The sequence below is a fragment of the Chelonia mydas genome, chromosome 21 (assembly GCF_015237465.2).
Source record: "Chelonia mydas isolate rCheMyd1 chromosome 21, rCheMyd1.pri.v2, whole genome shotgun sequence".
NCBI lineage: Eukaryota > Metazoa > Chordata > Testudines > Cheloniidae > Chelonia > Chelonia mydas.
This window is the reverse complement of record NC_051261.2, coordinates 12,332,433-12,384,925: the sequence shown is the minus strand read 5'-3', so window position 1 is coordinate 12,384,925 and position 52,493 is coordinate 12,332,433. Positions and strand designations below refer to the sequence as shown.

Here is a 52,493-nt window from a genome sequence, read left to right as displayed (position 1 = left end):
ATAGTTGGTTTTTCTTGGAAAAGTGAACCTCAAAGGCTCAGAAACCTGAAAACAACCCCCCCCCCCCACTGTTTGTCTACTTTTAAGATCATGATTTAAAAGGCAATCTGATGGTTTTTGCGGGGAGAAGAAGGGGATAGTTCCATTTTTGAATGCTTGGCAATACTGAAGATAAAGTGTTTTTTGTTTGTTTCTTTAATTCCAAATTTATCTGGAATTCTAGGTGAGACTTTGAAGATGGCCACTTGGCAAAGGTGATGCACCAGCCTTTAACAGGTTAATAAGTAAGATCATTGCACGGGGAGCAGGCTGCGACTCCATGAGGCTCTTAGGTCACCGACCATCCCAAACACTGGCTTGCAGAGATTAATTTCTAGGGGATGAAGAAGGGGCTAGACTAGGTTGAGGTGCTCAGAATGACAAGTGATTATTCAGGGTGGCCAGATAGTTACAGGGATGCACATTACTGGGAGGTCAGATCCCAGGTCATTTCCCAGGGGACCAAACTGAGAGCAAGGCAGAAAGCAGCGAGGCTGTAAAGCCCCTGTTAATTCCATGGGGTAGTGTGTGTGCATCGGGGGAGTATGTGTGTGGTTTAAAGGCCCCAGGTCAGGCCCAAAGGTAGTGGGATAGTATGAGGGACAGGTTTGCAGGTCACAACTCCCAGGGGAGGGAGGTTAGGGGAGGGTGATGAAGGACACTGCAGGGAAAGCTCACATCTCCATCCCTGAGGCAGGGAAATGGCATGGGGGTGCAGAGGGAGGATGCTGAAGAATACCGCACTCAGGCCCCAGCCTGCTGAGATGGGGTGAGGCAGAGCTAGTCAGTCATCAGCGGGGTCCCACACCAGGCTGGGAGACGCCAACGTACCGACCGTCCGAGCCAGACGCCCCAGGACAGCCAGGCCTTGTGGGCAGCGGGGACACGCTGCCTCAGGCTCCCCTGATCCTGGAGACTAACCGCTTCTCGTTGTCTGCCTTCGGCTCCCCAAGTTGCGCTGCAGGCTGCAGAATGGGGCAGCTCGGCCTCTTTCTCCTCAGCCATGTTGCTATGGCAGCTGGAGCCTTCGAACACAACCCCTTTTGTTAACGGCCAGCAGCTCCACTCTCCCTCCCGCTCCTCCTCCCCGCGCTCTGGGGCTCGGCGAGTCCCTGCCTAACGTTCCAGGCTCTTCACTCCTCTTCCAGGGGAGACAGCGCTTGCTATGGTGACCGCCAGTAGGAGCGGGGCTGCCTGGAGCAAGGCACCGGTGAAGTGGCCTCCGGGACATTCATCAGGCAGGACCCCTGTGCCCCAGAGAGGCCGAGGCGGCAGCGCCCTGCCACTGTGAGCTGGCCCAAAGGACTAGCAGGTGGCACCCGCAGGGAGCCTGAGGCAGGAGATGGGTACGTCCTCACGCACCCACAGCATGGAGAGCAGGGTGAGCTCCAGCAGCCACGTACAACTCACTTAGGAGCCCAGGAAACGTTGGACTCATGGAGGCCCATTTTTGGCTCCCCTTAAGGCTCATGCTTTTTTCATCCCTTCCTAGAGACACATGACTCCAGTCGGCCCCGCCTGCAGCCATCCGAGGCTAGTCACTCAGGCAAACCCCTTGAGTAAACAGGTTAAACCGCTGTAAGCTGTGATGTCTTCTGGTGCAGTGTAGCACAGGTGAATGCTATCAGTGCAAACAGCCTGTAGCCTAGGGCTTTGCCCGGCAGCCCTTTTTTGCACTCAGAGCAAATCCCCCCGTGGGGATAAGGCCTAGCTGCTGCTTCACCGACTTTGTGCTTCACTTTCCCCAGCCATTCGCCTCCTGGTAGAGCTGAGCAATTGCAAATAAACACAGTGACCACTTGTGTCCTGTTCCTGTTTTCCACCAATGAGCTTTATTCATAAGGATTTGGTGGATAGATTGAAACAAACCCAACCCAGCCTATGGGTCCGTTCAGGGGATTATTCGCAGTGAGTGATTGGTCACCGCAGTCACCCGGTATTGTTTCTGCTCTGATTGGAGGACTGATTTTTAAACAGACAAATAATAAAGACCAAATTACTAGAGCAAGTTGAAAAACACAGAAGGGGGGGAAAAGAGTGGAGGTAAAAATCTGCATCCCTACTTTTCATATTTTATTAGAATTCAAAATTTCAGTGAAATTCTCCAACTAATTCAAAACCAAATGTTGAACATCACTACAAATAACGAACAGCAAGTGTTCTTGTGGGCTAGCGAATAACCTTGTGGCTTTGAACAGCATCTGTTCCCCAACCAAGAACCTAGGTGTGTGGAGGAAGGATTCAAACCAAACAGCTGGAGCTTCCTTCATAGCTCTTAGCCTGGGTTTTATCTGACGGTTGCTTCTATTTACATTCTGATTCCCTCATTGTAACCTTTGTTTCCGAGTCAGCTTTTATGACACCACCTGAAAAAACAGCGGGTGCCCAGCTTATTATCTGTGTTGTCATTTATCTCCCAAACTACTGTCAGCCAGCTATCCAGCTGAGCTACAGCTGGGTGAAATGTTTCAGTCAAACAGTTCATTCACTGAAAAATTCAGATTTGGGGCATCCAAGGCTATCAATGAATTCGGGTTGACTTCAGCAAACAGGTTTAGCTGATTAAAAAACGACACCAAACATTTTTCTGAAAAGTCAAAGTGCTCCATTCTGACTGGGTTTTAACAGAAATGTTTTGACTTTTCATTTGGAAAGGTTAATGTAGCTAGCTTGGTTTAAAAAAAATTAAAGGGTAAAAAACACTGGAAAATGTAACAACCTCAGAAATCGGGGGGGAATAGTTCTGTGTTGAATGTAACATTTCATACGACCCAGAACAACTTTTTTTGTTTCGGCCAACAAACCAAAAAATCAGTTATTTGCTCAACTCTACTCCATGTCATTAGAGTCCATTTAGCTCTGAACACCAGCCTACTGGCACTGAAGCCAAGAACTTACCAAGATTCAAAATGGGATGGGTCAATTATGTGGATAGCGAGAATCATCATAATTAATTACAGTGGTTTTTTTGGAAGGAATACTAAACCTTGTGCTTCAGAGCTTAATTCAGTCTCTAACTATTAGAGACCAGGATGAGACTTTCGTTGGGAGCGGATTATTCCACATTTACTACTCTGTGTTCTTACACCTTTGTCTCAAGCATCTGGTGTTGGCCAGTGTTGGAGATGGGATACTGGACTGGACTGGATGGCTCTTGGGTCTGATCCAGTCTGGCAATTCCTATGCTGCTAAGATGATGAATAGGTTGAAACATGTTGCTTTATGTGTGAAGGTCCTACTTCGCCTACCACCTCTGTTTCAAGGCAATAAAAAGAAACTACAAAAAACAAATACCAGACAAGGGGCAGTTCCCTTCACAGCATTATATTCATGGCACAAAATAATACAGTCTCACCGTATAGGATTCCCTTGCATTAATAGTGCTGAAATACAGGACAAAACGCATCCTATATTCACTTGAGATGGGACACAGCAAATTAAACCCCAGTCAAGGCACACCCTTGGATCCAAATCCAGCTCTGAACTCTGCGAGTTGGGGCCTGCAGGCCAAACCAGAACAGTCCCCAGTGCTCTCAAACCACTAGCTAAGTTTGGAACTGGATCCAGATCCAGACCCAACATTCACAGCTGGGCCCAGTTGTATAAAAGGCTTAAATTAGATGCCCAGATCCAAACCCTAACTTTGGGTCCAGTCATAAACTTTCTATAACAAGCCCAGAGCAGAACAGTGTATCCAAACACCCCAGAATTCTGGGGAACAGTGGGTTGGAGTCAGGAGTCCAACTCCTTCTGAGCTTGGTCCCATCTCCTGGAAAAGAGTGAGCTCTAAATACATGCACCTGATGACTCCATCGAATAGTAATGCACCACCTAACCTATGCTTTCGCTGCCCCGGCACCTTACGCTTTTAAAATGGATGAATGGGCATTAATTTTGAAGCAGATGGCTTTCTGTTCCCGTGCCTGAGATCAGTGATAGGCCCAGAATGACAAGACCCTGGATACCGCATCAGAAGAACATTGATGAGTTGTTCACATCCTGGTTTGAAGCCCTTGTTGGAAAGAGGTATTGTCCCTGGAGCTCTGTGGCTGAGCCACTCCTCAAGCCGTTTTGCTGCTCTTTAAGGAAGGCAATAGACTGTATAGTTATCACCTGAAATGGGATGAAATCCCTCCCACCAAACTATACAACCTACTACCTCACCTCCACAGAGCAGGACAGAGGCTTGCTGTGCTCCACAGCCCCGACCTGGCGCAGGGGTGCGCCCACGCTCGGCTGCGACTCCACCTGCAGCACTGGGGTGGTTGTGTGATGACCTGACTGTCTCCTTAGGAAAGACAGTAGATTGTATAGTTAGCTCAAAGGGAGGGTAGGACTCCACAACTATTCAATCTACTACCTCAGCCTCAAGGACAGCATTGGGCCACGATGGCCCATCCTGGCAACGACAGCTCCGGGAGGAGGGCCATGTGGGTTCTGCAAAGAGAAAAGAACAAGCAGGGTCAGCCTTCATGATGACTAATGCTTTACACTTGCTGTTGCCTCAGTCTTACTCACTCGGGCTCCCTCTCCTTCTTTAAATGTCCTTTGATTTGCACAGGCCAAGTGAACCCCCGTCAGCAATTAAGTTGCCAGCAAACTTTAGCACTTGAGTGCTTCCGAATGTACCATCTGCACCAGGGACCCGCTGTAAACTGTATCAGCAGGACTGCTGAATATAGGGAGCTCCACGCAGGTAGAATGTCCCTGCTGCAGTACCAAGTCTACCAGGTACCATCTATCCAGTTAGAATGCAACTTCTGAATGTACCAGGTGAGTTTATAACATTATATTATAAGAATTATAACATTCAAAAACCAGTCGGAGAACACTTCAACCTCCCTGGTCACTCAATTACAGACCTAAAAGTCGCAATTATTCAACAAAAAACTTCAAAAACAGACTCCAACGAGAAACAGCAGAGCTGGAATTAATCTGCAAACTGGACACCACTAAATTAGGCTTGAATAAAGACTGGGAATGGATGAGTCTTTACACTAACTAAAAACTATTTCCCCATGCTAATTTTCCCCCTACTGTTACTCACACCTTCTTGTCAACTGTTTGAAATGGGCCATCCTGATTATCACTACAAAAGTTTTTTTTCTCCTGCTGATAATAGCCCACCTTAATCAATTGGTCTCATTAAGAGTTGGTATGGCAACCCCTGTTTTTTCATGTTCTCTGTATATACATATAATCTTCCTACTAAAAAGAAAAGGAGTACTTGTGGCACCTTAGAGACTAACCAGTTTATTTGAGCATGAGCTTTCGTGAACTACAGCTCACTTCATCCGATGAAGCTCACGAAAGCTCATGCTCAAATAAACTGGTTAGTCTCTAAGGTGCCACAAGTACTCCTTTTCTTTTTACGAATACAGACTAACACGGCTGTTACTCTGAAATCTTCCTACTGTATTTTCCACTGCATGCATCTGATGAAGTGGGCTTTAGCCCAAGAAAGCTTATGCCCAAATAAATTTGTTAGTCTCTGAGGTGCCACAAGTCCTCCTCATTCTTTCTGCTGATACAGACTGACACGGCTACCACTCTGAAACCAGGTGGGCCACAGAAATGGAGCAGGTCAGACAAGGCAGAACACATCCGCTGAGGCACTGAGCGTACCAGTTAGATGAACAGACTAGATATAAACAGGTACAATACAGCTTCCCAATGTACCTGGTGCCAGGTACATCTAGGTAGAGCTCATTTGCAGAGCTAGTGAATGCACCAATGCGAGAGACAACATTCCTTCAGTGTTATAACAGAGGGCAGCAGCACAAGAGGGCAAAGTTTAACAAGGGATGAAAACATGCTGGCTTTCATCCAACCGCAAGTGCTTGATGTATTTCTCCTCCACTTAGCACACAATCAGCACCACTGTTTTTATTCCCTAGCCGCCGAAATACTGATGCAAACCGGCTGGGGGGTGCAGGTGATTTAAAGAAAATTAATGAGTCTGGTTGTAGTAACAATAGCCAGCTGCAAACAAACTAAAATTCTCTGGAAGGGTAAAGAACATCTGGGGCATAAGCAAAAGACTATTCACTGTAGCACAACAGATGAGGTGAGCGTGTAACACAGTACTGTCTGTAGGCCATTTTTTCTAAAGAGCTCATGTTCAGATCCCCAAAGGTCTTTCAGCCCCCAATTCCCATTGATTTCAATAGGAATTAGGTGCCTAAATATTTCTGAGGATTTGGGCCTCACCTCTTATTTAGGCACCTAAAAAAGATTTTCAGAATTGCTCAGTATGTTGGGTGAACATTGGGTGCTGAGCTCTTCTGAAAATATGCCCGTATGTGGTCCAATGAGAGATGAGCCCTTGGAAATCTGGCCCTCTGTGCAGGTTCTAGTGCTGGTTAAAAAATGCCAATTATTTTGGTGGAAAACTTGCAAAATAACGTGGACGGTTGTGGGTATTTTTAATTTCCTGTGAACGTTTCATTCCTGTGAACGTTTCATTAGTTTCCTGTGAACGTTTCAATGAAAAAATAAAACCTGAAAAAATTCACTTTTTGAAAACTGTTTCCAGTATAAAATTTCCTGTTTTTTTTAAAAAGCCAAACATTTTTACCAAAGCCCTCTCCCCCAAAATTTCAGTGTTTTATTTCCAAAAAAAAAAAAAAAAAAAAGGAGAAAATTTCAACCATAACAGAGAAAAAAACTGCTTTGGTCAAAAAGATATTTTTCACCCTCTGCCCCAAAAGGTTTGATGAAAAATTTTAAACCAACTCTAGTAAGTTACTGTAGTAGTTAAGTTAATTCAAAGCAATAGTGGGGAAGGTGCAGAGGAAGAGAGAAAGTATGCTGTGGAAAAGTGGGCAAGCACAGAGATGCCCATATACCTTCAGCATCTTCTGCCCAACTCATGCAATGGTATGGAGGTATTTGTTTTTAAATGATGGGGAAAGCTTTCTAGCAAAATTTCACCTACATCTATTCCAGCAGCCGCTAGTTCTGGGGAAATCTGGTTGAAATTTCCCAGTTTCCTCACATCTCCCAGCTAACAGTTTGACGGATCAGAGCTCTGATAAACATTTTCCGTCTCTGCATCCTCAATGCAAGCACCTCCGTAGCTTAGACCCATTCATCGCTATCAGATGGGCCTGAACATTTTAGGAAATACCAAGTCTAGATTCCGAATGCTGAATGGCTGCAAACTGGATGACCCCAGGGCATCTCAGGACAGTAAGGTCCAGATCCTCAAAGGAATTTCAGCACCTACCTCCCATTGATTTCAGTGGGAGTTAGGCACCTAAATACCTTTAAAAATCTGGCCCCACTGACTTTTGAAAACATTATCCTCTGAACAGAGATTTCAGAGGAAGTGACACCAGCTTCTTCCCTTCCAGATGCACATATAAATGCACCAGAATCAGCCCAAACTCAAAACCAACATGAATTTTTAAAAGTTTGGTTCTCCCTCTTCGTGTCTAACAGTTTCTGAGAGGAACTACCCCAAGACTCCAATACTCGCACTATAACCTAGCAAGGAAACTGTAGCACTATAAGTGGAAATCTAAATTAATTTGGGGATGCGGGCTTGAACAGATGAAATACTAATAGGTTCCCCCAAAGCCCATAGTAACAGAAAGTTCCTCAGGGTAGCAAAAAATTTGGTGCACACTCATTTCTGAGGGAAGAGATGCCCCATGGCTGCTCTTCCTTTGTTTGGGATCCATACATCACTGACCATGACTTGCACTTCAGATTCCCTAAGAGAAGCCCCATAATGGTATCCTCAGAGATTATAAGCATCTGTCTATGAGGCAAGTTTGAGCACGAGTCAACGCTCTGATTTGAAAACATTGGAGGCACGGCGAGATACTGAGGTCACTTCAAAGGCTCTGAAAATATCAGGAAAGGCTCTGAAGGTTTGAGATGCTGATCTGGTTTATTAAAAAGTCCAGAGTGAAGGAGGGAGGGCAGGAGGGAGAGCCACAAAACAACAAATTAGCTGCTTTAAAAGCAGACACTGCTTCCAGCTTTTGTATAGTCACAGTCCTTGTGAGACGGTGCCAAAATGATCTGGGGACAGGTGGAGTTTCCCAGCAAGAAATCAGGGCCTTGCTTCTCTTAAAAACTTTTCAATCTCCCCAAGCAACAGCTGAACTGGGACAGAACCAGCTCTAGCTTAAAAAAATAAAAAACAAAAAAAAACTGCATTAAGTCAGCTGTCTGCATTGACACAAAATGGCTGCCCGTCAGCCATTTTGTTTCCTCACACTTACCGATATGGAAGCATGCAGCCACTTAACATTTCATTCGCCTCACTGTTTTGCTAAGGTGGAAAAAAAATGACAGTCCCAAACTTTTCAATGGCCCCAGATGTTCTTGTTGTTGCAGTAACATCATTTGTCTGTATGAGCCCCTTCTGCTGTCTGTATTCCCTATTAGAGTTCATTCCCTTGACTCACGGCAGCTGCTTACATGTTTTAATTTGCCGTGCCTCCTGTGAAAATACGGTACTGGTTTTGTGTATCTGGGCATGGCACCATTTAGATCTGGCTCAATTGTATACACCAGCAGAGTGAGAAACACTGACTACAGAAAGGCAACTAGTGGTCTAGCGTTCACCTGTAGCTGTCCCCACTTTAAGACAAAAATATCTTTTCCAAACTAGCTAAAGAGAGCAACAGGTCACCCTTAAGTATTTTTAGTTTAACTTCATGTAGAAAAGCAACGGAACCTAACTTCATTTCACACTCCACACTTAAGAGTAAAAAGAAAAGGAGTACTTGTGGCTCAAATAAATTTGTTAGTCTCTAAGGTGCCACAAGTACTCCTTTTCTTTTTGCCGATACAGACTAACATGGCAGCTACTCTGAAACCTGACACTTAAGAGTGTGACTTAAAATAATACACTTACACGAGTTAATCAGACGTGCTGTATACAGGCAAAGAGAGAAGAAAAATGCAAGCAGAGATTTTAAAATTCACTCTTATAACTGTCTTGGTGCAGCTGTGTTAATTTTTCTTCTCCGTGTTTTATTAATGAAACAGGTCACACTTTATAATAAGGTTAAATTTATAAAGGGCTAGTACATGATTAACAGATGTTGCTATAAACGGCTAATCAATTGTTAGAGATTGCTCTTGACTCCAATTGGTCGTTAATAAGAATCTATACCCTCTTCTATGGATGTACTATTCATATCTGTAACATGCTTATTACATCTACTCATCCTTTATTAACCTTTTAGAAACCCTTTACAAATGTGCCCTAAATATAAAGAGTGACCACAAAGATAACATACTGGCTAGACTTCCAATCAGTACCTTTACCATATATTCTGCCCTCCCTTGCAAAAAAGTTCTATAGAATTTATTAGAATGAAACCAGCAAGGTTCTGTTGACATTTAATAGAAAACTAGAGAAATTTATTCTAAAATGGAGCAATTTTAATAGCGAGCGGGACCCTATGGATTGTTCTATTTTAACAATTCTGTAGATTTTGATAGGAGGGATAGAATTCTCTATTAAAGTCCATAGGCTGGTTTGAAAATCCTACAGAAAGAAGATTGCTTTCTATTAAATTCTATAGAACTTTCCCGTAGGGGTTTCATTCGGGTATTGTTAGAATTCAGACATTACTCACACATGGTATCAAATAATGCACAGCGCCAATTGTATACTGTCCAAAGTATTTTCATTTAAAATCCGAACCAAACATCCCAAGCCTGAGGATACAGTACCAGCTGCGTGATCGCCATTTCCGTTGCAACCGTCCACCTCGTCCTTTTATGACAAAGCTATTTACATATGGAGGCAAATCTCTTTTCAAGAAATAAGTCTCTTCATGCTGCCCTCGATCCGGGCTGCTTTTTCAAAGTATCTGGTGCTGTAACGTACTCCCCCAAAGAAAGGTGATACTATCACCAAAAACCGATGAACCACCTGTCTAATCGAAATCTGATTGCTGCTGGACTGAGATATATTGTTCTGAACATCCACGGACCAATTGAGCAATGTGATTGTTAGCTGATAAACACAATTATGCTACTGGGGGTGAAAATGCAGACATACTTAAAATAAACCTGCTCTTTTTTTTGGTGCAGAACCAAGTACCTTTGCCATGATACTGCACAGAACCATATGGGAACAGCACCAAGTTCCCCTCAACTTTCACAGCATACCACTTTTCATGGAGCCTCCACCGTATATCACACCTTAAAGCTCACATCTTGGTACAGGAAATATCTTGTTATTATAATAGCATGATAAATAACTAAACTGTTAGCACTCAAAAAGCAAGAAAGACATATTTTTAAAATAAATTCACCCATTATAATGCTGAGCTGAAAATTTTTAAGGGGAGGCATTTAAACCAAACCAAACCAAACCAGAGAGATCACTTTAGCTAAAACCATGTGTTGCTGGACCCGAGGAAAGGTCAAATCCTATTTTCATCTATAGCAAGAGGACACACAACAGGTTAAAGGCATTGATCGGTTCTAATCATACCGAGCCCATGTGTAATACTGCCTGCCCGTCCAAAAACAAATTAGACAATAGCACTCTCTGGTATTTTATAAACACACAAGAAAAGAGGGTTGCTTTATTGAATATACGGAACAAACCTTTCCATCCGGCTATACTGTGCAGCCCCATATTTCTGCATGCACCAAGTAGCGCTATATTGATAACACAATAGCTCAGTTTGGCAAACCTAGGCATTTTCAATGCTCAGCATATGCCAAAACTACCCACTCTCTGTCTCCGACTTTGGTCTCCTTCCAAACAGGTCCCTTTTTTTTTTCGTTACAGCCGGTGCCACGTAGAGAGAGAAGCGTTAGGCTCGAACATGGCCGCAGTCTCCGGCAAGAGCCAAGTCCCAGCATCCTCGCTTCCCCCTTCCAGACAGCAAACAAAATGGCCCGGCAGCGGCCATTTTGTTTGCTCTGGAATGGGAGGGAGAAGGGAAGGGAGGGGAGGCGCACACCAGGAGGGCGGTGTGTGGGGGGGGGGGCGGCGGGGGGGGGTGAGTATAAATTAGACAGGAATCAAAGCTCCGCAGAGATGTACTGCTGCATGCTTGCTTCCTGACGCTGGGGAAGGAACGGCCCATCCAGCCCAGCAGCAGCAGAAGAGAAAAGGATCAGGTCCTGAGCTTTCTAACTTGTTATAGACGACTGAGCTAGAATCTGCTGAACTTAAAGAGGTAACACTGCATTCCCAAGGCCAGCTGGGTGCCCCCGCCCCGGCTGTCAACACAGGCAGGGGTTCTACTCAGTCCATCCACCTGGACGGAGGGGACGCCCGGCTTGCTCTGTGTAAAAGCTCCTGATGAGAACACAGCAGGAGAACGGAAACCAACCCGGGAATGTCAAACTCCTGAACTTCCCTGGACAGGAAACTGTGCAAATAACACCCACGTAAGGGCATGGGGCAGGGAGCCCAGAGCAAGCAAAGGGGCCCTCGGGAGAGAGATTCATTGGCAATAGGGACAGTACAACCTATAGACTGGCTCCTTATGCGAGCTGCATGGCAGTTGCAGGGGAAAAGGTTTTTCTGGCATTTATTAGCTAAGCTAAGCTTTCCCCCATAAACCTCTTTGTTTCAGATACAGCAGCAATGCACAATGGTTTGGCATAGTACCTGCCACTGTTCTGTGCTCCCAGAGCCATGTATTTAGTAACACCCCAGCTACTGGAAGCTTCTTGAACTAGGGCCGGATCCTAAGCCCAGTGAAAGCAATGGGATCAGGCCCTCGATGCTTGGTATTAAAGTACCTAACAGTGCTAGTGAACACGTCCACTCGGTAGTGCCCTACACCCCCCGAAATAGAGGCCCCACATTCCCACTCAGGCACAGGCAAAGGGCCCAGACCTGGGACAGATTCTTTTGGGGCTGGTGGTCTGTTCTGGTGGAATCTGGAAAAGAATCTTTCCCAGGACCTTGCAAGTAATCCAGTGCTTTTGGCGTTCGTTAACTGCCCTGCACTCTCCGGGGCTAGAGGGAGCCCGGTCTGAGTTAACGGTAGGACTGTGAGGAAGGAAAGGCACTTGTTCCATGCATCAGCCACGCCTCCTTTAATATTCCAGCCTGGCGAGGAGGCAGTAAAAGTGAACTCCCGGTGAGATAGCTACCAGGGCGTCAGCCCAGGCATGTGAAATGCTGCTGCCAAGCTAACCCCATGGCAAGGACTGAAGCCGAGGGAGCAGGGGTGGCCCTTGCCCACTATCCCTCTCACTAGAAGGGAAGTTGGATGTATTCTGAGCACCTGTCCAATGTTACGCTACATACAGGCCCATGGGGAGAGAGCTGGAGCGTCACCCCTTTGAATGCATCAAGAAGAAAGAAAAACCAGAAGTGGAGGGTTAAATCATGACTGGGGACGGAGCAGGCTGAGCTGGATACCCATCTGAAGGGAGGTGGCTGACTCATCTGTCAGCCGTTACTATAACCTTTGGGTTTGTCCCCTCCTGTTGCCAGCCCTGTGTCTCATTTAATCCTCCCTGGCAACACCGTCAGCCCCATGCAGAACACCCTAGGGATCAGCCTGCTTTACCAGGCTCCCTGGTCTACTGCCTGGGGACACCACTCACAAACCAGGCTCAGTTAAAGTCTCCCTCCCTTTGGCAGCAGTGGCCTGTAGGGTGGCAGGGGAGAGACTGCTTGTCTATGGGAGACAGGACGAGAGAGGTGCAGAGAGAAGCCCAAACTGGGGTGGGGCACCTCTCCAACATGCCACTAATCTCCGCCCCTGGTCAACAGTCTTAGCAGAGAGCCCAGGACTGACCTCACCCTAGGTGTGGATCCTTCCAGGTTGCAAGCCGAGGGTGATTCTGGGACCGACTGGATGAAGAGGACTGTGAGTGGTAGCAAGTGTTGAACCTCCATAGCTTAGAGGTCTTCCATCAACACAAGAAACACAGTGCTTGCCTGACACACCGTGACAAAGACAATGGCCGTGGCCAGCTTCATCTTTCGGGCCCTGCTAGCAAGTGGCAAATGGTTTCTGGCAAAACCCTCTCTGCTTCTATCCATGGCATCGGTGCCCTTACCTCCTGCTCTTGCATTGAAAGGGCCTAAGGACACAATGAGATCTGGTGGCATCTCGTGCATAGCCCAGTATAAATTCACTCTCAGTCGTTTGGTTTGAAAGATGCAGGACAAATCTATGGGAATCAGGACTGTCCCTCAGGATTTGGGATGGGTGAGAGCCCTGCTCCAACTATCAGCCCCAGCACCCGGGTTGAAGCAACTGTAAATGCCAAAACCTAGTGGAGAGACTGAAAACCTTAAAGATGCCATAGCAAAATCCCCAAAGGAAGGGTGTTAATTGGGCATGTCACTTAGTTGCCCAGTGCCTCAGTCTCCCCATCTTTACAATGGGGGTAAAGACACTGATCCACCTTCGCAATGTGCCCCAAGATCTTCAGATGAAAAGTGCGATGCAGGATGTGGGCTAAGTTCTATTATCTTTTTTAAAAAGCCTCCCTCTTTCTACCCTGCTGGTGTTGCAGCATGGCTGTTAAACACCCCTCCCCGCGCCCATTTATATGCTCCTTGCTCGTGCAAACACACCTTCAAGCCCCATCACTGGCTCAGGCACACACTCACACTCCTTCCCTTGTGCAGACATGCACACACTAAGGTGGCCAGACGTCCTGATTTTATAGGGACAGTCCTGATATTTGGGGCTTTGACTTAGATAGGTGCCTATTACCCCCCACCCCGTCTCAATTTTACACACTTGCTGTCTGATCACCCGTGCATTCAATGTCCCTCACGCATGCATGGACCCTCCTTCTTGCTTGCATCCTTGCTTGTACAATCGCCCCTTTCCTTGTGTATACATGCACATGCCTATAATGTACATGCACACGGTACCTGGACTAAATTGCACTGACTATACAACAAGCACTCTGGGGCGAAGTGTGACTCGAGCACTGTTAATTGTCTCTGCCTTTCATGCACCATCTCCCTCACGACCCTCATCCCCATCCTCACTGTAATGCTGCCTGGGAGGCTGCCTCGGTGGCCCCCAGCCCATGTTCTCAGAGAAGGTTGCCTTGCAGACAACGTGTCCTCAGTGTGAACTCTTCCGGGCCCATGCTGCAGCTGTTAAGCTTTTATTTAAAATGAGGCTAAAAATAAAACCTGGTGCAAGTTCCTCATTCATCAGAGATCCGCTGGGTTTGTTTCCCTCTCACGGAGAGCGTGGCAGCACGGCCAGATGGGAGTGGCTCCGAGCCGCTCCTGTTTGCTAGCTGAGCTCTGTGCACCAGGCATGGTAGAGCACCAGGATCGCTTGGCTCAAGTGCCCAGAGCCTTCTCTCTAGGCTCAATGCTCTTTGTCCTGCAGGCTGTCTTGGCACTTACCAAGGGGGGCTTTTGCACAGTACATTAAATATACTTTGCCCACAATGGCTGGGATGTCAAATGAGCTTCAGTTAGGCATCCAAATCCCACTGAAAGTGTATAGGAGCTGCCTCCTGTTCGTTCCAGTAGGAGCCAGGCCATGGCAATTCACATCAATCCTCTGTGCAGCTAATAGAAGCCCCAGAATATTCTACACGGAGGTAGGCGGTGACTATGTCAGACGTCCACCTACCCACCCACGTTTTGAGAGACAAATCAGAGAAACTGAATGGGAAAGGGCTGGGTATGCAAAGCTGCCTGGGGGAAATGGATGTGCAGTTCCAATTAGTTACTGTGGGAGCTGGGATCCAAATCCCTGATTTTCAGCCTTGGTCTTTCCTACTGCAACTGACTGAGGCTAGTGAGATCAGCTGCTCACCATCTCGTGGTCCAGCCTTCGGGCCTCCCCAGCATCAAGATCTCATCCAGAGAACTCTCACAGTGAGGATGTTTGCTGGAGTCCCTCCCAGGCTTATCCAGAGCCCCATGGGCCTTCTGGGACACATCCATAGTCTCTCTTTGCATAGACTTCTTCTTCGATGATCTCTCCCCACAAACACCGTCCACATTGCTTCTGGTTTATGTAATATACAACTTCTGCCCATGTGGACAAGTAACAAAGGGCTTTATTGGTTTCATCAGTGGAAGATGCCTCATGCATCCCCTATGGAAGGGGAGGAACCAGGCTGTTTTCACCTCACATGGTATGAGTGGGTGGATGCAGAAATAAGTCTTGTTAAACGGATGGAATTTTCTCTGTCCAGGTTCTTATGGCAGCACCTTTCATTGTAATATTTGAGCAAGCCCCCCCCCTCCCCCCCCAAAAAAAGGGTGTTTAGGAAATCGTAGAATGGCAGCAAGTCGTTTGTGAAGAGAAGGCAGAGAAGCAACGTGGTCTATCAGTCTGAGCATGGGACTGGATTGTATTCACCCCATGTCCTATCTGCCACCGACTCACTGGGTGAGTCACCTTGCCTATCGGTGCCTCAGGTTCTTCATCTGGGAGATTAACACCCGCTCCCTGTGGTGCTGGGAATATTAATTAGCTAATGCCCTACAGTGCTTTGAACAAGTAAAGCACTTAAGGTGCTAAATAGCATGAAGTTCTAAACCCAAGACTGGCTTCAAACAAGGGTGGGCTTCCAACTAGTATAAATCTGCAGAGTCCACCCACTCCTGAAAAAAAAAAAATCAATCTTGTTTTCATTTTTCAAGATCTATTTCCACAACTCTTGAAGCTACTAAGAGCTGCGCCCAGAGCCCATTCTAATTTACTGAGCCACTGAGCTAGTTCAGAGCCCTCTCCTCTCAGGATCCATCACACGGGATCCTAGAAATGCAGTTGAGGTTCTTCTTCTCATGGTGGTGGCATTGAAGGTCCATCCCAGCTGGGCACCGAAATCCAGTTCAGGGTCTTCTCCTATGGCCTACAGCGAGAGCCCATTCAACTTGTACATGTGACTTCGCCTCTGAACTATGCCCAGAGCCCATTCTGGATGACTTCCCACTCCCAACTCCTCCTCTTCCTTCCAGAAAGCTCACAGACTGAGACAGAGCTCCACCAGCTAGAAAGAGTGATGCTTTCATCTGGATCAAGTAACCGGGACACATTCCAAATTGGATTTGGATGCATAGTAGATGTGGATGCTGTAGGTCCAACTTCTTTAGACGTAGGCCTGTGTTGGACACATCAAAAGAGCAATCAGGCATTTTATGCAGCCTCAGACCTGTCTAGACATCTACCCACAATTTCTAATGGGTTCCATGAGATTTACAAATGACAGCTAAAGCCCAGAGTCAAATCTCAGGGGCGGGCTGGGGTCATAACCTAGCTCTGAAGTGACTAAATCAAACACCCGACCACCGTGACTGGGTGTCTTAGCAAGGGCAGGTGGTAGTTGTGAGACTCTTGCGTTGATCCTTTCCCAATCATTCCATCTGAATCCGGCACTTCAACATTGCAGAGAAATTCGCTTCCCTGGAGCAGCTGCATATGTGCATCTTAGAAGAGTTTTTGTACACAGGTGGGCGTGGGGTGGAGGGGGGGGGGAAGCTAGTTTTCTATCACAAAGAACTTTTTGCCTGGAGACGCAAGAAAAGGTATTTGTGCCTCGAAGGGAAATCTGCCTTCAAGTGCCTGGCTTGTAGAGCTAGTTTAAGGGGTCTAACAGATGCCTCTAATATGTTAATGAAGAAAACAGATACAGCAGCCTCGATCCTTCCACTGCGAGAAATGGCCATCCACTGATTGAAACGGGCTTAACCTTAAGCCATCAAACTGCATTTCCAGTTAAAGAGCTTTCAGGCATTTGCTACACAGGTGTTCAACTCATTAGTTTTCAGCACACGTAGGTGGCCCTTGTGAATTTAGCAGTCTCTTTGGGCCGATCCTGGAGCTGGGCCTACGATCATGCAAAGAAATGTCCTAAATGGAACCTCTGAAAGTCAAGATCTCCAGTGGGTTCTGTGTGGCTTTTCCTACACAAGAAGAGACAGATCCTGGCCCAAGGGTCTCCCCATCTAGGCTGGACAAATGTACTGGCCATACTGGGAGGGATGGATGGAACATGAAGTCGTGACCATTTGCCTTGTTGGGGAATTGAGATCAGGCACAAGTCTGTGGCCCTATAAAAAAAGCCTGATTCTCCTCTCACAGCAGTTATGTAATTCCATGGATTTCAACTGAGTTACTCCTGATTTGAAAGAAATGTACAGGGACAACAATTAAGTCATTTCTATAGATCAAATTTTCAAACTTCCTAGATTTAAACACCTAACTCCACAGTTGGACAACTAGGCACCCACTGCCTGATCCAAAACCCTTTGAACTCAGTGGAAATCTGTCATTGGATCAGCCCTTATGGTTGAATTTTTAAAAGAGCTCAGATGCCTAAATGGGAACTAACTAGGAGCCAGATTTTCAAACATACTTAGCTCTTCCCAGCGTGACACTATGGCCAGGTTTTCAAAAGAGCCCTACACCTGAAGTGCTGAGCTCTTCAAAAATCTGGGTCCATGATTGTGCATGCAAAGTTCTTAAAAATTTAGCCAGTAGTGCCCAAAATAAGTACATAGGGGGACTACCTTTAGCTCCCACTTTGCAACACACATACATACAACATAGCCCCAAAACAGCTGCATTTCTCTTTCCTCTCCATCGTGTCTAACAATCTCATAGATAGAGGCTTGTCATTCATATTTCTTTGCCATCTCACGGAATCCTGTTCAGTTTTGTCCCATCAGCTCTTTGGACTGCTTTTAACCCGGTGCTTCTTATGTTGTTGATCTTCCATGCCCTTCTGTGTGTCCTGCCATCCTCCAGGATGTCAGCACTGCCCGGAGAATAGGGTGGATCACTTGGGGCTCAGCAGTGGCAGAGCACAGAACAGGGCAGGCCCGATGTAAAGCAACGACTGTAGCTTTTGTTTGCTTTTATTCATCCCTTGATGACAAATGAGTGCATATCAGAATACACAGAATGATAACATTTAGAATCCAGAGGACACTCCCGTCCAATTTTGAGAGGATTTAAAACAGGTTAAATTTTGGGCCTAGGCTACTAGCATCCCTCAAACACCAAGTGAAATGTTTAATTCATAACAAGTCCCTCAGATTGTTTCCGGTCGAAAATGATGCTGTTGCTCTTCAGTAAGAATTGTGGAACAGTGAGGAAATGTCAGAAGCGCAACGACTTGGGACGTTTAAAATGACACTGAGCCTAGAGTGTTGGCTCTTTGGGGAGGAACCGTCTTTGTGTTCTGGGTTTGTACAGCCCCTGGCACAACGGGCGCCTGGTCCGGAACTGCTAGGATGTACTGCACTGCAAATAATAAATAATCACGCACTGAAGCATAGCATGATCGAGGGGAGGGGGCACAGGGGTAGGAAACAGGACTGGGTACTGCTCTGCCACGGAGTTGCTGGGTGACATTTCAGAAGTCATCATGTTACTGTCCTACTGTACCTCATGACCGTATTGTGAAGAATCATTAGCTAATGGGACAGATCCTCCATTAACAATTCACACCAGCTGAGAAGCTGGCCCAGCAGTTGTAAAAGCACTCTTGACAAGGTGCTACATAAAGGCCAAGTTTTTATTATCACGGTAGGGCAAGTTTTTAAAAAACCTGGAGTCCTAAAGATAGGCTCCAAACTCCATTGTTTAGGCCTGATGGGAGCTGCTGGCTACTTACTGCTTTTGAAAAGCAGGCCCCTTATTTAGACCCCTGTATAAGGACTTCGGAACCTAACTTTAGGTCCCCCCCCTTTTAAAAAGTCTTGGTGATGGACAGCCAGCTTGCATGGGCCTGGGGGATGAACATGACGACATCCTCCACCTTGAACTTCTCAGAGAGGAGGAGTCAAGGAGCTACTAGTCGGAAAGCTCAGAGCCTACAACCGTCTTAGACAGGGCACCCCAAAGACATCTCAGTGATCCATAAAGCAGACTCTGATCCCCCTGAATGGGATATCTGCTCGTCCATGGGTAGAGAGGGCATTTTACCCAGGTCACTACTGCAATTCACAACAGCCATACTATGACTGATGCTGCCATTCAATTAGCTGTAGTTCTCATTAAGCAGTTTCTGAATCGCTGAGCAGCGTTGCTGGCTGAGAGGGGAAGAAGGGACAGCGGTGGTGGTCAAGGTGTGGCAGGGTGTCCCGGTTAGTGGTGTCAAGCTGTGCTGGTTAAATGTCCCAGAGTATAAAGCCGGCTTCTGCCTGTGATTGGGGGAAGCACTGCTGATGTGTAAAGACAAACAGATGGGTCAGTTTCACAGGGAGAAATGGGCTCTTCTGTACTCCAGACTCACCAGCTGAAAGATTTCCTCCTAAGTCCACCTCCATGTCTCTGGGCATTCGTCCCTTTCACTTGGAAACCCCATCTCAGATAATTCCCAAAGACGGGCCCGGTTCTGCAGAGCTGAGATCCAGATGGGAAATCCCACAGAGTTCCAGGGCGTTTGGATCCAAGCTTAGGTTTGGAGCCTATCTCAAACATCAGTTTCAAATGCTCCATGCTATGTTCTTCCCTTACTTTGGAGCCTCATTTTATGGCTTTTCCTTCCTCCCCAGATCTCCTAAAGCCTGGGGAGCCGGCTGGATTAACAGGAGCAACTCCTTCAGCAAAGAAACCTGCAAAATTCCTGCATCCTGTGGGAATCAGGAGGGTAAAACTGCTCCCATAACAAGTCTGATGTTTCTGTAGCCCCGGCCGCAGCCCCCTGAAGAATGCAGAAGAGCTACAGATTGTGCTGTCAATTAATATGCTGAGCATAGCTCTGCAGCTGTACAGAGTAAAGCAGGTACCTTGGCAAAGACACAGGAAGCGCTGCATCCTCCACTGAAATGCAGCCTCCTCTGGGGTAAAATATAGCAAGCGTTCAACAGGGCACAGCAACCCTGCCCAGTAAAGGAGTCAAGAACCCCTCAAGGTATGGAAACTTCAGAGGGAATCTAAGAGTAGGTGGAATATAACGGATCAGTACTCTAAGGAATAGTCTTACTCTATACAAGGGGAACTTTACTGCTTGTAGGGGCTCAGGAGCTCAGTTTTACAACTCACTCAGCACTGGTGCATTGGTACAGTTCTGCCTCAGAGGGAAGAGCCCCAGCTGCTGAATCACCAGCCTTGCAGTGCTCTGGGTTTCCTTTGCACACCTCCGGCAGCCACCTACCATCTCAGCCCCAACCTGGCTTCGCTGAAGAGACAGACGAGCCCAGCATGCCTGCAGTGCTGGCTGCAAAAAGCTACAAAGATTCTGTTGGCACGTATTATTTTACCGTAGTGCCATCTAGCTTGTTTGTTTCCTTGCTAGTGGGCCAGCTGGGCACCCCTGGCGCAAAGGGGAAGCTGAGGTGGATTCCAGGGAACTCCACTGTGTAAATAGCTGCCGTTAAATCAGCCGCTACAGTCCTCTTTTGCATTTGTTCCTCAATGATTAACTCTGCCTGCTCCAGACCAGCTGCTTGAATGGGAGCCAGCCTGCATTCCAATGGGGCTGCTGGGACTCTCCTCCCGCTGCACACACAGGGTTCTCCTTCCTCCTCCTCCAGAGAGTCCCTTTAAAATGCTCTGTAGATGCCTGCTGCAGGGTTGGTACAATTCCCCCCTATACACACGCTCCCCCAAAGTCCTTCCTTCAGGCCCTGTAGCTGAAAGCTTGAGATTCCCGAGATTGCACGGCCCGAAACTTGCCTATCCCCCCTCCAGCCCCCAGCTGGCACGGATCATATCCAGAGCTTGTATGCAACGGGTTATAGGGGTCCAGCCCAAACCAGGGCAGGGATAAAGGAGTGACGCTCCCCCCTGAATCCTCGGTGGCAATCATTTATTCCCATGAGTTCTCAGGCCAGCGGAAGTCACTCACCCTCTAAACCACCTGGCCCATGAAACATCCCACAAGTTCCGTTAGGACCCCATGACCTGGAAAGCCCCTGTGCTTTGGGCAGCTTTGGCTGGGCCGAGCCTGGACACTGCCCATGAGGCAGAGAGAATAAATGAGGTACTCTAATGCACAAACCCTAGGATTGTGGGGGAGGCTGAAGGTCCATGTGGAACAATCTATCAGGCAAGGAGAACCGTTCACTCAGACAAGCCAAAGGGGCAGGTCTGTGCTGCTGTGCAGAGAATCCTGGGAGCCTCTCCCTAAGGATCAATGCATTTTTCACTGCCCAAACCTAGAGTGGTGAGGACAAGGGGAACCTGATGGTGAGCAGCAGGGCAGAGCCAATCATGAAGCAGTAACTGCGTGGGGACCTCCAAAGGTGCTGGTCCTCCCACTGAAAAGACCTTCAGCCATCTGGGCCTAACTCCCTACTCATGTTACAATGCAACACTATCACCACCGCCACAAAGGTCTTTTTGAGCAAGTTCCAACTTAAGGCCAGTAAAAGACACAATGATCCAATTGCAAATTCCCTCTTAATTTAAAGAATTTATTATTATCGTTTAGCCACGGTCTGGGAGCTCAAGTCTTATTTTGCTGTTCCCTGTACAGAACACAACAGCTGCGTCCCTTGGCAGAGCCCTGAAGGGCGCTTACAGGGGTGCCAGATGTTTTGCTTAGGACACGTCAGAAATTTCTTGCTCCAGCTCAGATCTCGCGCCTCGCCCTGAGGGCCTGATCCAAAGACCACTGGAGTCAATGGGCGTCTTTCCATTGACTTCAGCGGGCTTTGGATGAGGTTTCATGACCTCTTCTTGTTAAGAAGAAAAAGGGAGGAGTAGCATTTCATGCAGCTTGGGAAATTAATGGCCCTGCCCCTGGGCTGTATTTCTAACAATAATCCGCTGCGGAGAATGGAGAAGCTAGAGAGGCCCCTTCTCGTTATCGTTAAAGAGTCAGATCTTCTGATGGTGTAAACTGGCCTAGCTCCATCGACTTCAACTGAGGCCTGGTCTACACTAAAAAGTTACGTCAACCCAGCCACGTCGCTCAGGGATGTGTGAAAAGTCCACACCCCAAGTGACGTAATTAAGCCAACCTAACTGCCGGTGCAGACAGCACTCAGTCAATGGAAGAAGTCTTCCATCAACCTAGCTCCTGCCTCTTGGGGAGGTGGATTAACTATGCCAACAGGAGAACCCCTCCTGTTGGTGTAGGCTGTGTTTACAGGGACCTGCTGACGTGGCGCAGCTGTGCTGCTGTAGCATTTCAAGTGTAGGCAAGCCCTGAACTAGGCTGATTTAGACCAGGTCTTCAGCTGGCACAAGAAATCCTGTTTGGGGCCCGATCCTGAGAACTCCTAAGCAGCCCCAGCTCCTGCTCAGGTTAGCATCAAGCCTTGACTGCCAAATGTATCTGAGGCGAAACCCAATAGCCTGTTTTTCAGAGGGGCTGGACATCTGCAGCTTTCATTGCCTTCAGCTGGATTTATGGGCACTCAGTGCTTATGCAAATCAGGCCTCGGGAATGGACTATCATCCTTTGAGTTGAATGCATTATTTCTAGGATCACGTTTACATGGACGTCATCAGCACCCAAGTCACCACCCACACCACTTCTAAAGAGACTCCTATCAGAGGGCATCTCAAAAAGCAAAACGGTCCATCCTGTGTCCCTTCAGATCATTGAACAAATGGGGAAACCAAGGCTTTAAAAAGTTATGATGTATTAATTGCCTGTCGTATGCTCAGCACTGTACAGAATATGGCTTATGGGCCAGATTGACAATGGGAGTTAGCCACCTTGATGCTTTTGAAAATCTAACTAGGCAGCTCTCTGCATCTTTAGGGGCCTAAATATCTTTAAAAATTTGGCCTTACGTGACTTATCCATAGTCATGCAGCACTTGGCAAAATGGAGTCCCAACTGTGCTACTGTAATAAAAATGATACATTACCGGGAGAGGAACCCAGGAGTCCTGGCACCCAATCACCTTATTCTACTAGTCCCCAGTGGCTCACTAACTGGTTCACATGCAAGGAGACCAGAAAAGCATTTCTCTTTCCTTCCTCAGTTGGATATTTCAATGCTACCTTAAAGAAGGGGTTAGATTTTCTTACACATTTTGACAGGGTGGGCCTGAGGTGGAGAAGGGGATTGTTTCACACTCACGTCCCACTCGGGAGCAGGCGGTGAGCATTCTGCTGGTAGCAGGTGACAATCTGGAAGTGAAAAAGGAGATTTTCAGAGCCCGGTTTGTGTCTCTGTAGGAATGCAAAAGGGGAGACAAAACCTAGGGGAGCCTCTATTTATGTTCTGGTTAAGAGAGCAGCAGCGCTGGGGAACACGGCCCAGGTGTTTAGTATTCAGCAGGCATGCTCCTTAAAAGAAAAACCAGAGGCCAATTTTAAGATCTCACTGTACATCCGTGCATCACACACGGCAGGGGCTTTCTGGGGGATGTATGGGGGGGAAATGGATGTCCTTACTGCTTACAAACATTTCCAGAAAGAGTTCAGGAGGGAGGGAGGCGCCGGGGGGGGGGGATCTGTTGCTCTCACTGAAACAATCTGCTTTTGTTGAGTACGAAACAGGCCTAAATTAAGTTTGACATAAAGAGGCCAGATTTTTAGAGGCCGGGCCAAAACCCTGAGCTGCGTTAAGCCAGAGTCTGGGGTGGAATTGCTCTGGATTTACACCGATTGCCAGGGAGGACAGGGTGTAGCCGCACAAAGGGAGGAGCGGTCCAGGGAGAGGCAAAGTGTGTGCTCCGCAAAGTGCCCTCTGTAATCCTGCCCAGCATTCCCGGATGCCTCTGTAATATGGGCAGATTCCATTCAATAAAGCCCCATCCAGGTCCATCTCCGAGGGCCACAACCGCGCTCCAGAAACCATCCCTCCCACACGCCTCGCTCTCCCTCGCGCCTTCTCTTGGCACCTGAACAATCTCTGAGCCACCTCTGGGCGACACAACTGGGCAAACCAGAGAAAGATCCCCAGGCACATCCCACCCCGCTGGGACCTCGCGCCCTGTGAGGCCCCCCTGAATCTCCGCCAAGCAAGCCAAAGGGATGAAAAACGAGCCAGCTTCTAAACAGTTAAACGCATCACAAAATGAAGAGAGAGGATCCAGCCATTTTATTTCCCTCCATCTCCCTCACTCCAGATTAAAATCCCCCCCCCAAATATTCTCCCCCTCTGCCCCAGCCTGTGCTAGATTCCCTCCCACCCCACCCCGCACGATGGAAAAGGAGCACGCACCTAGGGGTCGGCTCGGCATTGTAAGCTTCCACCACGTTAGCTGCGGCTGCCATGTTGAATGGCAAATCCGACATGATTCAACATTTTCCCTCTGCGTTGCATAGGGTGGCGAAAAGAAACACACACCCAGCCCCAAAGCGACTCTTAAGAGCTGCAAATGGCCCAATCTGCAGGTGGAGGGGAAAGGGAGGCCAGAGGAAAACGATAATTGAATCCTGGTTCAAATATATGTTTTTTAAAAGTCAGATGTTTTGGCGCCCAGGACCGAAGGAGCAAAAGGAAGAGGAGGGGTGAGGGTTGCAGCAACAACAAAGCGACTGAGCATTTGGACAAATGAAACGTTATTTAAAATTAAAAAAAAAAAAAATAAATGTAAGAGCTAGGTTTGATTTCGTACCAAGCCAGCGAGAGAGACGCACCGTGGAGGAGAATAGTTTGGTTGTTGAAGTAGCCACTGGATTTAGCTCCGCTTTTCCGGACAATCATCGGGGAAGGATCCTTTTTTCGAGAAAGGCCAGTTTGAGGGAGGCAGCTTTCTCCCCCCCTCCTCTCTCTCTCCCCTTTCCTTCTCCTAACAGCTCGGCGCTAAGAAATGGGTGGTGCCTGCATGCCAGGCTTCATCCAAACGAGACGCCAAAGGCCGAGGAGAGGCTGGCACAAAGGGACGCTGGCAGGAATTCCAGCACTCAGGAGCTGCCTTTCCTTGTGCCCTTGGGACAATCCCTCTTTATTACGTAGCTCGGATTTAAAAACCAAAAAAAAAAAAAAAACACCACCCGTTCTGGTCTGAAAAGTTACCCAAGCCCAATCAAAAACAACCCAAAGGACAAAAACTTCCTTTAGATCAACACAGGTTACACAAAAGGCCAGTTTTTACCTCCCTCCCCCTCACCGCCCTGACCTCCCCAGCATGCCAGCCCAACATCCGCGTGAAAATAAATCCTGGTTCCCTCCTTCCTGGTTTTCAGGAGGTGGCGGGGTCCTTTAGCAGGAGAGAGAGCGAGACACACCCAAAGAGAGAGAGAGAGATCTATAGCGAAAAACCTTACCGCAGAGGAAGAATCAGTTTTTGCTGCCTTTAAGTACCTGGGGCTGTGCCGATAATAAAAGGGGGTTAAGTAGTGGGGTAGGGGCGGGGGGCAGATGGGGGCTGGTAATGCAGCTGGGGAGATGCCAAAAAAAGCAGAACAAAACACGTTTTCGTTTTGTCTGCACCAGCCTGCGACAGTGAGCGAGCGAGCGAGATGCACAGTGAAAACGCTGCTGAGCTCGGAAACGGGCCTACAGCCACTTTGGAAGCCTCGGCAATAATTCTCTCCCTTCCTCGCAGTCACCCTGCCCACTCTGGCTCGGCTGCCAAGTCGGAGAGTTGGCACGGCTTCCCAGGCAGCGCGGAACAAAGCCGTCACCCATCCCTGAACAGGCGCTGACGGCAGGCTAAGTGACAGGCGCATCTTCTGCATGTTAATCCAAGGGGTGAGGAGGAGAGAGCAAAATCCACCGGCTCCCCCGCCACCGGCCACTCCTTTCCAACCCGAGCCCCGGTGGGCCCTGTGCACCGTCCGCAAGGCAGGAGCCCTGGAGAAACAGAGCTGGCCCGGCAAGTCAAACAAACAAGCAAGCAAGCGCAGGATTTAAATACAAACCACCGCCCGACCCAGCAGCACCCTGGCAAACAAGGCCGCTCGGCATCTGCTGTACCTGTTCCCGCTGCCTTCATCTCGCCTTGGAACCGTGACAAGAGAGAAGCGTCGCCTCTGGTGGGCTCTCGCAGCCTCGGGTCTGCAACCCTGTGCAGGAAGTTGGCACCGATCCCAGGTAGGACTTTACTCCCACATCCCCCCCCCCCCCCCCCCCACCTCCCGCGTCTTTCTCTCCCCTCCCCTCCTCCACCCACCCTATTCCTTGGCAAATCCCCCCCCCCATTCTTAACTTACTCCCCCCGCCCCTGGCTGCACGGGCGCAGGGCACGCTAGTGACCAGACACGTTCAATGCCCTTCAGAGCACCAGCCAAGAATCACGCACACACCCCTTAAGGGTGACCCGGGCAGCACAGAGAAAGCAGCTGGCTCCCCTAAACGCCTGTTTTGACACAAGGGTTGGGTTGGGTGGGTCGGGGCGGGGGGTTTGGCGGAGGGGGGGGGTTTGTTTTGGGTTTTTTTGTGCTTGGCAGACCGGTCCAAACACGAGGGGAAGGGAGGGAAAAAAAAAATTAAAGCTCCGACTCTGTCCAGGACAATCAGAAGGGAAGGTGGAGATTAGTGCAACTCCCAGATCACAACCCTCCCTCCCAGCTTCCCCCACATCCATTCACCCCCCCCCCCTTGTCTTTTTTAATATTCTCAGCGCCTGCATTATTCCAGTCCACAAGCGGGAAGGAGTTTACAGTACAGACTCTCTCTTGAGGCTGCCAGCAGGAAAGAGAGGGAGTTCTCACAATCGAACAGCGAGAAGAGCAAGGAGAAATTAACATCCAATTAGCGCCGTGTTTAACGAGGGAGACAGAGACAGCCGTTGTTTTATTGCCCTGTTCTTTTCATTCGGATCTGACAGGCAGCGCGGCAGGCACCCCCGGCTGCAGTGACGTCATTTTCCCCCCCTTTTTCCTCCAACAAGTTTCCCAGAGGTGGATCGTCAACTCAGCTGGGGAAATTCGTTACTTTCTTGCATTAAAAATTATTCTCCCTCCTCCCCACCCCAAAAAAACGAACAAAAAAACCATCTCCTTTCGTTCTTGTAAAAGCCAAACCAGGAGACGATTTCTCTGCGTGTCTGTCTCGCTCGCTTGTTTTCCTGCTCTGAGACAGCTCTCTCAGCTTGTAAAAGTTTGAGCCATGTGACACTCCACCCAGCCTCCTTTGGCAGCGTGACAAGAACCGCTTTGGTGTATCAAAGAGAACAGGCAGCTTTTAAGGAAGAAACTCGATTCAGAAAGATTAAAGAATTATGATGTTTTAATCAAGGGAGAGAGAGAGGTTGGGGAGGGAAAACTGCTCATTGCATCTGGATCAACAGGAGCGGCCTTCACAAAAGGCTGTGGCAGCAGAATAGACAGCAGGAGTGTTTGAGGAGGTGGTGGTGGTGGGGGGTTTGAAGCAGAAGTGGGAGAGACTTATTTAACAGTTCCAAGCTCATCATTTTCCCCTCCTCCCGCCCCCCCTCCTTTAGGCTGCTATGAAGAAAGGCCGGGGAGCGAGCGTCACATTTTCAAGGGCTTCACCATCTCTTGTGGAATCCTGCAACCTGTCACAAAACTCTCATGAGACATTTCCATCTCCAGAGAGGCAGGGACAGAGAAACACACTGCCCAGCACACGTACAAACCTCAGTGAGCTTCGCATCTGGGAAGATAGGGCTGCCTTTGCGTCTCCTCCACATCCCAGCTCCCCATTCCCAAGGCGCAGAGCAGATTCGTCGCCACTTTCACAGACGACAAAAGGACTGGCTCCTTATAATCATCCGTTAAACCTTCTCAAAACTCTACACTCTTTGCCACTTCAAAGCTGGCCTTTCTCAGCGGGAAAATGGGACTGGGTGAGTCTAACAGGAACCACCCGGCTTGGTGTTACTTGTTTCGGGTGGTTTCCCTCCACCACTAGCATGGGGATGTATTTCGCCCCCTGATTCCAAAACTGGTCTTACCAACTCTGACAGCGAAACCAGCCACCCTCCCCCCGGGACACCTGAGCTGTGCCCCAGCTCCAACAGGCTTAAGCGACAGAATCCCAGGTTTCCAGTCCTACTTTATATGAGCTTTAAAGGTCTGTTCTACACTGCACGGTTAAGTCAACACAAGGCAGCTTACATTGACCTAGTTGTGGATGTGTCATTCAGAAGATCAGTCTCTTCTAGATGACTGGCCCCTTGGGCGGTTGCTTAAGACAGATCTTGTTAAGAACATAAGAACGGCCATATTGAGTCCATCTAGCCCAGCGTGCTGTCTTCTGACAGTGGTCAATGCCAGGTGCTTCACAGGGAATGAACAGAACAGGTCATCATCAAGTGATCCATCCCATTGCCTCTCTTTGCTAGAAGCTGGGAATGGGCGAGGGACACCTCTAGGGACATGGCTAATAGCCATGGATGGACCTGGCTATTAGCGGACATGGCTAATAGCCATGGATAGACCTATCCTCCATGAATTTATCTAGTTCTTTTTGAACTCTGTTATAGGCTTAGCCTTCACAACGTCCTCTGGCAAGGAGCACCACAGGTTGACTGTGCGTGGTGTGAAGAAATACTTCCTTTTGTTTGTTTTAAACCTGCTATTAATTTAATTGGGTGACCCCTAGTTCTTGTGTTTTGAGGAGGAGTAAATAACACTTCCTTATTTACTTTCTCCACACTACTCATGATTTTACTCTATTGTACCCCCCCTTAGTCATCTCTTTCCCAAGCTGAAAAGTCCCAGTCTTATTTACTCTCTCCTGGTTGTGCTATATAAGCACAACTCCACTCCTGCAAGATGCTGAGCATCTAGAACTCACACCAGAGCCAACGGGAAGTAAGGGTACTCAGCAGCTCATAAACAGTGACTGCAACGTCGGGGGGGGCGGGGGGGTCGGTCTGTACGTCCCTGGGTTTTTAAGGGAATTCCAGTGAGGTGGAAGGGCATCAACAATGAGTCAACCAAGCTTCCTGTTATAGAGGGGATCAGAAAGAACCCAGGCTGCTGGCCTCAAACAGGAGGGACAACAGAGGAATTAAGCACTAACGCCTGTAAATTTAGCACTTCAGGCCTCTTCAAAGGCTCTTCCAACAGCCTGCCATCCAAGGAAAGCCACATACCCTTCTGATTGCAAGGAGCACTTAGGGTGTGGCCCCATCTTGTCAACATCCTGCTGCCACCCAAGGGTAGTCTCTTGGGGAGGCCTCTCCTCACTCTGCTGACTAGCATTATGATTACACCTGTACATCTGGTGCATAAGCCCCAGCGAACCAGGGATTTGCACACTCACAGGTCGAGAGGAGCTTCGTCTCCTCTCGAGTCAGTGACTGTGCTGTCCTGGACCACAAGCTCTTTGAGATGGCGGCCGCTTCACGCTTTGTTGCGATTTGGGTTGGGGGGTGAGAAGGCCCCACAGGGAAGATGAATTAGATGTGATTTGGCAAGATCGCCTTGATAGGATTCAGTGCCTGAAAAAAGCCCTGGGACTGGATGCTCAAAAATGTTCTCTCTACCTCTCTTCCATCCACCCAAGCTGTCTTCCACTCCTGTCTAGGCCCTGCCATCACTTTCCCCACTCCCTCCTCCTAGGTTCCGAGCACCTTCTCTTCTACCAGCTATCCTTCCCCATATCCAGGGTGAGAATCTGGCTCAGATCCTCAAAGGTATTTAGATGCCTAAATCCCATTGATTTCAATAGGAGTTACGTGCCTACAACTTCAAGGATCTGGTCCTTTGTCCCCATCAGATACTGAATCCGATCCCCATATACACACCCAGACCCAGTTATGCCCCAGGATCCAGTCATTCTGCCCGACTAGCAATGAGATCCAGTTCCATCTCCCCTTCGCAGCCCCTCCGCTGTGGATTTTCTTTCCCACATAACATGAGCACCCAAAATGCGGCTGGCTCATGCCTGCTTTTGCTTCCCCTTCATGAACAGCACCTTACAATAGTGCGCACTCTGGGAGCTGCTGGAATCATAACAGGCAAGGTGAGCGGCTAAAATTGTCCTATCGAATCAGTGGCTTTGCGATGTCCCAGGCTCGCAGTGAGCTGGAATGGCTCACCTTAACACTAGGTCAAGCACAAACTGACCAGGATCACTGCTGCCTAAGCTCCTCCGCAAGGCACAGCGTCCTAAGTCACCCTTACAGCAGAAGAGGAGGTCTCAGGGCTCCTCATGCCTAACAAGCCATTTTGCCGACAGGTGCTGGGATAGCGCCAGACACAGCCAAGCCCCCCCTGTTGTTCCCAAGGAGGAAGGATTAAAGCCTGGTGACCCCGCCTCCTCAAAAGCAGGAATCAGCTGCTCTTTGCCTACATGTAGCTTGTGTGGGAGGGGAGAAAGCAAACATTTCTATCAGCATTAAGGACATACTCTGCAGGCACGCGCCTGGGGGCTGCAGCAGGCATGGCCCTGCAGCTAGCTGGGGACCCACGAGAACCCTCCGTGCATGGGGTGTGGCGGCATCTTCCTTTCTCCTCAGGCACTTTGATACCACTGCAATGGGCCCACCAGAACCACTTCGATTTCCCTTCACGCAGCCCTGCAGGCAGGAAAGAGCCCTTGTGTGCATGAGAATCTTCTCGGACTCTCTTAGCAGAAGGGAGGCTGTGACAGGTCACAAGGGAGCAGGGCTGTGGGAAGTGAAACGAGGCCAATTGTAGTAGGGCTGGAATCAGACACCAGCCATTATACGTGGGGCTTTCATAGCTTCCCTGTGCTTAAATGAAAACCTCAGGCTGGTTTGACACCATCTCGGTGAAGTGGAATCCACACTAACAGAAGCCCAGCTCAAAGAGGCTCATCAGAGCTTGCTTGTAACTAGTGCAACAAAGCTGTGATCATCTAGGACTTTATGGCAGCCATGCAGAGCATCACAGGGAGAGAACTCAGCCTCCCACTGCAAAAGCCAGAGGCCCTTACCACTTAGGAGAATCCCTGTTAGCAGTACAAGGCCTATGACACATGGCTGGGCAGGGCTGACTCCATCCACTAGACACTAGCCAGTGTGTTATTTTTTTATTCTTGAGCAACCCTTTCATGCTGAATGTTCAAACCAAAACAAATTTGAAGGGTAGTTAGCTACAAGGATTCCATTGCAAGAGGAAAGTTAAGCGCAACCCTACTCCACCTTTTGCTTTCTGTGTGTGTGTGTGAGAGAGATCTCAATCATGAAGCCCTGTTTCTGGCCTTTCTCCTTTTAAACACTTGAGAGCTGATAAACCCAATCTCGCTTCCCAGCTAAAGGCTTTTGATAACAGCTGAGCAGCAACAGAAAGAGCAGGCGAGCCCCGCCCTTCAGATATCCAGGTAAAAGGTGAGAGAAGAGAGTCACTATTCAAACACTGGCTGCTCATTTGCCCAGTAGGTGGGAAAGAAAGAACATCAAACTCTGACACAGGTTCTCATAGGCACCCGTTCTCTGTGCTGATGTCGCTGGAGAACTGGGCATCTTTATGTAGCTATAGCGTCACCTCCAATCCCCACTTTGCAACTGGCTCTCCCCTCTCCAGAAGGGGCTGACACCTAAACTCTTCCAGTGTTTGGGATCCCAAGCCCAGATCACCAAAGATATTTTAGATTCCTAAATTTGATTCAGGTGTATCAGATTCATTTTGCTCAACCTGTACTCGGCCTAGTCAGTTTCCTATGGGGCAAGGTTGGCCCAGAATCATAGAAATGCAAGGACTGGAAGGGACCTAGAGGGTCATCTAGTCCACCTCCCTGCACTGAAAGCAAGAATGTGCATACCTAGACTACTCACATAAGTCGCTGAAAGGCTTAACAGAAGGAATCTGAATTTCCAGAAGTCACTCCCCTTTGGAATAATACTGATTGACCTTAAATAAGGAACCTTCAGATGACTGGAAAGCTGACAGAGCTGGGGTTTAATAATAAATGAATGCACCACATTAAAGACAATGATGAAACTCCCAAAGCCCAAGAGAGGTTGTTCTTAGTTTTATTTTAGACTACAGTGAAATCCTCTGGAACTAATCTCACAGTTATAGAATACAGCCATGCATTTCTTGTTCCTCTTTAACAAACCATATCAAGGGGATGATGAGGGGGGAGGGGTAAAGGGAGGCTAGGCCTGATCCCATAACACTGGTGGGAAAGGAGGTTCTTGCTTGAAGTAGCTACGATTCCAAAGGCTGCAAAGCCTTTCAGTTACACATCTCACTCAAAACATACCCTGCGGTCAGGCCCTGGAAGTGTGAAACAAGCCCATCTGTTCCAGTGAAGCACCCCAGTAATGACAGATCAGGACCCCGAGGCCCTAGGTAAGGAAGATGCTGGTTGTCGTTGTCACCAAATGAATCCCTGCATATTTCAGGAACCACAGTCACTCCAGATGGAGCTTTCTCTGGCCACCCTGGGGGCAGACTATGTAGGAAAGCACCAAAGGGCAGCCGTCTCTCACTTCATTGTGCGTTAGGAACGTTGTGACAATCACTAATGCATTTGCTCGCGAAGGAAGATGAAACCACTCGTGTTTGGAATGGATGTAAAGGATTGCTTTGCAGTACAAGCAAGACGGGGATTTAAATGGAGGGAAGCTGCCTGTCCTTAGTAACAGCACAGAATGCAGGTAAAACACTGTAGATAAATCTCACTCCGCGACCAGGTGAGCTCTGCTACACAAGGCCCCGAAACGCCAACACATGCACCTTAGTGTCTCTGAAGTGCACAGAGACCTGATGGAATTCACTGCGATATTCTCTCCACTCTTCCTGCTTTAGGTTTGTTCCACTACTCTAGTCAGCGGCTAACAGACTTAACATTCACATTTAAAGTTGAGCCAATTAATTTTATAGCAACCTTACCTATTAGCAAATTGAACGAATATTAAAAAAATGCAGTTGATTGGCACCTCAGAAGTAAGATGGCACTTTTCTGGTCTAGCTGTATCAAGTACCAGTGCTTCGATCTGCCAGAGGCAGCAACTGGTGCTGTTGTGTGAGTTTGGTCCTGGTTGGCTTTGAGTCACCACGGTGACTTGCTACGGCCAGTACAGGAATGGACATATGCCAGTTCAGACTAGTGGTCCATCTAATCCCATATCCTATCTCACACAGCAGCCAGTGAATATTCTTTTTGTGCACGCTTGCTTGTCAAGTTTAGTTGTCTAATATCCAGCAGCAGGGAGTCCCATAGATTATATTCTTAAATCCCTGTTGCAGCTGATTCACAATTAGTGTCATGCCTTTCTTCTCATACCCCTAACCATGCAGTAGCTGCATATTCCTCCCCAAAGTGCTCTGCTCATTCTAGTTCGAGCCCCAACACTTCCCCTGACACTTCTAGTCTTATTAATCTCACTGTGACTTCATTGTTCTTGTCTCAGTTTCCTTTTAATTTAATAAGGTTATTTCCCATAACACCCCCTTGGAAAGCACCTTGGCTCCTTGGTGTTCATATACCCTTCGAGAGCTTGAATGTGGGAGGCATGGGGTATTCAAAGCCAGGATGGAGCTGCTTGGCAGGTGTGTGGCTGATTAAATGTCCCCCAGAGCGAAGAATATATTACTGGTTATCTGGCGGTGGTACTTTACCAGGAATGGGATTTAACACATCCTCATCCCAGCCTGGTCTCTGCTCTGTTTAACCCTTTCTGGCTCTGACAACTCACATTCACGTCAAGACATAAGGTGCTTCAGTAGACCGATAACTTACAAAGAGGATGTTCACTAAAGCGGAGGCTGGAGATGAGAGTGCTAAGAAGCTTAGGCTCGCTTATTGTATCGCTATGCAGCACAAAAAGGAACGGCCAGGGTTTAGCGTGATCCGGTCAGCAGGGCAAATTCAGACGATGCTACTTTCCAGTTAACATCTCCCAAGTATGTGCTACCTAAAGCAGCTTGTCATCTCTGCACCTGGATCCCCGATAGCGTCTCTGGGCTGGGCTTTTTAAACACCTGGGTATTATCCACTTTTAAACAAACAGACTGTCCCTTCTGACTCAAGAACTGCGAGCTGAGCCAAAGAGCCAACACCCTGCTGCTCTCACTGGTACGTCATGGTCAAGCCAACCACCAAAAAGGGAATTTAACCCAGCTGCAGTTCAGAAGCCAGCTCTCCACAGGCTGATTCATCTCTGGCCTCTCTGGACAGGAGGTGGCTTGGTCCTGCACCTTAGTCTTCAGATGTACAAGAAAAATATCAAAAGAGGCTTTAAGGGTTCCTTACAAAGAGTCCGTGTTTGTCCCTTTCTCCCAGCCGAGGTAATGAGTTAATAAAGTGAAAGCAGAATTAGTCAATGGGGAACCTTGCTGCTGCAGACACTCTGCGGAAAAGCAGGCTGGAGCCTCGGAACAACTGCCCCTAGGAGAGAGAAGAGCAGAGGGGTTAGGGGAGGTAGGTGGAGACTCCTCGGAACAGCTGCCTGACTGGCTGCTGAGAAGCCTCTCAGGCGCCAGGATTGCACTGACCCCCTTGCCAATAGCAGCGCTGCGTTTGGTAATCAGGAACAGGGAGCTGTAAGATTAAGCCCTGAACTGTACAGCAGGGATTGACTCCTAGTACCCACCACTGTAGTATCTCAGTGCCTCCATGTGACTGAAGGGTGAGGATTCAGATGAACTTCATCTTTTTAATTGCTAGAGAGCTCAAGCAACTTCTGTCGAATGGGCAAGAGAAGCAGAAACAAACATGGGTGTGTACCATGCAATTGCTACATTCTGTAGATATGCAAACGGGGCACAAACCTCACGCTTCTTGCAAGTTACCAATGTAGCCCTTGCAGTCCTGATTTAGATCATCCAGTGACCCCTGCTCATCTTCTGGCCTGATCACTGAACTCCTTAAACCTCAGGATTCCAAGCCTGCAAGTTTTCATTCCTTTCTGCTTAATAATTTGCCCTTCCATAGGACTTTTCAACTGAGGATCTCAAAGCCCCAGGAGCTAGGTAAAGGATATATATCTATATCTATTGAAGCAAAGGGATCACGATCACACACACACACCTCAATTTGCTATACACCAGGAATGAGGAGCTTGTTTAGGCTGAACGCAAGATAAATTGGGATCTGGCAGGATGCTCCCCTACCATTCCAAGAAGTGTCATGGAATTTTTATTTTCAATGATGCACGTTCCATGGAAGTCTCCCATCCAGACTGAGTTAGCCAAACCGCAGCATAGCTTGCAAGATCAGATGGGAACATAACACAAGAGTTTCCAAAACTGCCCTGCACAAGTGGCCTCCTCCTTGAGGTGATAAAGGGTCAGAATGAGGAAGAGGAAGGATAATCCAGTGGTTAGAGGGCAATAGCCTAGGACTGAAGGACCTAGGCTCCACTTCCTGTGAGATCTTGGGCAAGTCTGTCTGTGCCTTGTTTTCCCATCTGTGCGACAGGGATAGTAGCATTGCCCTGTCTCACCTAGGTACTGTGAAGATAAATACATTAGTTTGTGAGGGAGTAATGAGAGCCATAGAAGTACCTTAGAGAGACAGAATGACAGCGATGGAAAGTTTTGAACAACAGGCTACCAAGCAGATTAGACAAGACAGGCTGCCGGCACCTAGTGTCGGGCTTCTGCTAGGCGGGCCAGGAGACCTTTACTGCCTAAGTATGAACACGGCCAATCCCACACTGCCAGGGAAATCCAGCTGTTGGCTACGACTTCAACTAACTAAAACTGCCCGCTGCAGCCCTCACCTGAGCGCTGAGATGTCTCCAACACTGAACCCAGGATGTAAACACAGGAGAGTACGGAGGGAGGCCGGCACGTAACCTGCATGGCAGAGAGAGAGGATCAAAGAGGAGAATGGACACAAGCAGCACTGTGCAGGGAGAGGGAGCATCAGACACCACGCAGGACTAGGTGTAAGTAAGTGTCAGCATCAGGCTAAAGGCCAAGTTACCGATAAATAATTCACACCATGACCTACTGCGTAAGTCAATTACAACTGAAGTGTGCAAATACTGAGAGTTACCGGGACACATTAAAAACGTGGCACTATAAATCTGCATCCCCAGCTCCATCTGCCCACTAAGGAACCAGCTGTCACTCAGAAAATGCTATAGCAAAGGTTCGGCTCCCATTCCCCTTTAGGTTTCCCTCTGTTCACAATCTGCCACATCTGAGAAATCAACGTGAAGACAGTGTGTGTATTTGGGGGTGGCAAGGCTGGCTGAGCTGAAGAAAACAGCTCCGCTTGTTCTCATTTCTCCCCGACCCCCATCCTCCCTGCTTTGATTCTCCTCTTGATCGTCTAGCCCTCCTGCCCCTATCTCCCTAGTACCCTCTCTATTCTCATTCCTATCGGATCACTGATCATCTCCGCATCCTTCCTTAACTATTGTCCCATGTCTTGTCCATGCCTTCTGATCAAAGAGTCTTTGGGACAGAGAATGCATCTTACCCTGTAAGGGACTGTATAATTTATGGTTCCATATGAAAATGTTAAGACTTTTATGGAAAACTACTGTCGACCTCTGTCAAAAGAAAAAAGGTCTCAGAATGGAGAACAAAACATTAGGCCTGAGAATCATAGACGTACCCGCAGTTGTTCACGGCCATGAGATCTCCCACTAGAAGGAAGGGATACGTCAGCATGCTCACAGCAATCTGAAACCAAGAATCATCAAACTGAGCGGCTCCCTTCTGCACTACTCAACTCTAAAAGCAGCAGGAAACAATAAGGTCGAGCAGGAAGGCTTCATGCAACAACAGGACAAGTTGGAAGAGCCTAGCACACTGAAAAAAGAATTAACAAACCAACCATCAGGCAACTTCTAACCTCTGCTGTGACAAAGGCTATTGGCTAAAGATAGTTTTGTAGCATCTCCCTGCTAGCATTTATTCAGGCTGGGAGCTGACTTTTCTCAAAGACCCATCTTCTGTGCTCCTTCCACCCACAGAGCTGCCACATTATTGGTCTGACTGTGATATAAAAGAGGAGAAAAGCTTAGTGGTGCTGCATGTCACATTGAGTAAGTCAAAGAAGAGGGGTAGCGTCTCCCTGTTTCCCGGTACATTAAAAATATGAGCCATTGCTAAAACATTTTGGGTGGTAGTGAAGTTACTCTGATCTTTAGGTCTAAAGCACACGCATTCTGATTCGGAATGGTTTGGGAAAGAGACGCACTGGAACCAATTTACAGAAATGATGAGCACCCACAACTCCAGCTGCAAGTCAATGGGACCTATGCGTTTCTGATACTCAGCCCCACAGTACATGGAGACAAGACATGAGCTTACATCAGTTTACCTACAAAGGAGGTAAAGGAAAGGAGGCACACAGAATTACCCACATGCACAGCAGCACCCACACATAGTGCACACACACACACACACGCCTGTAAACATCTATGCATGAGCTCTCACACCAGAGAATGCAGGGCGGGGGAGGATGAGAAGCAGTGTGCCGACTGTCTACATACCCCCATCACAAACTTTGTGTAGCTCCGGATCACAGCTGCCTGGCTGAACTGCAATGGAGAGGAAAGGAAGAAACCAGTGGGGTCATGGAAAAGGCAGCTGATGATAGCATCTCATTTTGTCCTTAACTTAAATCCACCTCACACAAAAGTTTAGCACAATGAGGTTTCAGTGTATTGAACAAGAGAAAGTAAAGTAAATGGCAGAAAACCAGAGGTAGCCATGATATGACATATACGTGGAACACCCAAGAAAGGAGTGTGGAGTTAACAGATGGACAAGGGCACCCTTTGTGCCAACCATGGCAGTAGCTTGTGTGAAGACATCTTTTTACTAAGACATAAGCTGCCTCTTTCCTAATTTTATACAGGCCACCAGTCACTGGTTACATGGCAGTAACTTTTGGTTATTCACAACCTGGCTTATGTTTGATCCAGTAAACTAGGGGAGAAAGATTCTATATGCCACATCAGCAATGTAAAGAGTACATTGGTGGCGGGGGGGGGAAGAGAAAAGGAACAGTTCAACCAACCGGTTCTACTTTCTATGTATTCACAGTTTCTAATGATAGGCTGTTTCATCACACTTTCCCACCTGTCTTATATCCCAAAACCTGGCTGCTTTGCACAGCTATAACATAGTCTAAGAAACTATCAAAACCACTTGTAAGTCTGTTTCCATTAGGATATTTTTGGGAGGGAGAGGTAAGAGCAGAGGTTGAGCATTTGAGTCAATAGATCTAACACAGCCCAGTGGGTTTAGACTAAAATGAAAAAGGGCTTGTGATGTTCACACCATTTTAGGCTGAAGATTTGGAACTGCAGAGTCTGAACCCAAACTCCAGCCCCAATTCATCCTTGAGCCTGATCCCTACCCCTCCAAATCTCAACCTAAACTGGACCCTGATTTGAACATAACATCTTCATCCCTCTTTTAGGGCCTGATCCAAAGTTCACTGATTTCTATGCACCCTACTTTCCATTAACCCCTCTATTTTAAGGTCCGATTACAAACCACCTGATGCTGGAGCTAGGGCGTCAAAACCCCCTGCTACTCCAGTTCAACAGAATCACCACTTACATTGTCATCCACTGCATAGGTGTTGATGAAATGAGCCAGGATGTTACAGCACCACAAGAAGACCACGTCTCCCAGGATGTGAGGGACTAAACCACTGAAAGAATAAGAACATGAACATAAGGCAGAGAAAGTCTCCTGGGCTACCTTCAGAATCCCACAACTGGGCTGGGAGAGAACACTGCAGAAGGGCTTTGGAAACTGGGTTTGTTCTTGATTGTATATTTCAGTCCCTTATTGCTGATTAAAAATGCCAAATTGACAGCCCTGAAAACAGAAATCCTGCTTATTCACAGAGCAGATACAGCTCAGGTAGTGGCAATGAAAGCATTCTCCTGCCTTTCCCCCACTAACGCACACAAATGGGCCTCAACCCTGACCAGCCAAGGACATCTCTACAAGGGGTGGAGAATTCATTCTTCACCCATATTTGGTCCTTGGTCTCCCTGCTGAGAGCGACAACAAGGGGGCTCATCAGTACCACTTGCGGTGGCTGGTTCTGAAACATGGGCTCTCTGTATTGCAGAAGAGGTTTGGTTTGGTTTTGTTTACAGCAGTCTAACACACGTTAGTCACCCCATGGTAAACAAACACTTTTGGCAGTGAAGACAAAGCCCTTGACACCTTCACACTAGGAAGGGATTCCAACTGCAGGGAGACAGACTGAAATGATCTAACAGAAGTAAGAATTGTAGGCCTCTTCCACAGCTATGAACTGGACTAAGATCTACCAAGTCACCTCAGCCCACTGAACAGTTGCTGCGTGACGCCTTTTGGGCACTACCAACCTAAGGTGGATCTGAACAAGTGATCTATAAGTAAAAGGCTTCAAATCCCATGATCAGCCCATCCCCACTTGTTCTTCCTTAAGCGCCATCTCATTGGTTAATCTCTATTTTGATGTCTCTGCAAGATTCTTTGCTTGATAATTTTCTGTCGGTAAGTTTGTTTCTGCCTGCGTTTCCTCAACCTTTGCAGAAGGCCCTCTTAGAAGGTGTGAAAAACTATTGTCACTACAAAAGTTTTTCTCCTGCTGATAATAGCTCATCTTAATTAGCCTCTTACTCCACCTTTTCACGTTCTCTGTATGTATATATCTGTATCTCTCTCTTACTATATGTTCCATTCTGTGCATCTGATGAAGTGGGCCGTAGCCCACGAAAGTTTATGCTCAGATAAATTTGTTAGTCTCTCAGGTGCCACAAGTCCTCCTGTTCTACTTCCTCTTCAGAATTCTCTATCCCTTTTACCATTTGGGGAACTACTTTCCTGCCACTAGCACCATTTTAAGATGAGCAGTTTGCAGCCCTCTTTAGCAGCAGAGGTTCATCTAAGGCTCTTTTGAAACTGCCCATCATCTGGGCACAGCCAGCTTTGCTCAGTTATGGGGGGGCACTTAAGTTCTGCTGCTTTGGAGCCCCCTAATGGAACATTCCCTACACAGTCTGGGGCATGGCCAGCTAGTCCTGCCTGGCCCTTGCAGCTGGAAGCATTACACTTAAGCCAATGGTGAAGAATCAGGATGCAGGTAGACTCATTGATTTTACCTTTGCCTTTCATTTTACTGAGCAGGCCAGTGCTCATGGTACCCTAATAGCAGAACTCCACTACCCCCATTTTTAATGGCACTTCAAAATTAAGGAGGCTTTTGGGAAATTAATTTCCTTATTTGTGCACCAGCCTCGACTACATTAGAGCCTCCGCCAGCACAGCCACTTAATTTATGCTTCGTCTGCAGAAACAGAGCACAAGCCCATTGCTTTAGCCTAGGTCCTACACAAAGCTATTGCTCACGTATTTTAATTTCTCAGTGACAAAGACTTTGGATGGTATCTCAGTAACCAAAGTAGATATTCAGAATATTCCTCCCAAAGTTAGAACATTTATGGTACCTGAAACGTGGGGGCTTTCAGAGCTTGACAGAGCCTCCTCTGACCATTTCATTCACAGAAGTTCATTCTCCTTCTATCCACCCACCCCAAACAGACTGCTTTTTTTGGAAAGGGAAAAAAAAAACAAAAACAGATTTCCTGTTCCATTTGTTGAAGCAAGACAAACTTAAACAGAACAACATGGTTTGGTCCATCTTGTTTATATTCATGGTTTGCTTTTATATTTTTTAAATGAATCCTGTGCTATGAATGGCTGAGCAGCTTTGAATTCTGCAGTTAATTTTGCCAGAGAAACGATACATGCGGAGATATATAACAGAGGGTTAGCCATATAGCGAAGTAATTCACACGTGCAAGAGATACGATAGAGAAAGTGAAGGTTCTAATTTTTCAGATAGTTTGGTTTTAATTTATAGTTTTACAATACTCATCTAGTGTAAAAAATATTTTCTCTCTACAGTAATTCACAAGAAAAATTTGGAAGGCAGTGCTCTGAATAGTTGCAAATACAATGCAGCTGTGCTTAATGCTAATGAAGGAGGGAAGATTCTAGACATTGTTACTCATCTGGAAGTAATGTTTACTGGGTCTCTGCTTTTGTAAATAGACCTTTCCCCCATTTTCTTTGTACAGAGCTGGATCTCTAGGGTTATGTTTATGACAAGAGCCATAATGCTTTACTATCCTTACTCAATCAGAGATGGAAAAGAAAAGTTTGCATGATGTATCAAAATCCAAAGACATATTTAGTAGCATCAGAACTCCCACTGCCCTAAGAGAGAATCAGGTATAGCTTTCCAAACAGGGTCTGAGAAAGATCAGCTTTGCTCAGAAGTTTTCCCTTAACAGCATAAGGACTTCATTTCAGAGAAGAGAGACCAAATGATCACCCTGTTACACTGGCAGGCAGGGTGCTACGACATAAGAGAAGCAGAACAAGGAAGACATGGAATTCTGTCTCCATGGAACCATCGAATGCAACCCATAGCCAGTTGAGTTTGACGAATTTAGTGCTAGTGGATTTGCATTGACAGACTTCCTGTGAGCTATTAAGTTTAACTGGGTTACCAAGAGAGTTTATTTTATATGGGGAAGGAAGCACGGACAGCTTCTCCATACAGCATTTCCTAGTGCCTGCATCTCTCTGTACAGGTTCTAATGAAAAGAGAATGTTAGCAGAGGCTAAGGGGAAGCACAGCTCTCTCTTCGGGGCTTGGGGTCCCCAATACCACCACTGCCTTTGGCTCAATGTGGTTCGGATCCACCAGCCAGATAATCTGAAGAGGGAGCAGTGGGAGGAACTGGTGTATAGATGAAGAATTTTTGGGACTTCCAGCCTCTGCAATTAGGCCAAGCAGCAGCAGGACAAAGAGAGGAGCAGCTGGGTGTCCTCTAGTCACAGTCGCCTTTACCAAAAACATCTGTCCCTCCCTTCCAAGGGGAGTAGGTGTAAGAGACTCTGCTACAGGAGCCCTTCCCCTCACCAGGGGGAGGCAGAGAACACAGATTTTGCACAAACTCTTCTGAACCATCTTTAAATCTTCTGAAGTGCAGAACATTTGATGGAGTAGTTCAACATTTGCAGGAAACAGCTGCCATAACCCCATATTTTTGTTTGTTCTTTGACACAGCTTCCCCATCGTGGTCACAGAGAGCATCAGGGAGGTACTGCTGCGCAGGGACACACACTCTTTGGCATGGATGGCTATGGCCCTGCTAAGTGACTGGAGCTCCTTTCAAACATTTCTTCCCCTTCCTCTTACCACGTCCTGCAACATAAGACACTGCAATGCTGCATCACCATGTGACATCAAGACTCATCCCAATGGCAAGCAGAACTGATGAGCTCCTTATTTTGCTCTACGTTAGCCGCCAAAGGCAAGAGGACTGTGGACTGAAATTCATGAGCAGGGAAAGAGGCATAAAAACAGCAAGGGGGACGTTCACACACACCAGGATGCTGAGCTGTTGAGCAAGAATGCAACAAGACAGGCAGAAGCATGGGAAAGTTCCTAGAGGAGATGTGTGGCCATGTGACAAGGCAAAAGCTGTTTAAACTGAAACCTGGATGCCACACAATACACAACTGGGACCAAATCCTTGATTCAGGAAAGCATCTCAATTCAGGATAGCGTTTAAGTGCATGCTTCAACGGGACTTAAGCACGTGATTAAAGGCTCATTGTCTTCCAGAAGATCATCATGTACTTCAGTGCTTTCCTGACCCAACCACCAACAGAGTAGGCCTTTCCCAGCATCAGACTATTTTCACTTGTGAATTCAGACTATTACCAGCATTTAACGATTGGTTGAGAAACACAGTCATGACAATCTGTGATCATTTAAGATCAGATAGTACATCTTAACCACAATGTGCTGGCTAACTTTCCCAGGGCAGACAATTCCCACACCAAAAGCCTCCTGAGCAAAATCCTCTCCCTGCAGTTTCAATCAGAGACTATTTCACTATTACTGATGTAATAAAAAAAAAAAAAAATGACTTACCCAACTGTTGCTAATAACAGCAGCAGGTGGCTCTGTTTTATAAGACATCAAAAGGGGAGGAATGTGAAATTTTGGCTTAAACCCTTAATTATCTGCCAGACTTCCTCTTTAGTTACATTGTCAATTCATCCTGCTTCATAACAGGGTCCGAAGCGCCCTTGAGCTTTACTGCTGTTTGATTTAGACAGCATTGTCTTCAGAATTCTACACTGCTATAGCGAAGTCAAACCTACTCGCAGTATGAAGCATTTGCTAATTCCAATCCAGAGTGCGTCAGGCATTTGAAATGTGCCTCTTCCCATGGTTTAACTATTTGATTTCAATAGTGCACCTCTTCCATTTTTGCACTTGACCTATTGCTAGTATCTGTTGTACAAGCAAGTGCTTTAAGTGTCCCTTTACGTCACTGAGGCCCAACATCAAAGAAATTATGTATACAAGAGGGTTTCCCTTGCACACTGAAATTTTGATTGAATAAATTGTCAGAATCGCATGCACACGCCCCTAAACCTACAGGCCAAACTGGTGTTCACACAAAGGAAAGACTCAATCTTCATGCCTCCAGTGACAGGGAAGTCACTTGGGAAAAGGAGGTTTCAGATAAGAGGGGACTTGAGACAGGTTTTTTGATGTTTGACTGCTTTCCCTAACGCTTTGCGATTAAGGAAGAAAATACAAAATTAAACAAAGACTCACGTACACAAAGAATCCCAAGATCCCTTCTTCTTTAAAAATCCTGCCAATGGAGCTAAACACGCCACTGTTGAGAGAGGAAAAAACAGTTATAGCTAACAGGAGTGCATAACCCCGCTCACGATCTCGGGGCAATAGCAGCCTTGCAAATGCCACTGATATCTCCCAGCACCAGAAAGAACCACCCCCATTCCCTGGGAATAATTCTATTGCAAGCACAGCTGGGACCACCACCACCTTCCTGGGATACTTGGGTCAGGGTGTGCATGTGTACGAAAAAAAGCCATCAATTCTGCAACTGTCCGCTGGTTCACGTTCAATCCAGAGCTCTGTCCACACTGGGATCAGAACTGTGCTAATTACAGCTGTCAGATTTCAGAGTAGCAGCCGTGTTAGTCTCTATTCGCAAAAAGAAAAGGAGTCCTTGTGGCACCTTAGAGACTAACCAATTTATTTGAGCATAAGCTTTCATGAGCTACAGCTCACTTCATTGGAAACACCGTGGCTCGGAGGGCTCTAGTCTGCTGAAGACATTTTCCCCCCTCTTACAACATGGGTTTCACTGTGCTATGGTACGTCTTTAGCATGATCCGTCTAGCACGATTCTCAGGAGGAGAACCACTCTTCCCTTCTGGGGGAAAGCATGCTAGAAATCACTATTTAAACACAGATGTAGCGACCAGTACTCGGAGCCTATTACATTTTTGGGATGAAAATGCACCACCATCACCAAGCTCTTATATAGCACTTTTCAGCAGTAGAACTTAAAGTGTCAGAATCTTTAACGTATTTACCCTTACACACCACTGTGAGGGGTGGCAGTGCTATTATCCCATTGACAAATTGGGGAACTGAGGTACAGACAGACTAAGCTATTTGCCCAAGGTCACAACAAAAGCCTGTTGTGAAGCCAAGAATTGAACCAGGGACTCCCAACTCCTAGGCTACTGCCCTAACCACTGGACCATCCTAGATGGTTCATGCAGAGATACAATCATCACAACAGAGCCAATGCTCTACTATGGCCCTGTTGCGACAGGCTTGTGGAAAAGTGTCCCCAGACAAGCAGCAGGAGCAGCACCCTTCAGCCCAATTCACCTCCTTGCTGTTTTCAATGTCTAGTCAGGACAGCGATCCAAGGAAAAATCCAAAGTAACTGGAGTGCACCTATGAACAGACCTGCCTAATCAGGTAGACGTATTACAACAGTTGGCGAAAGCCAGAGACAGAATACTTGACTTAATAGAAACAGCGAACAGAACAGAACCCAGCCTTCTCTACTCCCTGCACGACACTGCTGGCCACAAGGCCAGTCATCCCCTAGACAAAGCACAGATTTCAGTTACATTCCTGGCTGTGCAATCAAAGTACGACCTCGTGCATTATTATTTCAGCTCCTCCATTCTGAGTGAAGGAGGAACAGACCCTAAGACTCCTGACTCCAAGTCCTGTGCTTTAAACATCCAACACAAATGCCAGAGCTGTTTACCTGTATTTGACTTCCCGACCTACAAACTGGACCATGCAGCGCATCGAGATTACTGTAAGAAAAGAAACAAAGGAGTTTACAAGGAACCAGATTAAGCTCAGTGACTTTTTAAATGGATAGGCATCTGGTCTGGGAGGTGGAAATGACATGGAAATCAAATCATAGTCCCCCAAAACACCATCAGCCACAGTGTCCCATCATCATCCTGAGAATAGTGAACAACTACTCCTCCCCAGCCAGCAGTGATGGATTCCAGGTCTTTGTCCAACAGCAGGAGAACTCATAAGAACTGGATCACCCTTGTCCACATGTTTGTTGACCCCACTCAAAGAACTCTAATAGATTGGTGAGGCATGATTTCCCTCTACAAAAACCACGTTGACTCTTCCCCCAAAAAATCTCATTCATCTATGCGTCTGATAATTATTTTTTACTATAGTTTCAACCAATTTGCCTAATCCTGAAATTACGGTTACTGGCCTGTAATTGCCTTTTCAAAAAATTGGCGTTACATTGGCTATCCTCTAGTCATCTGGTACAGAGGCTGATTTAAGCAATGGGTTACATACCACAATTAGTAGTTCTGCAATTTCATATCTGAGTTCCTTCAGAACTCTTGGGTCAAAACCATCTGGTCCTGGTGACTATTAATTACTGTTTAATTTATTCCAAAACCTCATCTATTGACACCTCCATCTGGGACAGTTCCTCAAATTTGTCATCTACAAAGAATGGTTCAGGTGTGGGAATCTCCCGCACATCCTCTTCAGCGAAGACAGATACAAAGAATTCCCTAAGCTTCTCTGCATCGGCCTTGTCTTCCTTGAGTGCTCATTTAGCACCTTAATCATCCAAGTGCCGTTCCCCCCCCACCTTGTTGTTTGGCAGACTTCCTGCTTTTGATGTACTTAAAACAAAATTTTGTGTCTTTTGCTAGTCGTTCTTCAAATTCTTTTTTGGCCTGCCTAAATTATACTTTTATATTTGTAAAAGTCCGAGTATAAGCTACCAAGTGAGCTGTAAGAGACAACCTCATCTCCAAGCTTTGAATATCCCATCACTAGGATGCTGAGTATTATCCTTTTCTAGTGTCAGTTTGTAGCTCATGCTCTTCTAATGGATTCAGATGCTACGAATCACAATGGGCTTAAATTGCAGTAAGGGAGGTTTAGGCTGGACATTAGGAAAAACTTCCTGCCAGGGTGGTTAAGCACTGGAATAAATTGCCTAGGGAGGTTGTGGAATCTCCATCACTGGAGATTTTTAAGAGCAGGTTAGACAAACACCTGTCAGGGATGGTCTAGATACTACCTAGTCCTGCCATGAGAGCAGGGGATTGGACTAGAAGATCTCTCGAGGTCCATTCCAGTCCTACGAATCTATGAATATTTTTTTTTTTTAAATCAGAAACAAGCACAATGAATTCAGTGACTAGAACTGGATATCCAGCATATCTCAGGGCAGGCAAGGGGGTAAGCTTTTAAATCAAGATCAGGCAACAGGTCAGAGGAACAGGACTCACCGTGCAGGGGATGCGAGATAACCCGGGACATACACTGCATCAGCATCTCGTGAGAGGTCTGGAAAAAACCATACCACATTAAAAGCTGCAAAGACACTAACCGTGTTACAAGGAACAGGCCTATTCACTGCAACTGACTCTACAATCATCACCTAGCTATAAGAGATCAGCTACCGCCACGAGAAAATGTTTTCAGAGGGCTAAATTAACTGGATTTGTTTCTCACATACAACTCCTATGCCAATTTTAATATTGCTGAATTACGCAGTATGTTCTGAAGCCTGGGGAGTGACCCCAAAAGAGGCTTATAAAGAACATAAACATCACAGAAGTACAATGTCCCTACCACAAGGGTGTTAGTACACTGCCCCAAAACAATCAAAGCCTGGTCATCTCCTAGGCTGTGTCTAGGGCTCTGTCATTCCTGATCTACTTTTGCATCTCTTTCACTCCTTGGTTTTCTGAATGCTGAGGACCTGGATATGGAGTGAAAAACTGGAACCCACATCTTTTCCCTTTCCTCTTATTAAACGTAACAAGTTTAAAAGACTCACAGGACTTAATCGACATTAAGCTGCTCCACAATATCTGTATGAAATATTTACCAGCCAGGTCCTAGGGTGCACTCCTGTTTAGTATCAATACCTTGGCACTCACAACGTATTTTTCCGAGCAATTTCACCCATACCAGCTGTGTGTATGCTTTGCCCCAGTGCTTTCAGCCTCTAGGGTATTTGTCTCCACTGTGAGCTCTCTAGATTATTCATTAACATGCAATATTCACACACTGAGATTGCTCTCAGAACCTGCATTTGATAAAGGTTTAATGAGGAGAAAATGCTCCTAACCTCTTTCACCACTTTTCGGAGAGAAGTCTTCACATCATCCTTGTTGGAAACATGCTCCATGTCCTCCACAGGAAAGACCTGGGGTGGGAGGAGAAAAAATAAATGAAATTCACAGCAACTGAACAAACGTGAACAATGACTGGTCTGTGCTCAGGGCTGACAGTGAAACCAACAATGTCTCAGTCAAATTTTGAAGAACGTCCCCTAATGATAAGACTAACAGGCCTGATAAGGAACTTTAAGGATCATATATCACTGATCCTTCACTGCAGACAAGCTCCCACTAGCTAAAATTTGAGCATGCAGACTTTTTAAAAGCAACTTGCTCATCACTTAATAAGCTGTTCTCAAAATATGGTCCAGGAGAATCACCAGCATGTATGGCTTTATGGACTATTTGCAGTGGTCCATAAAGCCACAGGGACAGAGAACACTGGAGGGTATAATCAGGAGGATGGAAAGAAGAGGGAGCAGAAGCAGTACATAAGACCTTCTTCTCACAAAATCATGCGCACAAACAGCTGGAGAATCACCAGTTTAATGATGGGCACATCCAGAGAGAATTCACTGTAGGCTGAAGCTGTTTCCATCTTGCTTCCGAGCTATTTTTAGAGCTGACTAGAACTCACTGGTTCTCAGCAGAGCACACGCACAAAGAGGGGAGTTTAATGCTCCACATACAGACATGGCCATAACCACCTGTACATGCTACTTAATTCTGTTCCAACAACACTGTGAAATCATGTAGTGTTAGATCCACTAGGTCCCTTATGAAAAAACAAACGTGCCCTTTTACCTTCTTCACAGTCCCCCGGGTGACGGTGGATAAAGTGCTAGAGATGATTCGAGGAGCAAGGCCGCGGAAGAGGCCCATTTTCCCATCCACTTCCACAATGTGTCTAGCTAGGTAAGAAAACAGGACACTGGTGTCATTTCACAAATCATCCTGGTAGCAGGGAATGGAACACAACAGTTTGCAGAGTCTCCAACTTCCAATCTGAACAGCACGAGCGCTCAAGCATGTTAAAGCATCTGCCTAAAATGACTTAGTATAGTATCTCAAGTGATTTATCACCCGCAGAAGCTTCAGATGGGATCTGAAAGAGCTCTGGGCTGCTTCTAGTTGCCAAAGAAACTTTAGCATTCCCCCCACCCCCTTTGGCTAGAGATGGAGCATTACTTCTGATGTCTTGGACTAATAAACCTCTTGATTATGTTCTGCCTAACTAAAAGAGTTAAGGCATTTTAATTGGATTAGGACAGGGAGTGAAGAATCCCTTGTCTGTTGCATATGGTTTCTTCCTCCTTCCAGCCCAGAGGGCTTAGTTTGAGAGGCTGGATAGCTAGGGTGCTAGCATGGAAGAAAGGAGACCCAGGTTCAATTCCCTGCTCTGCCAGACTTCCTACGTAACCGTGGGCACGTCATTTAGTCTGTGCCTCAGTTTCCCAGCTGTAAAATGAGGATAATAGTATTTCCCTCTCACAAGAGTGTTGAGGATAAATACATTCAAACTTGTGAGGCACTCAGATAATGGGGGCCAAATAAGTACCTAAAATAGATTTCAGGAATGATAATTTATTCAGTTCTTTGAGATCTTTGAATAAGGTGCTATATAAAACTTCAGTCATTAACAGAACAGCTGAATGCTAGGAAGAGAAGAAAAACAAGTGCATCAAATTTATCCCTGGTGTAACAAAACTGATTTCAGTGGAATTACAGCGGAGGTGAATCTGACCCAATATCTGCTGAGCACTAAAACAGATTGTTCCTGCCCACCCACTCTTTGCTTTCTACAAGGCTGTTTGTTCCTTAATGGAACATTGCATGGATTCCTTAAATCACAAGACCCCCATCACTGCAAACATATTATGAAAATAGACCATCTGACAAGGGGAGACACTGTAGAACTCCCAATGCCTAACATCCCCAGAGCCATAAGAACAGGTCTGCAATTCACTGACTTTGATTGCAGCTGCATTTTGTATTCCTTCCCTCATCAGTTAACAGATATTTCAAGCCAGATTTCAAGATCCTATCCATTTCTGCCTTCTCATTTTAAGAGAGCTTTACACAGACACTTGTCACTCCTTGCCCCTCAAGTATTATGACCATTTTAAAAAAGGAGGCAAAGCAATGCACCCAAGGCTAGAGAAATTCACGGTCAGCACCAGGAGCAGGATTCATGAGTGTATGACTCCACATCTCTCGCACGCGGATACACTTCTAAAGAGAAATTAAAATGTATTTTTCTTGCAAATATCTTCCCCTCCCTTGCTTCTTTACTCCTTTTTTGCATACTTCTGCCCCTTTAAGGGCCCATCTACACAACAAATAAGCACGTCAGAGGATCAAGTTCCAACACATCCGTATTTTGTAGTGTAGAGAGGAGCTTAACTGTCCCTTAAACCAGGCTAAATCCTTCATCGCTAAGTTTTAGCTCAACAATAAGCCACATTTACATTCACCATCTACACTACAAAACAGAACAGTGTGGTAAGTGGGCCAGGGAATAGCAGTGTTAGGTGACGTGGTTAAATGTGTAGAGTAGACCTTCATGTAAAGTCACCTCCATAATAATCTCAACCCCAGCTCATTCGTAAAATTACAAACATCTACCAGTTTAGTAAACTGCAATGGTGTGCTTAAGATTTAGCTCTTCCCAACAACTGTTTTTTTCTTTCTTGCAACAATTGTTACATAGATCTAGCCAAAAGCTTTGACTACAATGTTGAGGCAGCAATCAGACAAAACATTTCAGGTCCCATCTCTGCTTGCAGTTGAACTCAACAGTACCATTAACAAGGAAAAGAAACTGTGTATGAGTGTTGCCAAAGTGTGAGAGGCAGAAACCTGGGGTATGCATCAGAGACAAGACAGAGCTGTATCAGGACACTCCTGTATTGTAACTGGGACTGAGAACGTGGGCACTTTAGTTGATTTAAATAGGTCCTACGTGGACAGTTCTCACACCTTCCCCTTCAGAATATTGTCTCAAGCTATTACTAAGATATACTCACCGTATGTGAAAAAGCCAGGTAGGTACAATACTTTTCTCCCCAGCACGTTTCTCCCAATGGCTGGAGGTAGAGGCTCATGCCCGACCTTCAAAAGAAACACCAGTCAGCTACTATGCGCTTCTTACAAGGACTCCCCAAAGCCATTGGATCACAAGAACGTGATCATCTGTATCGTGTGTTATAGCAGAGCTGTATTCCTCCATGTCTCCAATCTATTCCAAACTTAGTGTGAAGATACTACTCCCCCTCTCTAAACACAAACTCCTTCCCCAAGGGTACCCCAATGCTTAAAGAAACCCATCTCCTTTTCTCAAAGAACCCCATTAATGTAGGCACCCTGGCAAGCCAAGACACCAGTATTAGTGTAACAAACATTCTTGAGTAAGCCATATTTCTGAGATATAGCCCAGGCATTAGACTCCACCCATATCCAGCCCAACCCAATGGGAAAGGCCCACTCTTTTCCTTATGTTTCACAGACCGCCCAACACAACTCTTCTATTATCCCTTCCCCATAGCACATCACAATGCTTTCACCCTTCAGTAGCTCAAACATGTGCCATGGTCCCTCCCAGACATACCAGTGTCCCACAATCATACATGTAGAAACCCGACCATGCAACAGGCTCTGAAACTTTTGCATGCTCCAGCCTTCTCATATTTGTACCAAATTCTGGAGTCACTCTGAACTCTAAGACTATCCCCCCATACCTTCCAGTTCTCCAAGACTCCCTACACAGCCCCAGCGCAAAGCACTATCAACTCTCACTCTTCACGCACACCCCCGAACAGCCCTACACCCCGATCTCACACAGTCACGTAGTCCCCAAAGTGCCGGTCTCTCCTTCAGTAGCCCAAGCCCTTAAACGTCCCCCTGACAGACAAGTCCGTCTCCATGCCCCTGAATCCTCCACCCACCCCCCCAGCACTCCTACAAAATGCCCCAGGCCCACCCCTGTGCACAAAGGTCTCCTACAATGCCCTGGATCCCCTGCACCCCCCCAAAGCAACCACATCTCCCAGCCCAAGGTCACTCACGTCTGAAGCCCACCCCCACCCCCCGTCACCCACATCTACCACCAGCCCCCGCGCCAGAGTCTGGAAACCCCTCAGCCCCCAAGACGCCATCACCACGCCTAGCTCCCCCTGGCACCCCCCCCCGACACTCCCAATGCACCCCCCGCCCCTGGGGCTCCCCCCACGGTGTCCCCTCCCCCCCGGGTTCCCCCCAGTCTCATCTCGGGGCTCCCCCTGGACAGTGAGTGGCTCAATGACGCTACCAGTGTGTCCCCCCCCCCCAGTCTCCCCCCGGGGCGTCCCCCCGCAGTCTCCTCCCGGGGCTCCCCCACCCCCGGGCGTCCCCCCCCCCCCAGTCTCCCCCCGGGGCTCCCCCACCCCCGGGCGTCCCGTCCCCTCCCCCGGGGCTCCCCGCAGCCTCCTCTCGGCCCCCCGCGGGGCGCGCCGCACCTGGATCAGCAGCTTGACGTAGAGCGGCGGGTGGCTCAGCGCCGTGAAGCCGGCCCCCAGCACCACGAAGAGGGACTCGGATCCTTCCACCGGCTCCGGCTCCGGCCTCCCCCGCGCCCCGAGGCCGGCGGGGGCGGCCCGGAGCCCCCGCGGCAGAGCGGCGGCGGCAGCTGCCATCGCCCCCCCGACCCCGCAACAACGGCGGGGAAGCCAGCTGGGGCCAGCAGCGCGCACTTCCGGGTCCGGGGAGGGGCACGTGACTAGGAAGCGGCGGGGGCAGGAGCGCAACGTGGTGACGTCGCCCGGCGGAGGAGGCGTGGCCTCGGGCCCCGGCCCACGGCGCGGCTGCCCCCTGTCGGCGGGGGCTCGCGCAGGCGGTTGGCCGCGCGCGGCGCGAGCCCGGGGCCCAGCACGTGGCCTGAGTCAAGGCGCCCAACAGGCCACCTGAGCGTTGCCCACTGGCTGGGCAGGAGCCACCTTCCCCAGTTCTCCCCCTGCTTGGTAAATCCCCGGGCAGATGCCCAAGGCACCAGCTGCCTGGGCCTCGCCCCCCTGGATTTACACGGGCGAGGAATCCTCACGTCTCATAGTTCAAGCTTCGACCCTCGGGTGTTTCCGGGTGTCTTGTTGTAGGGAGCGTGAGGTCCTTGTTCCCCTTTTATCGCCTCTTCCCGCGGGCTGTGACCTGGGCCCAACAGTTCCCATTGTGGAGTGTTTCAGAGGAGCAGCCGCGTCAGTCTGTATTCGCAAGGAGAACAGGAGGGCTGGCGGCACCTTCGAGTGGAGCCCATTTGTTTGAGCATAAGCTTTCGTGAGCTACAGCTGCATGCATGCGATGAAGTGGGCTGCAGCTCACGAAAGC

General features: G+C 47.6%; 1 protein-coding gene across 1 annotated transcript; it reads right to left on the bottom strand.

The window, feature by feature from the left end:
• Positions 1 to 31,679: 31,679 nt before the first annotated feature.
• Positions 31,680 to 51,898, bottom strand: MTCH1 (mitochondrial carrier 1). Its single transcript, XM_037885390.2, has 12 exons — positions 51,632 to 51,898; positions 50,165 to 50,249; positions 47,943 to 48,049; positions 47,147 to 47,224; positions 46,299 to 46,356; positions 44,777 to 44,828; positions 43,295 to 43,354; positions 38,202 to 38,295; positions 37,124 to 37,171; positions 36,241 to 36,308; positions 35,396 to 35,471; positions 31,680 to 34,059 (listed from the first exon to the last, which is right to left on the bottom strand). Exons 1-12 carry the CDS (start codon positions 51,806 to 51,808, stop codon positions 33,988 to 33,990), a joined length of 975 nt encoding a protein of 324 aa, XP_037741318.1. The 5' UTR covers positions 51,809 to 51,898; the 3' UTR covers positions 31,680 to 33,987.
• Positions 51,899 to 52,493: the final 595 nt, after the last annotated feature.

Excerpts from the sequence above, each read along its gene's own strand:
- MTCH1 (XM_037885390.2), bottom strand. The coding sequence starts at position 51,808 with ATGGCAGCTGCCGCCGCCGCTCTGCCGCGGGGGCTCCGGGCCGCCCCC. Across the intron at positions 46,357-47,146 it reads TCCGAAAAGTGGTGAAAGAG|ACCTCTCACGAGATGCTGAT; the intron begins GTTAGGAGCATT and ends GGTTTTTTCCAG. Across the intron at positions 35,472-36,240 it reads ATGGCCGTGAACAACTGCGG|GTTACGTGCCGGCCTCCCTC; the intron begins GTACGTCTATGA and ends TCTGCCATGCAG.